Genomic DNA, 57,281 nt, shown 5'->3' with positions numbered 1-57,281 from the left:
TTAGCCCCTAATATAAAATTAAGTGGGTAGCATGCACTTAAGGGTTTTGTGTCTGCTTCAGGACCCCCAAATACAGGCCAAAACTAACTATGCACAAAATGCAGTGAGAATTTTTAGCAGAAGGGGTGTTTTAAAAATAATGACAAGTGAAAGTAAATAAAATGTCAAAGGTTGTGTATGTGAAATACAGTGGCAGGACCTATGTACTTGAATTCTACATTGCTATGTTGTGAATTATATCAGTGTGAATAAGAAAGAGCAGAAAAAAATAAACAAGCTATCAGAGGCCTGGCAAAGTGAAATGGACTATTCGCCTTGTTTCTAAACTGGGCTTGTGCAAACAGTATGCCATCCTCTTGACAATCGAAATTTTCAAACTTGTGTGATAAGCTGTAGCTTGGCAGCCACAAAAATTCTTAGTCTACATATTTTGATGTAAGTATACTACTATATTGTAGCTGTGTGGTATATGCTGATACGTAATAGTGTATACCTTTAAGTTAGGGTTTGCTAATGTAATACATTTCAATAAAAAGCTATTTGAAAACCAACTGTATCTGCTTAATGTTCTTTATCGTGCTCTGTATTTGTGAGAACTTTCCTACCTATCAGATTCAAATGTACAACTGAGATTTATTGTACTTTGATACTATATTATCACCTAACAGAGAAAAAACTGTGCACAAATTAAAAAGAAGCCCTTCTGTCTTCTTAGGTCATCTCTGCCCAAAAAAAGGGGGGGGGGCAGCCTTCCAATACACACTTTGCTATGTGAAAATACACAGGCACTTTCACATAGCCAGTTTAGTTTTCTGTGTATGAGAGCATAGAAACATAGAACACATGATTGTAAGAACCATTGCTCTGGTGTTGTAGAATTAACACATACATTCACACATTTCTCTTTTATTACCTATGTACTGGTGAGATATAGGACTTGGGCCAAACTGGCAGTTTATGTTTAAGAAAAGGAAGTTTGTGATAGAAGAGCAAATGAGGTTTGGGTAGATAGAGTTAGAAGCAGGGTTGCTTATGAAGCACAAGGTTTGTTGCTTGAACATGTGCAATATACAGTGCCTACAAAACACAAGGTATTTAAATAGACTGTGGAAAGATGTGGAAGATTACAGAGGAAGATATTCATCTACCACTTTGTTTTGTGAATGGATCTGAAAATAAAGTCCTTCTGCTAAAGAGATATTTTAAGAGAACACTGCTAGGCAGTGCTCTTTTGTAAGCTAGATTCACAGACAACAAGTTTCAGGCCTAAAACCAAACTGAAGCTGCTGCCACTCCAGCACTTCCCCAGGGATTTGTACAGGAATGAATGCTATGTATTTGCTGCCTCCTCCAGTAGAATTATCATTTATTAATTGGTATTGCAGGTTCTAAAGCAGGTATTCCTCTCAAAGATGTTGAGCTAAGACAGCATCAGCCACTGATTCCAGTTCCAGTGCTGGCTCCAGGTTTCTGGGGGTTCTTTTGAGACATTCAATGTCCCCTTCAGTGTGGCTGCCTTTTTACCCGCTTGTCACCAGCTGCTGTTGCTCCTTCTCCTCTTTTCCATGATGACTGCCACTTGCTTGACAGGCAGAGAGCCATTGAGCACATGGGCTGGAGCAGCTACCCTGTCTGCTCACCAGCATGATTTTCTGGGCCAGATCAAGAGGCAGGTGAACAAGCTATGAGTCAGCTATGATGAGAAGAGGCACAAGTCCATGTGGCTCTTGGTCAGTTAGTGAGTCTGGGCCAACAGAAGATGCCAAACCCTGCCTACCCTTGGTGGAGGGGGAGCTGTGGGACCAGCTGGATAGACTGCGAGGGTGGGGAGGGTTCTGAGGAAACCTGCCTGCTCCATAGAAGTTTTCTATGCGTTTGCAGTGGTTTGCCCAAAGAAGAATCTTGTGTGAGCTTGTGAATGATCTCAAGTGGCAACTGCGCTGTATTTGTGAAGACTGCTTGTTCTCCCTGACGCTATTTCGTTTGGCCTTCTCTGGCTGTGTGAACACACAAAGCTCACATATATGACGTCCTGTTTTTCCCCCACATCCCAGCTCCATGGACGCCAAAAGCTCGTCTGGCTCTTTTTTCACTAAAAAGGGAGCCCCATTCAAATCGCAGTCAACACTCTTCATTCCCAAAACAATACGTAGGGGAGAAATAGCCGGAAGTAAGTTATCTCGCCCGCCCGGAAGCTCGGCGTATTAAGGCTTGAGTGGCGCTAGCAGGCCGGGGCTGCGGTAATCCAACGAGCTGCGGAGGCGCACTGAGAATTCGAAGAATGGCCGACCGGCGGGGCCGTTCTGCGCCAGCCAGGCCGCCAGGGGGCGCAGGAGGAAGACGCCGCCGAGGCCGATGCTCGGCTCCGGCCGCGACGTACGCAGCCCCGTGACCCACCTGTGACGCCCGGCCTGCCCCGGCCCGGCTCGGCTACGGGAGGGAGAGCCGGCCCCGGTGGCGGCGGAGGCGGCCAGCGGGGTCATCATGTGGCTGGGCCCCGAGGAGGTGTTGCTGGCTAACGCGCTCTGGGTCACCGAGCGAGCCAACCCCTTCTTTCTCCTGCAGCGGCGGCGGGGCCACGGCAAGGGGGGCGGCCTGACTGGTGAGTGAGGTCGGTCGCCAGCTGGGCAAGGAGGGAGTGGCCGCCGCCAGCTGCCCTCTGCCTGCCTCGGAGAGACCGAGGCAGGTGCGGGTGGAATGGTCGGGCCTGGGCTCGGGGCTGGACTGCTTCCGTAGCCCTTGCACCCTGTCAGCAGTCATGAGCGGGCTCGCTCCTAAGGGGTGCCGAGTGGGTGGAACCATTAACACTAGCCGGGTCCTTTTACACCCCAGCCAGGGTCCCCCGAGGCTTGGGTGCGTAGGGGCACGAGCTCCAGTGGCCAGCCAGTAACGGGGTCTTTGGATTTGGGTTTGTTTGCCCCTCAACCCCCTCCCCCAGGGCCTAAAGAGGACGATGCCTCTGAACGAGGACCGTGTTAATCCCCAGGTGTTTAGATTGGCTGAATAGGTTAAGGTTGCCTCGCTTCGTGGCTTTAGAGTTTCCTTCCTAGCAGAGAACGTGGGGAAGATCCCAAAGGCAACTGAGTGTGATGCTCGCTAGCTAGCTAGCTGCATTAGGCCACTGGGACATGGTGAGAGCTCTCTCCTGCAGGGTGATGTCAGTGGACCACTTTGGGTAATGCATGGATCTGGACACGTAGGTCTGAATAAGATCCCAGCTCTGCTCTGTGTGTGCGTGTGTGCTTGTGTATAAAGATGTGGCTGGTCTGCAGGTGTATATAATATTGGGTGGGGGTTCGTGGAGGTACATTGTGGATTTACACTTCAGCATTCTGTATTCCAAGGGAACATAAGAAATATTATCAGCTCTTCCCTTAATTATTTTCACTTAATAAATAATAGAACATGTGTGGTGATTGTTTGACAACTTTAAGAAAACAAATGGGATAATATACATTTTTGAAGGTTTTCTGTATAAATTAGAGTGTTATTTTTTCCTGGGAATATGCATAAATTACATGACTTTAACTATTCAGACAAAATGCAAGGTTCATGGCAAAGAGTTAAAAAAGCCCTAAAGTTTAAAAGTTAAAAGTTTAAGAACTAAATTCTGGTAGCAATGTAATAAATCATGGCAGGAGCAGTCCTCTGGTCCTAGGCAGCATCTGAGGAGCCATAGGATTCCCTTATCCAATGCTGGGGACAGCACTCTGGCCCCAGAATGGGGAATTGGAGCTCCAACACCCTTCCCCCTTGTAGTTCATACACAAAGAGCTGTGCTGGCTGCTCTCCAAGTTCAGGGACTCAACCTCTGAGAAGGGGGCATTTTAGTGGGCAGGAAAAGACTGGGGAAGTCAGGATATTAGTTATCCTGAGACCTCTCCAGCTTCCTGAGGCCTTTTCTTCCTCTAGTGTGCCCTGACTAGACATGCACAACAGCTCATCTAGCAAAAATTCAGGGCTGGAGGAAGTGGAGGTGGAAGTCTCCTCTGCCTGGGATGGTCTTGCACCTCCAAATTCAGGGACCATAGTCACTGAGAGTGCAACTTATAGGACTACTTCCTAACACAACTTAGGTCACTTTTAAGAAAAGCAAATGCTGATTTTGTTTCAGAAGCAAACAGCAGTTATTCAGATAGGAACATGCTTGCATATCTGGGTCTGGACCTACAGATTGGTGAAACCCTAAAGCAGATCTGATCAGTGCATTGCTGCACTCCATTTAGCATATGTTGTATTATAGATAGGTTTGGACATGGTGCAAAGGTGGTGCCTGTGGTGACACAGGTGGCGTGTTTATGTGTTTTTGTCTTCTGCTCCATTGTCCATGTGTTGTTATTTCCTTCTTCAGAAGTATAGCCATAGAGGACAGTGCAGACATAGACTTAGTTTCATTCATCCCTAACTGTAAATATTGTGTGGTTGTGTGTCATAGACCTGGTAATTCCAGTAGCATACAAATCTGCAGGTTAGACGCAAAGCCTAAAGCAATTCACAGCAGAACATGGCATTATTTAGTGGTGCTGTGTGGAATGGTAATACTAGATAACTGCTATCTAGTGACTGGTGTCACCAGTGACAAACTGCACAGGCCCCCCCTCCCCACCCCCACCACCAAATTTGAATGCTTTAATTAACATATTTAGAGTTGGAATGCTTCCTTCTAGTCGCATTTACCCAATGCAGACATATTTTCCATTCTCCTAAACACATTTCAGAGATCAGAGCACTTTCCAGGCTTGTGTGCTTCCTTCTTTTTCCTTTGCAAAGGTTTCCCCTTTTTTCATTGTTAACCCTTGTATGGTACCATAATGCTTGCAATGATTCTAATTATGATTGTGGTTCCCTTTAAACTAACATCTGAAACCAGTTTTTAACATTGGCTTGCAAACGCAAAGATAGCCATTGCAGATCTAACACTGCACCATGCTTATTCCTGAAAAAGGAAGGTGCAATTAATACAAGACATGAGATGAAGGGAAGAAGTGTGCGAGATGGCCATGGCTGGTTTTAACCATCATAGCCATGGTTTTAAGTGTGGGCAGTTCTTTTTTGAAAATCCTCAAAATGTAGGCTAAATTACCATGTATTATTCTGTGATGGTCCATATGCTCTGCAAATATTAAGTGATTAATTCTTTAAGCCCACTTCATTTGAACAGCTCAGGGTGAGGAACACTATTTATGCATATACAAAGCATTACCTGTTTGTGCATTGACCCTGCTTATTTCACTAGTAAATGATGCTTGCATTCTGTAAGTATGTCCCTGGCTGCTACTGAAAATGCCCCCTCCCCTTAATCTAAGCCTGAAAAGACATTGGAACTCCCACAGGCAGCTGACTTCTCCATGTGCTTGCTCTGTGCTGAAAAGCTGGTGGCCTTTATTATAAAATAAATGCATAATATTTTGACATGTTTTCTACTAAACGGTATGCCTTGTGCGGTACATTTTATCTTTCTGGTTGGTTTAAAATGGGTGTCCAACCCACGGCCTGCATGCAGCCTAGAATGGCTGTGGATGTTGCTCAACACAAAATTATAACTTACTTAAAACATTATGAGGGTTTTTTTGAGATTTTTTTGAAACACGATTGCTCAGTTCTCAAGCATGAATTTTGTGGATGACAATGTCATGTCACAATGTCACGTAAAATAAATGTATGTATGCTCACTATTTGTATGCATGTGTGGCTTCAGTTTTATGGTGGTGTGTGGCTTACAGTTTGTTGTCTTCCAAGCGCAGAGAGTCGAATTGACACCAGCAGACATTACATGTGCTTGTGGTGACTTGGAAAGTGAAATGCAGCTATTATCAATATTTCAACCTACCATTGTAAACAATTTTATCAATTTTGACACATTGGCTAAACAGAGGCCTGTGAACAGCAAAAAACATGCAGTCTTGCTTTTCGATTTGATACAAGAATTTGAAAACAGATTTCAAGATTTCCAGGAAAATAATCACTATTTTGGTATATTTGCAACTCCATTTTCAGTTGACATAAATATGTTACCTGCCAATTTTCAAATGGAATGCATAGAGCTGCAATCTGAAATTCAACTTAAAGAAAAATTTGATCATGGACTTAGGACCTATAAAAGTCTTTCCAGAGACAAATACCCCCACTTCACAATTATACCTTATTCATGTCTTTGCTTTTTGGCAGCATCTACATTTGTGAGCAACTATTTTCAAGAATGTAGCACACTAAGAGTAAAATTAGAACCAAAATATCTGATGAGCACCTTGAGAACTCAATGAGAATTGCAACTACTTCCATTGAACCAGATATTGATGCATTAGTCTTTGAAATACAATGTCAAATATCTCACTAGTTTTATGTTGCCCTCTTTTATTTTACTTTTATAGTAAAAATATCAAAAAATCAGTGAAGTTTTATTACTTAGATATGTTCATTTTCTATATTAATGATTGCAAATTTGGGACCGGCTTGACAATTTTAAAAGACTCTCTGAACAGGGTGCCACATAATTATGATGATTATATGAGGACCTTTTTTATCTGCAGTGGTGGATATCAGAAAAATTATGCACAGACCTTATTTTCCCTCATCAGCTTTTGTTAGTGTTTGTGTATTTAATGTGTGGCCCAAAATATTTTTTCTTCTTCCAGTGTGACCCAGAGAAGCCAAAAGGTTGGATACCCCTGGTTTAAAAAATACTGTTCTGGGAGGCATCTAAAGGGGGGAAACTTCTAGAGGACATGTTAGTCTGTTGCAGCAAAACCAAAGAGCAAGTTCCATCTATCTGCCTCAGGTGGCAGATGCTGCAGGGCATGAGGCAGTGGCAAGATATCGGGGGAAAGAACAGCATATGCAACCTGCCCTCTGTCCCCTGAGCCAACTAGCTGTCACCAGGTGCCATTGAGAATGTTGTCCTCCAGCGCTGAACTAAGATTCAGCTGCCAGTCCAGTCAGCTTCTGTGTATGCCATAGGAGAGCTGCCATCTCGTCCTTTGCCCTATTATTATTGTTATTATTACATTGCATTTCTGTGCTGCCCATAACCAAAGGTCTGTGGACACTTCATAACATTTTAAGTCACCCACCCAGACCAACCAAGCCCGACCTTGCTTAGCTTCCAAGATTAGGCTGCATCAGGCACTTCAGGCTAAATGGAAGAAGGAATAAATAGGCTTCAGCTAACATTGACAGAGAATCTCATGACCTCTTTAAAGCCCAATATATGTATTGTGGCATAAATGTTTGTGGACTAGGTTCAGTTTTAGCAGATGAATGAGGTTTATCTTTAGTTGACAAATATTATATTCACAAGAGTATAGCAGAAAAAAAAATACATGGCAAAGAAAAGTAATAAAGTCCAAATGTTTTCTTGTTAGAATTTTCTGCTCATGAGTGTGTGTGTCTTTGATTATTGTTTGTGCCACATTTTTAGGTGGCTTGAACATCTTTATAATAAACATATCAATGCATAATCCTCCCTATTGCAAATAAATAGTAACAAACTTTTGTAAAACAATAACTATAAAATATCACTAGATAAATATGTAGATCGCACATACTCATTAAAAATACAGATTTTATAAATGTGAAAAATAAACATTTGCTTATCTATTTTCATGTTCTAACAACTGTTTACCAAATAGGATTTTTATGGATGGTGTTCAGATTATGGATTTAACAAAACTTAAAGAGTTCCAGATTTTATTAATGAATCCACATGAACAGTGCCCCTAACAGTGCTACTTTAGTAGCTTCCTTTAATATTTCATTTGCAACTTATATGCTGTTAATGTAACACTGCCCTGTCACCATCAGATTCTTTTTGGACTTTTTCCATCAGAAAATGTACATTAGTCACTAAGTACATAGGAGTATGCTTTGAAAATTTGACATAGTAGATAATATTATGACTTAAGACATTCTGTAGGTACTTGCTCAAGTACACTGGCTGACAGTTGCACTATTGCATAAAAACTATGTCTAGTGTTGTATAAACTTGAGCAAATATTAATTGTGTAGTTATATTTTTATACACACCGTCTTTTAATAGCACAGGAATACCAGAAAGGAAACAGTGTCTGGGTCAGTATGCAGTCTGTCTTCTAATTGATGATTGAAAATAATAACCAAATGATAATAAAGAACGAATATTGGTACCCAGAACATAGTTTTCTATGCTGCTTATGTATGACCAGAAAATGTTCGGTTGCCTATTTGAATAATATCAAGTAAGAGGTTTGTTTTTTGTTTTTCAAAGCTTGGTTGGCTGACTTATATTTGCTAGAAGAAAACTGCTTCACTTGCTGTGTAGTGTAGGCGGAAATGAAACACTTTCTTTTGCTAAGTCTGCCAAACCCACACACACATCATCCTCTGTGAGTGTGGGTTTGATAGCCTCCCACAGGATACAAAGAAGATGAGTTTAAGCAGTGAGATCACTCATGGAGCTTTCAAACAGTGGAGACTTGGTACTTAAATTCCCTGTGGATGTACCTTGTTTTTCTTATCATGACTTACCAGGGGTTATTTTGAAAACTACAACATGGGCCAAAAGTAGGTATGCAGTACTGATTGGGTCATGGAGGACCTCGCACAAAAGACAAAGTTAATCTCACAAGAATTTATTGACGTTAGTGCTATCCAGAATTTGTGTCACAGTGTCGGGGACAGAATGTTGATGGAAGACATTCTGAGCTCCTTAGAGACTAAGTGTGATCTAGTCAGTACTCTGTGCCTGCTTCTGACCCACACTGCACTTCAGATGTTTGACTCTAGCCCCACACCATCAGTGACCCTTGTATTCTAGCGTATTAATATATTTCTGTTCTTGTTCAGGTGTTGTGTCTTAAACTAATTAAAAGTAGCTTGTTTAAGCTGCTGTATACACTGATATGATTTGTTGAATTGTCTGCCTGGTCATAACTTGTGTGCTGTACAAATCCAGGTGGCAGAGCTTGCTTGAGGGGGGAATCTGTGGGTTGTTGTCTGGATCACATGATCATTGAAAGCTATTCAAGTCACGGAGGCTTGTTGTAGCCGTGGCACGTGCTAGACACAATTTGTGTGATCATCTGCCTCGCTGCGCCTTGTTGTATTGTCTGAACTCAGGCAGCATGCTTGTACCCAAGGAAAGCAACCTTCAGACAATTGATTCTTATCCACTCTGCTTCAAGTGTTGCTCGGGCAATATGAGGGGCTGTCAGAGGCTGTCGAAATAGGAATCGCAAAAGCAGACTGTCAAGCCAGCTTTCATGATCCCCCAGAAAAAGGGTGCACGTCCATAGCAGGGTTGCTTGAGGTATGTCTAACGATGGTGAGTACTGGGATGAGTTTGGCAAGAGCAGCAAAGGATTTGCCAAGCCGTTTGCTGTCAGATTCCCCGTAGCCATGAAAAGAGCAGTTGCCTGGGTTCCGTTGACCAATTATGGGTACAGCAACCCCTAGAACATGCATTATCAGGTTGTCAATTCACCTGTGAGAATTGGTCCAGGTTCATACAACATGGTAACTCATTATAGGTAACAACTAACAATAGGTTGTTGTATCACTCAAGCCCAATCTCTGAGATCTGACAGGATCTGGCTTGCTTTATGGATTAAATAAATGAAAATGAGGATTAGTTCCGCCCAGAATGTAATGCCAAAAAAAAATTTGATACTAGGAAAATGTGCCTTCAAGGAGCCATAAATTTAAATTCTGCGCTGGATTGCAGGATCACTAGAGTCTACCTTGGCTTATTTAAACCACTATAGGTTGCAGCATCTGCCAGGGGTTATTCTGAAAATCCAGCAGATCATTATGTGCAAATTATAGCTTGTGCTTGAGCTTCAAATCTGGAATGGAAATTGTATTTTGAGCTTTTCAAACAAAGATTTGTTCCCAATTTTTGTCTGAAAAGCAAGTAAAGACCATAGGGCAATCAAGGTTTCCAAGGAAAGAGGAAGGAAATTACCCTTTAAGAGTGGGAGGAAGGAAGGGAGAAGTGAGGAAGAAACATGTGAGCTGAAGGCTTGAGCACACTGCACCTAACCATGGCAACTCACTCTTAAACAACTAGGAATTGATTTCATGAGCATTTTTAATGCTTAGTGTATTGTAACCCTTTAAAATGACAGATGCTGAGTGAACAACAGGGAGTGGAATAAGCACCTCATAGTCAGCATATTGTACAGCTTCCTGCAAATATAGCTTTTGCCAAAACACAGGAGAGGTGGGTAAACCTTTCCCCTCCAGGGTGCTGTGACTCCCTGAAAGTATACCTACTTACAGAGTAATTGGGAAGCTTAAAAAAATCCAAAACCCAGATGAGAGGCCCATGAATCAGTCTGCTTACATGTGTTAAACTGCACCTCTTCCACCCCACAGTGCTACTGTCTGTCTGTATATATGTTATTAAAATGGTAGCTGGAGTGGCTGTAAAGTGACAGACCAAAAAGCTTCAGTTTTTCCACTCTAGAAGCCATATATAACAGCTTTCAGAGGAAGTCACGTATTGCCTGCCCCTTGTATATATTAGAATGTGTGTGTAAGGATGCACATTTCTAGTTATTAAAATTTGTATTTCAGAAAAGCTCACAGCAAATAATGAAATAAAGGGTGTCTCTGAGCATATGCAAAATACTGTTCTTTCATTATTAAACAGTTGCAGTCTATACCTCTCTTAATAGTAATGGAATGTATCCTATTAAAGCCTCAGCATTCCCTTTTTATAGAGAAACCCCTGTTGCAAGAAAACTATGGCTAGTTCATGTACATGCTGTTCCTTCCAGGAACAATCCACCTTCATTTTTCCAGCCTCCAATAATGCTTCATTAAACAGATGCTACCGCATATTTATTATTCAAGCTCTCATTGTCTTTTTCTCCTCATAACCTATATTGTGCCAAAATTTCACCATAATTCAGCTATGGAGTCTGTTTTTAATATTAAGGCTACATTTATAGTGAAAGGATCTCTGAGCATGTACAAAGTGCCTTTTTCCTCACCACTGAGGCTGGAGCCTATGCCAAGAAAAAACAAAATGCACACCCCACAAATGACAAAACATACATAGCATTGAGCTGAAAGGGTATCCAAGTCAGTGAGGCAGAGTGGTGAGGCAGATTAATTAAATCTGAGTGAACATACAGAGGTCCAAGCTGCAAACAAATAATATGAGCTTTAGTCCTATATAGTCCTGGCAGCAAGACATGTTGAATGTAATATGACTTACTTTGGAGTAGACATACAGGATTGTATAAGTGAGCAGACGTTATTACCTCCCCCCATTAACTCTTGCCTTTAGTAAAGATTGTCCTTCCATGGCTGGGTAATGGCAGCTGATGGACAAATTAGCTCAAGATTCCTTCCTCTGCAACCATGGCAACCACTTTTCTAGAAGGGCTGGATGAGAGTAAAATAGATTCTCCTCATAGTAAAATGAGGAGGAGTAAAATAGGTTCTCATGCCTACTCCTATAAAATCTAATACGATTCACAACTTCTCTCATCCAGCACCTCCCTTCTTGAAACTCCACAAGACTTGCTCTGGATGGGGAAGAAGCAAACAGATTAGGTTCAGGGGAAGGGGAAGAGAATGTTGACTAGAATTGTAGTAGGAAAGAGAAAATTCCCCATGCCAAGCAGCATTTGTTCTGAAGCATTGAACTTCAGAAGAATTGGCATGGATAACATGATTAACTTTATGGAGTGAGGTAGCAGAGGGCTTTTTGGGGGCCGCTGCTACTTTTAAATGACAAAGCTTATTCAGAAGCTCTATCCAAAAGGAGCCTCACTTAGGGTAGAATGCATGCTTTGGCAAGCTGCAGGTCAGCCCTGGACATCTCCGCATAGCAGGTCTCAGGATACCTGAAGGAATGCCTCCTTCATTAGAGGCCTTCACACCCCTTAAGATCTGCAGGAGAAGCCCTGCTCTGGGAACCCAGAGAGGTATGCCTGGCGCTGAGCGTATACTCTTTTCAGCACCAGGTCAAAACCTTTTTATTTAAGTGGCATTTTAAAAGTTAACCATTTTAATCATTCTCCAGTTGCTTTTGCTATGCTAAAGCCTTTGATTGTGTGGATCAGAACAAATTGTGGCAAGTTCTTAAAGAGATGGGAGTACCAGACCATCTTATTTGCCTTTTGAGAAACCTATATGCGGGTCAAGAAACAACAGTGAGAACTGGACACAGAACCACTGATTGGTTCAAAATTGAGAAAGGAGTCAGGCAGGGCAACAGTATACAGAAAGTGAAGAGGAACTAAAGAGCCTCTTGATGCGGGTGAAGGAGGAGAGCACAAAAGTTGGCTTGAAATTCAACATTAAGAAAACTAATATCATGGCATCCGGTCCTCTCACTTCCTGGCAAATAGATGGGGAAGAAATGGAGGTAGTGACAGATTTTATTTTCCTGGGCTCCAAGATCACCGCAGACGGGGACTGCAGGCAAGAAATTAAAAGACGCTCCTGGGGAGGAAAGCTATGACAAATCTAGACAGCATACTAAAAAGCAAAGACATCACCCTGCCAACAAAAGTGGGTATAGTTAAGGCTATGGTTTTCCCATTTGCAATGTCTGGCTGTGAAAGTTGGACCATAAGGAAGGCTGAGCGCTGAATAATTGAGGCCTTTGAATTGTGGTGCTGGAGGAGACTCCCGTGAGTCCCTTGGACTGCAAGGCGATCAAACCGATCAGTCCTAGAGGAGATCAACTCTGACTGCTCTTTAGAAGGCCAGATACTAAAGATGAAACTCAAATACTTTGGCCACCTAATGAGAAGGAAGGACTCCCTGGAGAAGAGCCTAATACTGGGAATATTAGATGGCAAAAGAAGAAGGGGACGGCAGAGAATGAGGTGACTATATGGAGTCACTGAAGCAGTCAGTGTGAGCTTAAGTGGACTCTGGGGGATGGTGGAGGTCAGGAAGGCCTGGAGGAATGTTGTCCATGGGGTCGCGATGGGTCAGACACGACTTCGCGACTAACAACAACAATAACAATTTTGATTTAATTTGATTTACTTGATGTTTATTTATTGTTTCATACTGTATCACTGTTTTAATTCTGCGGATGATGTTCTTAGTTGTTTTAAATTGTTTTAAATTCCTGTAAGCCATCCTGAGATATTTATATAAAGGACAGCACACAAAAGCATTTAATAAATAAATAAAATGGCGCAAGTAGAACTCCTGCCTGAAACCCTGCAGAGCTTCACCGCTGGTCCCTGCCAGCAGTACTGGGTTGCCGAGGGACCAGTGGGTGGGTTCCATATAAGGCAGCTCTCCCACCCCCATCCCTGGGGCAGTGCAAAGAGGCACTGGGCACACAGCCTGCCCAGCACTTCCTGGAAATTGATGTCATGACCCCCTAACTCCTCTCTGGGTATAATCTCCTGCATGTAGCCATGTGGGAAAAGTTAACCTTGAAGATGGGAAAGGCTAATTAAATCCTTTGCTGTGCTGAACCCACTGAGTTTCTGTAAAACCCAAGTGTTTCATTCTGGGGTAGTAAAATCAGATGCTACATGAAACACCAGTGCTCCACAGGGAACTCTTCCTGCCTTGTCCCCTTCATCTCCAGACTTCTGTGGCAAGCGAGTGCCCAGCAGTGAGCCTGTAAGCATAGAAAGTTAGAGAGGGCAAAAGCAATGCACTGAGTATGAAAGGAAAGGTGGCAGTGTTTTCTATAATTTAAAAGGCACTTGCTTTCATATGACATCCTCTGTTGGTCTGCCGAGGGAATGAGTCCTAATGTCTCCTAGCCATCGCAAAGCTGCTGAGCTCAAAGGCAAGAGCAATACGATAGTGGAACCAACTATCCCCGGAGATTGTGGGCTCTCCCACACTAGAAGCATTCCAGATGCAGTTGGACAGTTATCTGGGAGGGAGGGCATTAACTTGGAGTCCTGCACTGAGCAGGGGTGGGACCCTGTGTCCTTCTGTCCCCTTCCGATTCTACTATGATTTTGTGCTGCAGAAACGGGCTTATATTAAGGCAGATGATTGTCAGCTTAAAAGACAATCCAAGACACATGCCCATGTGTGCTTTCTGTAATAATGCCTATAGTAGGGTTTAAGGAGGGAAGACCATGAGCCGGATGGGATGGCTCTATAGGCTGTCTAGCCCCTGAGCTAGAGGTTGTGCTCTGCCTTCCCCATTTGAGGCACTGTAGCCTATTTGTTTGTTCATTAGATTTCCTTATAAGAATTCAAGGAGGCTTACATCATTCTCCTGCTGCTCTCGGTCTTATCCCTATAACAACAACCCTGTGAGGTAGACCGGGCTGAGTCTGGGACTATCTGTTCTTAACAGTGTTTGCAGTTGTTTGCAAGGATACTGTATTCACAGGTACTTTAAACCTCATTAGCAGTGAATGTAGCTTGTTCATTTCATTGCTTCCATTTGACTAATGGTTATCTTTAAGACTGATCATTCCCAGAACATTCTCTTTTCTATCTCAAGAGGAAACAGGATTTTGTATTTCCTAAAAGATACTTAATTACAAGTGTGTGAAAATTAAGTTTGTAAAATTACTAGTAATTATCTTAATTTTGGAATTGTGAACAGTCTCTGAGGCCAGTTGTATTTCGTATACCTGACTGTGGTGGGTGTGCTTACATTTTTCAAGACTTGAAATACTGTCCTTTAAATTTCATATGGTGATATAGATGTTCTTTTACATCATCCCAAAATTTCTCTCTCACACACACATTTACCATGTTTTACTCTGCATCTTTGTCATGTTAGGACTGCTTGTAGGAACCCTGGATGTTGTTTTGGACTCCAGTGCTAGAGTTGCACCTTACAGGATTTTGCACCAGACACAGGATTCTCAGATCTATTGGGCAGTGGCATGTGGTGAGTACTACTATATATCAAAGCAAGAGGGTGCTTCAAAAAGAAAGAAATTCCTTTTTCCTGGAGCACATTTCCCTCCAAATTATGTTTTTTAATCTGTTTAGGGATACGATAGAGGTGCTTTCTGAAAAACTAATTCTGATAATAAACTGGCTATGCATGTGGACTGTGGCTGCATAGCATCCATGTCTAGTTTATTGACAGTATTCTTGGCACTTTAATCCAGGATTCTATGATTGGGTGGAAAGGTGGCAGGGGGACTGATTTTGGTAAGAGGCTTTTAAAAAGTTTAGAAGAGTGCCTTCATGGCAAAAATGTTTTCCCCTCTTTACATAGATCTTGGGATTATGATAAATCACCCTTTTGTGTGTTTTCGTGCGATGTCAGATAACAATCATGTTGGAATATGCTGAGAATCCATGATGTACAAGCTTTGTGATTGATCAAAGATTTGGACTTGAGTTTCCTAAATGAGGAAAATAGAAATAATAACCCATGCCTAAGAGAGGATGAGGAAGGGGTATGTGAACTCAAATCTGGGGAACATAATATGAAAGCAGCATTTTCTTTATGTTTTGCAATATGTGTGCCTTTCAGCTTTATAGCAGCATGATGATGCTCTCAATTTACAGATTAGCATCAGAGTCTAAGATTGAAAAGCATGTTCTATATCATCTAATAAAGTTACAGTTGAGCAGGGATTTGAACTTGTGTCTTATGGGAGCACACTGGCTCACAGAATCTGTGTGGATGTCTAGGAAAGTTTTTATTGTCAAGGGAACTGGGGTCAGAAGAGCATGTTTGATGCACAAGTTTTTCAAGTATAAGAAACAGCATTTGAAAAAGATATAAATAGACTGTAAAATAGATTTTTTAAAAAATTCTGAAATATATTAATGAAACTCAAACTATTATATTAGAATCTTCAGATTAATATTCGGCTTGTAGACAACAAAGAAAATGGTTCTAAAGTAAGGAACAGAAGAAAAGAACAATGCATGCTGATTGTTAGCAAATGGCCAGAGAGGCAGGGATGTGGTAGCAGAGGCAGAGAAGTGGAGAGGAAGCTGGACCAAAGTGTGGTAATTTTAAATACAAAGACTAGAAGGTTAAAGCTTGCCTTCAGGTGGCTAGTGATGTGTTTGCAGGAGAACTTCATTTAAGCAGTACAAGCAGTAGCAATTTATGTTTGCAGCACATGCAATAGCAGCCTTAATAAAAGTAGCACAACACCTCTCTGAGAACAAATTGTGCGAGAACAATTATTTCCTTGGATGTGTTTAATTATTTTGTTTTTACATGTTAAATTGCAAATATAGACTAGTGGTTGTTGATTATGATTGTTCTTAATCTCTTCATAGGGTCATCCCGGAAGGAAATCACAAAACATTGGGAATGGCTAGAGAATAATTTGCTCCAGACCCTTGCCATCTTTGACAATGAAGAAGATATCACTACCTTTGTCAAGGGAAAGATACATGTAAGAGGCCCCTGTCCTTCCTCCATCAGAATGATGAGGTAGCCCTGAGAGCTGCAGGCTCTGAATCTCCATGTAAAAATCAGTATGGGAAACATGCTCGCATTTACACTTTGAGGAAGGGCTAGAATGCCTGAAGAACCAGCTATTGGGGGTGTTGTACCTGGAGTAATAACATAGGCTAACTGGTTTAACATTCCACTGTAGAATTAAAAATCAGTGATTCCACCAGAGTTCAGCTTGAACAGACAAGAATTTCATTTGTCACCCTCTCCTTTTTCTTGTAGGGCATTATTGCGGAAGAGAATAAGAATCAGCAGCCTCAAGGGGAGGAAGATCCTGGCAAATTTAAAGAAGCAGAACTGAAGATGCGTAAACAATTTGGAATGCCTGAAGTAGAGAAACTAGTCAACTACTACTCCTGCAGCTACTGGAAAGGACGTGTCCCCAGGCAAGGCTGGCTGTATCTGACTGTTAATCACCTCTGTTTCTATTCCTTCCTTTTAGGCAAAGAAGGTAAGCTGTCATTCTGCTGAATGTTATTTTCTTACATAAGGATGGGGGACATGGGGACATGTGACCCTCCAGATGTTGGACTGCAACTCCTGTCATTACAAACCCTTGGTTAGGGTGGCTAGGCAGATGGAGAGCCACACATTTCCTAACACTTCACCATTTTAACTGGCCTGATATTTGTGTTTGTTTTAAAGTGGTTTCAGTTCTGTGGTTAAACTTGGATCCACAATGGACATCCTTAGTCACGTAACAGTTAGAGCCATTGTGGGGATTTCTCATACCAGAAAGGAATGGAAAGAGAATATGCAGACTTTGTCTTCATATTGCTTTTGCAAAGTGTGTAAAATATTTTGCAAGGTTTCACACCCAACCAATTTCCTCTTTTTCTAAGAACCTTGCCAAGTTAGACTATCATTAGAAACAGAAAAATAAGTTGGCTATAAAGGTATTGTTCACTCCTTTCTTTTAAATATCTGTTAATAATTGGTGATTTGCATGTTTCCCTAGTGACCTTAATAGTCCAGTGGGTAGATGTAACACAGCTGGAGAAGAATGCCACCCTCCTGTTTCCTGAATGCATCAAAGTGAGCACCAGGGACAGTGAGCTCTACTTTTCTATGTTCCTTAACATCAACGAGACCTTTAAATTAATGGAGCAGCTGGCTAACATTGCCATGCGGCAGCTATTTGACAATAAAGGGTTCACAGAGGAGATGCTGCTCCCCAAGCCCAGCAAGCCTCACAAGAATATCTCAGCTCTCAAAAGGTAAATGCATGTCTCTCTTTCTTCCAAGATTTGGAAGACACCAAGTGGAGCTTACCCTATATTGAGTAATATAGTGAAATGCAATGTCATAGGGTCATAGGCTACAATGTGATCAGCACGATTCCAGTGCTGAATGGCTTCTGTTTTAGGAACATCCATACATGTTTTCATGGTATCTGTAAACTCTCCCGCATCTTCCCCTCCCCGCTGCTTTTTTGTTCATACCTTTATTCCCACGTCATCCTTGAGCAGACATTTCCCTGTCACATCAAGGTCCCTATGCCAGCTGATCTGGGAAGCATTTTATCCCTGCAGTGCTGCTGCATTTTATCCCTGCAGTACCCTAGAACTTAAGAACTTGAATACCTGAGTGGTCCTTGAAAGAATTGTCTTAACTGTTCTGCGCCTTCATTAAAAGAATATTGCTCTATTAGGGATCTTTCCCAGACAGCATTCAAGTTTCACAATTTCTGCTTTTGGAGGAAGAAGAATTGCAGGTAAAACTGTGTTGGAATTGGAGAGTTTGTGTCATGATTGGGCAGTAGAAAGCATCCCATTAAATACCTGGTGTGTTTGCTGTCTTTTTCTTCAGAGATCTAGATGCTCGAGCCAAGAATGAGTGGTACCGTGCCACTTTTCGACTGCCTAAGGATGAACGTCTTGATGGGCATACAGACTGTACTTTATGGACCCCCTTCAATAAAATCCACATCCTGGGACAGATGTTTGTTTCCAACAACTATATCTGTTTTGCTAGCAAGGCAGAGGAAGCATGTCATCTCATCATACCACTCAGGGAGGTGAGAACTTTCTTCTTGATAATGAATTGTCTTAATGTCCAGGCAATTACTCACTAGTTTTAGTTTGAAGTGACTCTTCGAAAGTTATAAAATTGTTGTTTTGAGCCTCAGTAGATTAGCCCACTGATTAACTAAATAATTTTCCAAGCAAGTGAAAGTATGAACCAGTTTTGCATTCTGCGGTAAAGGATTACTTCTTAGGGCAGTGGGAATTGGGGTTGAATGATGTAGGGAGAAACAGAAATACTGTAGCAGTATTCTAAAGAAGCAGACTTGTAGACATGAGAGAGAATTGTGCACTCTGAACTTTTGTCAAAGCAGTTCCCAGAGTCATACATCCAAACCACTGTTTAGTTTAGCATGAGCAATTAGAGAGATCTCAACTAATTGAAAGAGAAAGCTTTCAAATGTTTGGGAAATATGGTCTTTAAAATAAAATAGACAGTTCTTCATTGCATTGCTTGTAGCATTTTATTTTTCCATTTTTCACATACATTCTGACATATTTTTCCCAGAAATAAAACAGGTAGATCTTGGTGGCACAGACACCAATGTGTACTGATTATGGACAGTTGTTAGAAAAATAACTGTCCATTGATAATCAGCTACAAGTTCTATCTTACTTCCTGAATATTGTGATTATACAAAAGTTTGATAGACTCAAATTATTTCTGTATGGTTGCTCTAGGTCACAATTGTGGAGAAGGCTGACAGTTCCAGTGTCCTGCCAAGCCCACTCTCCATCAGCACCAAAAGCAAAATGACCTTCCTTTTTGCCAACCTGAAAGACAGAGATTTCCTGGTACAGCGGATTTCTGACTTTCTTCAGAAAACTCCGTCGAAGCAATCATGTAGCAATGGCAGAGAGCGGAAGAAGAGTGTGGATGACCGTTTACATGAGGTACTAGAAATGCACACTAGAAGAGCCTATGGCAGATTTCAAATGCATTTGACCTATGGTCCTTTCCTCTATCCTCTGTTTCTAAAACTGGATGCTGACCCCAGGTGCTTCATTGGCTTACTGTGAGATGCATCAGAAAGTGAGTTCCTGTTTTGTTCTACTTCCCATAAAAGTTCTGGGAATATATCAACTCTCTGTGTCAGGTTTGACTTACTTTCTCAGCTTTTAAAAAAAATGAGATGGACAGCATGCGTTTTATCCTATGATGAGTTCTTAACAGGGAGAGAAAAGCTTTTCTAATTATACACCTGAACATGTAGTAGCATTGCTTTGAGAGAAAACTGATTGATTAAGCAGCAGTGGCTGCCTCAGATAGCAAAGAAGCTGGGAAGTGGTTGAGAGCTCTGATTAAGTTCTCTGACTAAGAGCAGCGAAGAGAGAGATCATAGCTCAGTGGCAGAAGATGTGTTTTGGTCGTTTTCAGCTGGCTGGTACCCAGTACAGTTTCACAAACTACTTTTTAGGGTGTACACACAAAAACATACCATGAATGCGATAAATGCATATCTGCAAACTTACGTGTGGAGCTGGGGTTGGCCATAGTCTCCTTAAGGACACACACCCATAGCAAATAGGTCACCAGAGTATATGAGGTGACCTTCATGTTGCGGAGCCCATGCAACTCTTAGATGCCCACTTCAGCAGAGTCAAAAGAAGATGCACTCTTAAAGCAAAGTTGAGTTGAAGTACACTAAACAGGCAGGGTGAAGAAGTCAATGCTTCTGTCACTGGCAATGTAGCCATAGAAGGAAGCCCACATAGACAGTGTTTGACCACTCCAGTTGCCTTTCAAGTTGTGATGGAAACCTGCTTTGCACCTTTGCTTTTAGGAAATTCCAGAGCTGTCTCCCAGCAGCCCACCGGCACTCAGTCCTGCCTCTCCTCCCAACAATCAGATGACCAGTTTTTGCACAGATGAGGTACCAACAACATCCCAAGGATTACTTAAATTATTTGGGCCCAACTCTGAAGAACGCATTGGACCAAAAGGGGTAGGAGACCAATTATTTTATCAGTTGATTAGGTTTGGGTCATGGGACAGTCTCCTGTGGGTTGTTACACTTGATGGTTTGTCTCACTGTGAGAACAAGGACTGATTCCTGCAGGGTGGCTTGTTTGAGATCATCAAGCCATGCTGACAAGCCATTGCTTGTTCTAGATATTGTTGCACCCACAATGGGTCGTGTCATCCAAGCCCAAGTGACTAACCCCAGCTTGAGTACCGGGAATCAGCTTCTGAGCTACTTGGCAAGAGCTGCAGAAACCCATGTTGCTCTTTCCAAGCTTACCCAGGCATCTTCCACGGCTAGCTACCCCCCAAATGGCACTTAAGGGCAGATGGTGCCAGTTTGCAGCCCTCCGTGCTGCACTTGCAAGCCAGTTTGGGGTTGCTGCAGCTTTTTTCTCCTTTATATTTTTCGCCAGAGATTGCAAAAGCTAGCTCGACAGCCAGCTTTCACACCCCTGCCTTAACAGCCACCGATAGCCTCTTTCGAGGGCCTGAATGGCACCTTAGAAGGACTGCTACTGCACTTTTTGGGCGCTCTATGTGCCCCCTCATTGTTTTAAGCTACAGTTGCAAAAACGGGGACCCTTTGGCGAACCCTGCTGGGCACTTTCCCACTGCAGTGTCATTTGCCGCAAGGGAGGAGCGGGACTGTAGTGCTCTCTGAAGCAGCCACTGTCGTGCCACTGGGCGGCAGCTCCAGGGAGCCCTCTCGGCTCTGCAGGAGCCACTGGCGGGGTGCTCCATGCAGCAGCGCTTCTAGACGGGGAATGCAGGCTGCCTTCTTGCCCTCTGCCACCTGAGGCGGAGGATTTAGTTCACCCCCTGAAGGCCTGGCTCTGCATGTGGAGAAGCTCGCAAGGGCTTTTCCACTTAAGCCCAGTGGCTTGAATGAGGTCTTGAGGCCAGCAGCAACCCTGCGTTCCTTCTGTTCTGTTATTGTTCAGTGCTTTTAGCGTTTTTAATTTCTACTCTCTTTATAATCTAGATCTAATTATGCTTTAAACTTTTGTGTATTTCTAAGAATGTTTTAATTGTATAAGTTTTTAATGTTGTGAGCCGTTGTGAGTCCTGACAGTGGGAACTGGTAGGAGGAGAAGAGGAGGTGGAGGTGGAGGAGGATGTGTGCACTTAAGCTGAGGTGCGTTGCATTCCCTTGTGCTGTTAAAGTCAGTCTGTTTAAAAGTAACTGTGCTATTTGGATGGAGTGGTTAATAAGTCAATTAAAATGTATTTTTGTATGAACCCTGAAGGTAGCAAAAACACCAGCTTTTAAATAGAAGCATAGTAATAATGTGCTTTCTGAATGTATGCAGTGTAGAATAGGATCCAGTTCATTTGGCTGAGTGTATATTAAATCAGTCTATATAGCATAACAGAGACTATCCAAATGCCTTGCACACCAATTTCTGTTAATACCTGTTAGTTTATTTTATTTATTTAAAAGATCTATTTACTGCTCTGTATTTAACAATGTATCTAAGTGACTTACAAGAAAATTGAAACATTGAAATATGTACTGACATGAACCAAAGTGCACTTAAAAGTCATTTGCTCCTTTTATTACAAATTTCACACATTTTTTGTAATATCTTTGCAGGTGACTTACTATGAGAGATCACTGTTTATAGATTATCTATAGAGTAAAGCATGCATAGGAGTGGGGGGGGGGACCCTGACTTTGAATCAACTGAAGATTCTAACAATGAGATCCTACTAACACTTCCCTCTGTAGGCAAAGGAGACGATGAAAGAGGAGTCCTGGAATATTCATTTTTTCGAATATGGGAGGGGAATGTGTATGTACCGCACAGCCAAGACCCGTGAACTGGTGCTAAAAGGGATCCCAGAAAATCTTCGTGGGGAGCTGTGGCTCTTATTTTCAGGTGAATTGTCATGCTTAACAGGTTCTCCATTTAAAAGAAATAGAAACGTTTGATCAGCTTTAGGTTATTTCTGTCATTAAGATGGAAAGTCTCCCTAAATAGGAAGCAATCACAAGAGGCATCCATATTTTCTCCCACAGTAGCATTTCTTGGTCCTTAACCAGTTGCAGCTCATGTTGAGAACCTTTTCCCTGCAAATATGTGGGGGTGTGTGTGTGTTTTAAAAAAGAAATTGCACATATGGCATGCAGAATAAATGGCACAACTTAATAAATCATTTATGAATATGTCATGCTTATTAGGAAAGTATGCCACACATTAAGCCCTAGGTTTAAAACTGCTGAAAGAGGTAGAAATTGGTAGAAGCAGGTAAACCTCCAGCCTTAAGCACATCCTGAATGTCATGAACAAGCGAACTAGTTTTTATGTCTCGCTGCAGGAGCCTGGAATGAGATGGTCACCCACCCTGGGTACTACGCAGACATGGTGGAACAGTCCATGGGAAAGTATAGCCTTGCCACAGAGGAAATTGAAAGAGATCTGCACCGTTCCATGCCTGAGCACCCAGCCTTTCAGAATGAGCTGGGGATCGCTGCACTTCGACGGGTACTCACAGCGTATGCTTTTCGGAATCCCACAATTGGTTACTGCCAGGTAAGGGAGAAGCCATGGCCGATTACTGCGGAATGTGATGGCACTGTTCCTTCCAGTTCAGCCAACCTGTGTTTTAGTGGGAACATGTTGTCTGGATGGAAAGCCCTCCTTGGCTCTGACACCATTCTGGGTTGAACATAGCCAGGAAATCAAGAGGCCACACTTGACTGGATGATCAACCTGTCGGAACATTTCTGTTATTTGGGAGCTTTGGGGGAAAGGAGCAAGAAGGGAAAGAGGGCGGTGAGGGGTTCAAGGTGCATAAGAAATGCTCTGTTTGCCCACCACTTGTGAAATGTTGTGGGCAGTTACCTAGTGGCTAATAAAAGCACAGCACTAGCTTCATAAAATCAAGGATGTGGTTCTGAGCTATAACATCTTTTCTTCAAGGTATCTCATTTATAATTCATGTCTGAGGCTCTAACAGACTAAAGCACCATAACTGATTGCCTTCCTAAAATATGCTTCGCACCTTGTATGAATTACTCTCTTTGTGTGTCTGTGTACGCCGACCTGTTGCCAGGCCATGAATATTGTGACATCAGTACTGCTTCTGTATTGCAATGAGGAAGAAGCTTTCTGGCTCCTTGTGGCCCTGTGTGAGAGGATGCTGCCAGATTACTATAACACCAGAGTGGTTGGTAAGTCTTCTAGTTAAGTTTGAAAGCTAGGATAAGTTGGTGCAAAGCAGTCTGAAGCACCGAAAGAGGGAGATTTACTTGAGAAAAGTTGGATAATTCAACTAACTTGTCCTTAGAAACTGGTGGGACACATCTGCTTCATAAAATCTACATAATTTGTATATGAATTTTCTTAAGATATTAAATCTAAGAAAGGAATCAAATGAACTAGTCCCAACTTCTAGCTTCTAAAACAAGCTGTCCCTGGACTGAAGCATCTCTAATTGATACCTGCCTAGTCTTTGCTTGCAAATTTCAAGAACAGAAGTATTAGCCAGCTTATTTGCATGATGAATTTCCTGTTTGTTTAGTATGATGTATTTTTATTTTGGTGGGGCAGCACGGGAATGCATAACTTGTTGATGCCTTCATTTAACTTTATATGAGGGGTGCCGAACCTCAGGTCTGGGGTTAAATTCACAGGGAGGGATTTCCATTCTGGCCCTCCTGGCTTTATAATTTGGCCCCACCCTCTTCCCCTCAACCACCAATTGTTTAGTGGTTTCTCAGCTTTTATGCAGTTTCTTCATCTTTCTAAAAATGGAAATGTTTCTCCTAAGGCTGCATTACTGTCAGTAAGAGATTTAAATTGAATTTGGCTGCTATTTTTGATATTTGGGCCACATTTCTTTTGCCTTCAGTTCTACCCACCACTGGAATGCAACCTCAAGACCATCCATGGCTGAGTGAATTAGAAAAAGAAATCTGACAATAGTTCTAAGCTTTGCAGTTTGCTTATCCCTTCCGAAAACTTTTTTATTTTAAGAATAGTTGATGGATTCATGCTCTTCACTCAGTGATTGCTACTTCAAGTGGCAATTTTCCATGCTTAAAATAATTTAGTTTAAATAGCTTAAATATTGCAAACAGAGCTTTCTGTTCATCTCTTCTTCATGCACAGAATGTTTTTAGTGCATGCAATTTGCAATATTCAGTTGCAAATCAAATGCAGAATAGTTATGTGTGGGCTCATTTTAAGTGACACTTATTTTGCACCAGCTTTGCCTCAGTCCCTAATCTATGATATAATTTTACTTATTACTTTTCATCACACAATGCAGATAACACCACCCTTTTTCTTCCTGTCTCTCTCGCCCATTCAGGAGCATTGGTAGACCAAGGTATCTTCGAGGAGCTAACGCGGGATTGCCTTCCCCAGCTGTCTGAGAAGATGCAGGATCTGGGAGTCATTTCCAGTATCTCTCTTTCTTGGTTCCTCACACTGTTCCTCAGTGTGATGCCTTTTGAAAGTGCTGTGGTGATTGTTGACTGTTTCTTCTATGAAGGCATCAAGGTCATCTTGCAGGTGTCTCTGGCAATTCTGGATGCCAACATGGAGAAGCTGCTAAACTGCTCCGATGAAGGCGAGGCAATGACTGTCTTGGGCAGGTAGGCTTGATTTTCTGTTTCATACTTAACTGAACGGTAATATTTCTTGCAAATATTAGGATCATTAATACTTTCCTATCCCTGATTAGTGACTGAAGCCATTTTCCCATTGATACAAGTTCCTCAGTAGATAGGAAATGTTTTCATTGCAAGCATGATATAAATCAGCCCACTCAAAGCCAGCCATTGTGCTTCAGTGGGTTGTGGAAGCTGTAAAATAAGGTAGTAAAGACCAGAAAGCTCTCTCATGAGTGCAAGACCCATTTGGTCAAAGTACCTTATTCATGGCATTCTGAATTGCCATTGCCCAGCTTTACTTTCTGCTGAATAGATATGCAGACTGAAAATCTGGTTTTCATGGGAGAGGTTAGTGAATTCTCTTCAGCCATGTGGGCTAATGGGGTAAGCGGGGAACACGTGCAGTGCTGAATTTAATCATCATTAACCAAGGTCTTCCAAGAATGTTGTCTTTAACTACCACTGGAGTTCTGCCATAATCAGCTACCATCCAACCTGTCTAGTGTCAGAGTAGACCCCATTAGCAATTAGCCATCCTATAAAGCAAAAAAATGGATTCGCTTCATTAGACTGCCTTCCATGATTTGCCTCTCTATTTAAATCAGTGAGATCATCCACCCCCACCTTGCAGAAGGAGAAGGTAGAAACAACGAGTTCCTTTCCATTGTCCTACTGTGACGCACAGCTTCTGAGACCCCCTGCTTGTAGAGCAGATGCTATCTGTAGCTGGCAGAAGGAGAGGGACAAACTGCGAGGCCTGATTTGGTCTTATTTCCTCATTTGTCATTTTGTACTAGATTGGTTTGTTGACTTGAGTTTTTCTACTGAAAAAGAAAGGCAGAATATATAGCAAATGCAAAGTGTTTTCTTTTCAGGGTGGGAGACTCATACCTTCAACAGAACATATATAGCATATTACATTGGTTTCCTTTAGCATATATACATCTAATTTTCTGAAAACCCCAACAAATGAAAAGATTGGTTTAAAAACCCTTTATAAACTTGATTATACTAACATGAAACTACCAACACTGGAATTATTGGTAACAATATTTTATATTGTTAACTTATTTTATATTGTTAATTTATATTATTTTAATTGATTTATGTTGTGAGCCGCCCCGAGGCTTCGGCGAATGGGGCGGCATAGAAATTTTCTAAATAAATAAATAAATAAAATTATGCAGGCCAGATAAACACATGTTAGCTGTTCGAGATAATTTGACCATCTTTACCTTAATTTTCCAACTATATATTGATCCAAGTTTCTGTTTTGACTTGATTTTCCTATAGGTACCTGGACAATGTAATTAACCAACAGAGTGTTTTTCCACGTATTCCGCATCTTCATGCCTTGTTGACAAGTGGAGATGATCCACCAGTGGAAATCGATATCTTTGACCTTATAAGAACCGCCTATGAGGTCTATAGCTAACTTCCCTAACCCTTTTTCTTCCTATGATGTTTTTGTTATTATTTAAGCACTACTCTTGTTTTCCTTATAAAAACAAAGCACTTGCTCTAATATTAGCATGGTGCATGCAGAAGTTCAGGATATGGGCTATTCAGCAAGTTTTATGAAATACAGGATAGATTCAGCCTTGTGATTTTGCTGTTGTCACTGCATTCTCCTCCTGTCTCCTTTCAAACTTCCCTATTAATTCTTATTCTTGAATTCCTAAAATGGGCATGCTATAAGAACAGAGTCTTTCTGTGTCCCAAGTTTAGTACTTAGAAGATGGCTCTTTGCTGCTGCCTGATTTATCCTCCCCTACCAACCCCCATTGTGCCTATGACTTCCAGCATAGCTACACACTGCAGTTACCACCATCACTTTCAGTGGAGTTCAGTTTTGTTCACTCCACAGTGAAATCATTGGTTAGACAATCCTGCACCATCTTCAGTGTTTCATCAAATGCATGGTATTATGCCATGGTGTTACTTAAGGACTTGGTGTGCTCTTCCAACTACAGAAATTTGGCCACCTGAAAGCAGATGACATTGAGCAGATGCGATTCAAGCAGAGACTGAAGGTGATCCATTCTTTGGAAGACACCGCTAAGAGAAGTGTGGTATGTGGCACCCCAGTGTTTTTAAAAAGACAGATTTTTTAACTTATTTTTTTTCAAGTACTTCGAATTTGTTTTTCTAAAGAGTTATCTGAGTCTTTGAGCATAATATGAACTATACAATCTAAAAAAGCAAAGGGGCGACCTTGTGCATATTTAGAGTGAAAAAATCCCTACAATTCCCATACTGGCTGGGAAATGGATATGATTTTTCTGTATAAACACACTATAGGATTATGTCCTAAATGGTGTATGCAAGTAGCTATCATGTTACTGAAGGAACTTTTGCTCAAATTTCTTCTACAGAAAAATCTGGGTAGTGGTGATTCAGGGACTATGAGTGTTGCTTTTGCTCACACTCAGTTCAGACATTCGCTGGGTCTGAGCAATGGCCATATATTTCTCTGTTGATATAACAGCCTAGGGTGGGAAAGTTGAATTGTTTATTCTCAGAAAACCGTAGCGAGCTTTGTTGCAAAACCCTGCTAGTGAGGAGGGCTAGCAGGGCAAAAGGAGATGCTGACCTTTCTCATCCTCAAAGCTGCTGTGCCTGGAATCTCAGGGGAAGAGTAGCATTCGCATCTTCTTGCAGATGCTATTTTCTGTTGTTTGTGCCAGTGTGGTGTTCATTCTCTCCAGATAGCATCAGATATCTCCAGCGAATGCCTCTAATGCCCTTGTAGATGCTCGACAAAGAGCGGATTAAAGAGATAAAAGCTGAAAGGAAGTTGACACATTTCCTGTTCCCACTTCCAATTACAGTGCACTGAGAGCAGGAAAGCATTGAATATTTTTGACCAGTTTTTTGCTGTGCTTACCCACTGCGTTTGAGGGAATAGAGCTATTCTTCTCTAGCTGTCATTGGGGTTTTTTGCATCTTCCTGTCTTAGAGATCAATAATTCCCAAATGCAGACTTTGGTATTCTGCTCAAAATCGTTACACACTCCTTCCTTTCTCCGGTCAAGTCTCCAGGCCTTGAAAGCCATTTTGTCTTGCTTTGTAACACATATCTTCCTGATATAGAATTTAACTTTCAAATTCTCCACCAACAGAGTTAAGATACATTTGTTTTTCTGCAATTGTATAGGTCCGAGCTGTCTCTGGTGACATTGGCTTTTCCATGCAAGAATTAGAAGACCTTTATGTAGTATTTAAGGTAAGAACCCTTTATAAAGTAAGGTCCCATTTATTGTTAATATTACTAACAGGCTTTCTTACCCAGCTATGAAAGTGCCCCCTCTGTGCAGACACTCCAAAGTCCATTGATTTTTGCAGCTAGAAAATTACAGGGAAATTTCACTGAATTGGAAGACACCTTGCTCTAATTTGCTGATTTTTTAACATTTTTGTATTGTTTAGTTGTCTGACTTGTTCTGAGTTTTTACAATGGGGTATGATAGGAATCTTAATAAATACATAATATCCTTTATCTGCTTGTATAAGGACACACCGGATAGATGAACAAAAATGGGAAGACAGTGACTTTGTGCACAAACTTAGAGTGCCATCCTAGCCATGCTTAAGTCAGAGAAAAGCCTTACAGCTGCCAGCCTGCCCCAGCGAGCTGCACTCGCTGGGGCATTCTGGGAGCTGTAGAAAAAACCTTCTGTCTAAATGTTTGTGGGACTTTTTCTTTTTAAACTTGCATAGGATTCAATGTTATTCTTGACAATTAAGCCTCAGGCTTTAAAGACTAGGGAGGCTGGGTGGTGGAACCAGAACCATCATCTTTAATAATAGCAGATTGTCCCAGTAGGGACTCTGTTTGTATAGAAATAAACTTCCACTAAGAGAGTGGGAGGAGGGCATTTCAAACAAAATTCAATACATGGATGCAGTTTCCGTGAGAGACTGAGGGCTGAAATGTTCTGAATTATTTGTGTGCAGAGGGCTGAGTCATTACTGGGGTAACAGCAGTGGCTTCTTCCTCTTTCTTTTTTATACCATTTTTAAAAACAGCTCTTTTTTGCTCCTCCTCTTCACTTTTAACAATATATGCAGCGACACCTCTGCTGCTACATCAGCTAATGCTGACCGATTTTTAGTGATATTCTGGTAGGAAAACCTGGTTCCACCACTATCACAGGTGCCTTTTTTAAAAAATACAGTTGCGGGTGGGAGAAAAAATTTCTCCCCCACAACATCAGCAAACATTTTTAAGTTAAAAAAAGAGGAAGAAATTGCCACTGTTGGCATAGTAGATGCACCTCACCTGAAATAATTGGCAATGTTTCTGCCCCATCTTAAAAGTTTTGCAATGGCCGCTCTTCATTACATGTGGAAATGTGTGTTGTTCTGTAGACTGTTCTCTCTGATCCAGCTGCTGAGACTGTTCAGGTGAGCCCATCTTCAAAAACAGAGCAATTCTGCCTAGCAACAGCTCAGGAAGAAATACTTTCAGGGAGGGCCTTGTCTATCTGCTGTTCCCTCCCATCAAGCAGATGATTGACATGATTACAGTTTTTGAAGTAAGCCTTGCATGCACACAGTGGGACCAAGTCTGTTTTCTTTCCTTTTTTTCAAAAAAAATATGCTAATACTGAGTCCCTTTGAATAGAGCAACCTGATGTGATTGAAACATATTTAGAACTCACAAGCAAATTCTAAGCATGTTTATTCTGAAGTAATTTTCATGGGCTTCAGTGGGACTTGCTCCAGAGGACCGTAGCATCAGAGCTATGATATTTTTATTCTTGCTTGGCCACCAAGGCTTCTTATTTCTTAGTGAAAGAGGTTGGAAGCTACAGTGGTTTCAAGTTATCACTGAACTAGTTATTCATTAAGGTTGAGTGTTGTCACAGCTTCAGCCTTGCCTTTTTCAGTTATCTATGTGCCAAGGGGAGTAACTAACATTGTTCTCTTTGGAAGTTTCAAGAGCTTCACCAAGCTGCCAAAGCATTGCCTCTAGACTTTCCAGTCAAAGCTATCAAGCCATTTCAGCCTGAATCTGTACCCCAAATTGTTGATGTTCCCTAAGTTATTTTGATGCACTCCTTTTTCTGCATATTGCCATGCCCAGGACTGAAAATTGTTTTTACAAAGAACCCAATGGCATTCATCTCACAGTTAGTGTTGGGGTTCCCCCTGTTAGGAGTTATAGGGAGCTTTTCAAAGCTGAGGTTCTGAAAATATCATTATTATCTGACTTAGTAGTCCCTTCCCTTCATAGGCAAAACACCTCATGAGCTGTTACTGGGGAAATCGCACTGCAGCAGCCCACCGAGACCAGAGCCTGCCCTACCTAGAACAGTACCGCATTAACATAGAGCAGTTCAAAGAATTATTTGCTTCTCTCACTCCTTGGTCCTGTGGCCTCCACACAGCAGTGTTAGCAGAAAGAATGTTCCGACTCCTGGACGAGAACAAAGATGCCCTTATTAACTTCAAAGAGTTTGCAACTGGGATGAGTAAGTGGCTTCTCTAAAACACTTGATCTAATGCTGAGGCAGAAGTTACTTCCTCCTCTGCCTCCTCCTCCTGTGCAGTGGTGAGAGACTGGCACAAGCTATATCCTTACAAAAACAATTGTGTAGAAAAGTTCTGATTTTTTGCCCCTCACTATGGCAAAAGAAAAAGGTAAATCTTACGGTCTTCTATTTGCAGTTACCAGCTAAAGCTGTGCATGGCTTGTAATTCCTTGCATAAGCTCTACATCTGATTGATAGAAGCCTGGATTAGTTTATTCTGGTTGGGAAGTCAGGTGCAAATATTTAGCATTTGCTATGAACTCATTGTGTGACTTTGGGTATCTCTTTTTTCCATAACCAAAAGAATGTCCTAGCTCAGAAGGCTGTTTTGAGGGAAATATTGTAACAAGCTTTGTGCTGACATGCAGAAATCAAATATGGACGTAGAAGAAGCTTCATTTCTGCTAAATTTCCCCTGCATGTCAGGCAGCTGGTAAGGATAAAAATCCTGCCAGAAAAAAGTTGGTGATCTAGCAGTAATTCTGAATGCTAAGTGACTTTTCTTCTTATTCTTAAAAGGTGGAATGTATCATGGAGATCTGACTGAGAAACTTAAACTACTGTACAAACTACATTTACCTCCAGGTGATCCATTTCTTTCTTTCAAACATCCATTAGTATTTAACTAAGGTTGCAGCTTGTTAAAGCTGTTAATAGCTTACCCAAATGGAAAGCTTTTAATATTCTGTTTTTCCTGGACATCATTAACCTAAGGTGTGGGTCAGGTCTACCAGAAGAGCAGTAATGGCAGTAGTAGAGCAGAAAAAGTGACCTGAAGTCTCTTTAGAAATAGTTGCTTTGCCATGTTGAAGAATATGAATACTTATATCAATTTACAGCAGACATTGGTCAACTTCAGACATCATAATAATCAGTAGATATACTAGACAAGTCTCAAGCTTGCTTATTTCCCTCTCTTCTGGCATGGCAACAAAGAGGAGATTAGAAAATTTCCCTTCCAATTTCAAAGAAGAGCATATTGTTACATCCACCCCCTATATTGTGGCTAATCATAATGATAGTTTATGGGGACAAACCAGCTGCATAAACCATGGATTGAAATTGACATGTTTCTGTTAACCATAGCTAAGACTAACCACATTTTGTCCTGATTTGGACATAATGTTTAACTATGATTCATTGAAACAGAAGTATCCTCATGGCTACAGTTGGCTCAATAAAAATATATCGCCTCATCTGTTTCAATTTTCACTCTTTGGAATAGCAAGACAGTCATTTATAGAGCAAGGCCTATGGACTATTCTGTAGTATAATTGCAAACTTCAAGACTGATGCAAGCTGACGGGGGTCTTCTGGTGGCATCTTTACACAAACTTTGCCGAGGAAATTTGTCTGAGAAGGGATTAGGAGTGTGTTGTTATTTTAATTAATTAATTTAAATATTTATAACCTACATTTGACCAGAAGTTTCCAAGGCAGTTTGTTTGTTTATTTTTAAAAGTTTATAAGCGACCATTTAGAGTAAGGTCAGTTGCGAGGGTATGCAACAAAACTAAAAGCACAAAACATATCAAAACAAGCAAGACCAATAGTATAAATGAAAATTAACAATTAAAAACAGGCAGTGCCATATACACAACTGCCTCGGTGGAATTCTAACTCAGTTATAGTCCAGCCAAATAGTTTAGTCTTCAGAACTTTAAGAACTGGAATGATGAGGCCTGATGAACATCAATTGGAGCAGAATTTTGCAAGTGGGGGAACATCATATAGTAAATCAAACATTTTAAAAAGCATATTAAAGAATCTAAGATGACACTTTAAAAACTAAATTTAAAAGTACCATAAAATTCATTAAGCAACAGCAATGGTCAGAGTAACAGAGACAAGAAAATAGCTAACTGGACAATTAAATTATATGCTACAATTTAAAAATTCTCACAGGCTGATTCAGTTCTATAACACAGAAAAAAATAGGCATGGCTTTTGTTAAGCATACCACATGGTAGAGTTTGAATCACTGGATTATATTCATCACTGTCTTGTCACTCCCAGATGTTTCTTTGATCTGACAGAAGCTTCTGTCATCTGATTTTTTTTTTTTTTTGCAAAATTCCATTTCCAAACATCAACTTGACAACAACCATAGTTGACCATATTTAAGGGTCTTTGTAAATGAAAAAACTAAAGTAAAACCACCCAATAGAAAAGAAGTAGTAGTGGCTTACGCAAGGTATGCTAAGTAAGCATTAGAAAAGCGTGTGCTTTGTTAACAGACTATGCCAGCTGGTAGTTCTGTGTCCATCCTGTGGTTAAGATTGGGTACATGAATGTAGCCGGAGTACCGTTCTTTTTGTGTGGACAGAGTTTATTGGGGAAAGAGGTAACAAGCAAAGTAAGATGAAGCTTTTACATAGATTTATGTAAAAGCACATCATGCATCATGTTTATGCTTAAAACTCTAGACATAAAATGGAAATGCTGGGGCGGGGGAGGGGGCGGGGGTCATTCCTGCTAGCAGGAAGCTGTAACAATGGTTAATGTCTATTCTTCTAAGCTGTGTTTCCATGTTCCTGTTCTAACTGATCAAAACTGCAAGTGCCTTGAATATGCTCACTTGTTGTTATGCAGTCTAAGCATATGAGCATCTATTTCTGAGTAATTGTGCTGAGTCCAAGGGTGGGTCCTAGCCTATGAATCCCATCCTCTCTGTTAGATGGGATTTCAGGGACATCTTCTGTCAAGAACCCTGCTTAAGTTTAAAGAGCCCAAATAGATTTTTGGACCAGATGATTTTCGTTAGGCTAGACATTAAATAATCAATAATGATAAAGAAAAAGATGGCTTCATGCTTTTCCCTCTTTGTATAGCTCTGAGCCCAGAGGAAGCAGAGTCTGCTCTGGAGGCCGCAAATTACTTCACAGAGGATAGTGTTACAGAAGGTAACAGTGATCCTTCTTGCCTGACTGGGATGGGGTGGGCAGGATGTGTGGCAGCGGGGATGAGCACAGAAATGTTTTGAAACCTCTCTGGGCAGTTGTGTTAGTTCCTCCTCAACAGCAAGTTGTCACAGAATCACTTTTGCCCCTGTTGAGGACTATAGTGATAAACTATTTTGGTGTAAAGCACTGATAAAAGAAGACTAAAGCCGCTTGATCTTCGCAGGCTGCTTTTCCTACTCAGGGTTCCTGTTCGTATGTTTCGTTTCACTGCCCTCCTCTCATTTCTGTTGCTCTGTATTTTTGATTCACTTTCTTGTTTTGTCTCAAATTCCTCCCTGCCCTCAAAGCCTCTCTTTTCTCTCTCTCTTTCTCTCTCTCTCTCTCGCCACTTCTCTAGTATCTCCTTTTGTCTCAGAACTGGATCTCTTCCTCCATTGCGGTTCTCAAGGTTAGTCTGAAGGCCTGCACAAATGTGGGCCATTATTACTGGGCTCAAATTATCTGCCTACCAAATGTAGTGAAAGCTCATGTAAAATTACATTATTTAAGAACTGTTTCTCACTGGTGTTACTGTGACATGGCTGCTAGACATAAGACACAGTACTTCCGTTTCATAGGGTGCAATTCAGTTGTCCCTGCAGCAGATGCTCAGAAGCCGATCAGCCTCCGGTGGCAGGAGTGCATATGGTGACAGTGATCCCCACCACAACTTCATGTCCTGCCATTTTTGTTCCACCGCTGTTTCCAGCCATCTAGATTAAGCATCGGGGAGGGGAATGGAAAGAGGCTGGAGTGCAGATCTGGACTGGTGGAAATCCGCAGTCCCACTCTTCTCCCCTTCCCCCACCCCCCAGCACATCCCCTTTTGCCCACTCTGAAGCCCAGTTGCCACCTTGGGGTGGGAGGCAGCCAGTTTGGTTCTTCCCATGCTGGCTGCAAGAGAGGAAGATGGGATCCCACTTCAAAAGAACTCAGAGATGGGACCCCAAAGGATCCTTTGTCCTCCCCACAGGCTACCTTAGGAGGCCATCGGGTTGCACCCTAATCTATGTTAAATTTTAGATAATTTTGCTAAAAGTCCAATTATTAGTTCCTCTGGAAACTTGGCTTATTGCTGCGGTCAAAGCATACATGGCTACCAATATATTTACTATTGGCTTCATGCTTAAAATGTGTTGCCTTTGTCTAGTCAGTCAAAGGGTAGTGAAATGTGGGCAACATACTAACATGCCAAGTACTGGGAAATATTAAATGTACTATTTACAGCAGAGTGTGCATATAGGTATATGTTGATTTGCATGTTCTTAATCCACTAAGTATTCTTAATATTTTTAGTTTTGTCAGTATTCTTAATCTTTCTGAATATTCTTAATCGAGTCATTGTGTCCTGCTTGCTGCCTCCACTCGCTCCAGGTTAAAGCCTGATTTTTTTCTAGTAGACCAAGGTGAATTTTATTCTGCATTATTTTAATGACATACAGCCTTCATTGTGCGTTGGTCATTCTAAAGCATCCTGTGCTGTTTCAGTCTAGCTTGACCTATTCCCTCCCTATTAGCTATGGAGCTATGCTGTAATGACCTTAAAGAACACCCTGTTCATCTTCCCTCGCAAGCATTCTCTTGCGGCATCCAGTCCACCCTTGTCTTCTCAACATTGATCAGCCGCTTGCACCCAAAAAGCTCAGCAACACAGCATACAGATAGCTGGAACATACCCTGTCGTTTGTCCAAAGCATCTGTTAAAGCAGAGCTGAATTTAGTAAACGCAGCTTGTGAATGTGATACTACAGTTTTTAAGCATCAGTTTTAATGAAAGATTCTCCTAATCTTCCTTAAAGCCCCTCTTGAACTAGAGGGCGGCAGCAGCAAGCCCCAAGTAATTGCACTGATTTTGTTGGCCTTTAACTTTTAAGTTCTTGTATTTTGAAGGGCCCCAACTGCTCTTGAGCGATGCTCTCCACACATCAGTTATAACTGGATACTCCCCTAGCCTGTAATGCCTTTTTGTAACCACTTTTTCTAAGCCTTGCTCCAGTTTTCTCTAACTATGCTTATAATTTATTGCACATGCCTACCATTTATGATGAGTTCCGCTGAAAGAAATGTTCAGGAAATTAGATTTTATTGTGTTTGTTTAAGCTGAGGCTTTTGCTGCCAAATCTACCCACTCTCATTACAGAATCAAAAGCTTTTGGGTATAAACATACATACATACATGCAAATCAGAACTTAGTGAAATGCTGCTTTTCTACTACAGCTTGGTTTCCCTTCACATTTACATGGTTTGCATGATGCAACAGCCCACCATGGCTTAATTTACCCATAGTAAGTTGTGTCAACTGCCCATGGGCACTCCTTTTGCGTGGCACCTGTGGATGCCTGATTAACTGGGAGTTGTGTCATGTGAACTCAGGCACCAGTGGTTGTTTGAGGGTTAGACAGCCCTCAGCCTATGGCTTGAAGTTTCTGTATGCACCCTTTGGTTTGTTAACATATTTTTCACTGTAAACAGTATTAGGAGAGGCATTTTGTTGTCCTGAGTCCCATGCAATGTTCTTAATGTTCTTGACTGCACCATTTTGCCTTTTTTATTTGTATTTTATTTTGATAGAAGCTGTTATGCAAGAAGACAAAGCAGCAAGAGATGGGAGCTCCAAAGACCAAGGTAATGAAGTTTTCTTTCTTACTGGTAGACCTCTCCTGGCATTCCCTTCCTTGTGTCTTATGAAGCATTCATCCTCCCAGAAATGCAACATGCTTCAGTTCTTGGGCTCAGTGTTTCCCCGTTTTGGGAAAGTAAAATGCTTTAACTAGAATAACTTTAATTGTCCCCACAGCTCCCAGTTTTGTTACATTTGGCTGTTGGGAGCTGTGATTTATAGCTTCCAGCAGACAAAAGCTTTAACTGTAATTTGGAAGCTGTAACTTGAAGGCCATAACAGAGATTTATTTGCTTACTACTAATTTTACAAAGTATACAAAACATCTGTTCTCTTCAATTGTGCAGGATAGTTTCTAAAAGGAGCATGCCCTGAACTAAAAAAAATCAAAAAAATCTCCATCACTGTGTCGGGTCACCGAAATTCAAGAATGTGCATATTCTTAGACTTGTGTCTTAGCTGTTTTGGCTTGATTTTCCTTCAGAGGAGAAGGGCACCAGTCCCCAAGATTACAGATATCACCTGCGAATGTGGGCCAAGGAAAAGGATGCAAAAAAAGAAACTATTAAGGATCTTCCTAAAATGAGTCAGGTAGGAATTTGTTTGAGAATCAGTTATGCATTTAAAAAGGACTCTCCAACATGTTTCTTGTACATGTCATTTTAAAGTAACAGACTAACTCAGAAAGTTGATTCTTTTTTTAATTGTTGTAACATAAAATCCTTGGTCTGAATTCTGTGAATCCTTTGCATTATACTATGCTGCCCTATACTCCATTTTTCAGATAAAGACCTATTTCAAGTTTACATAAGATCTCTTTGCTCAAGAAAGATCATGCATTACAGGACATTTTACATGTTTTATACCCCTTTAAAAAGAGGCTTGGAATCAAGTAAGCATCCAACTTAAAAAGTGGAAGCAGATCCTGAACTTGTCCACCAACTTGCATTTGGATCCTTCAGCCCTAATTGCAATGCTTCGGTTCTATATCTAAATCTTTAAAAGCAAGGATAGGGAACTCCATGGAGGCCTCATTCCCTCAAAGGGTAATTTGTCAGGAGCTGCATACCAGAGATAGGCAGGGATAAATCTAAAAGTGGGTGGAGCAGCACCTTCTCTCTTTCTCCAACTAGATTGCACACGGGATGACTAACCAGTATGTAACTGTGTCATCTAAACTGAGGCTGCTTCCTGCAGAGTAGCTTTTTTTGAGACAGGACGTCACCTCAATAGCCTGTGGTTGCTCAGTCCATGATGGACTGTCAGTTGTCCGGACCTGCAAGACTGATTCCATCGTGGGTAGCAAGGATCAGCCGGGAAGCTGCTTGGCAAGAGCAACAGAACCCCCTGCCATTCTTGGCAGTCTTGCACATGCTGCCACCGCCAGTGACAGCCTCTCCACTGATGCCCAGATGGCAATTGGGCAGAGCCATCACTGGCTCACACCCTTTGTAAAAGTTTGGCCTCCGAAAATTTCACAGCTGTGTTACTCATTTTTATTATATTTTTGTCACAATTTCCCAACTTTTCAAGTGTGCACTTATGGATGTTAGGTATGTGTGATCTTGCATTGTCACAGGCCTTGTAAGTTTCAGCATTCCTAGGGAAATGGACTAAGTAACAGACTAGCAGGGCAAGACTACATTGGGCAAATTTGCACACGGTTGCTGTCTGTCAGTTGCCAAGTTAGCAAAGGTAGGTGCATCGAAGGGGGTGGCGCTCTTCACAGTGTAAACCTCTGGCTTTAAAGTGTTGAACTGACCATTCTCAGTGCCCACCATTTCAGCATTTCTTGAGTCTCCAGCTACTCCAGAAAGGAGTGGGGGGTATTATCCCTCCCCTGTCCCTCCTACTTTTCAGAACATTTACTGCTTTGGTTATTCCAAGTCTCTGACAATTCTAAAAGCAACCTGAGGAGAAAGCTAGATGGGACTAAGTGAATGGTGCCCATGGTGGGACTGGTATAAGTGTAAGTACCACATTTTCTCCATCCTGTAAGATTTTTAAAAAACTGTCAGGAGTACTTGTATATTTTTGCAATGGGAAATACGTGCACATTTAATTGCTGGCAAGTAAATAGAGGGGAAATTTGCACCAATTTAGTGGCAGGGCAATGAATGGAAAGGAAATTTGTACACCTGGAATAATAGAGATCTGTGTACTTCCATTTATTTTCCAACCATTAGCATTGTTTATATTTCCCAAGCCCTTCCCCGCAGCCCCCGATCATATTTTTCAGAACTGTCAAGGAACTTCAGTAACCACAGCAGTAAGTAATTGAGATTTTTAAAGGGCATGGATAATTAATATTTTCCCTTTCTGGAGCAGGTCAGGGAAGCTTTGAAAAGGTGGAAGGTGCTGAAAATTGTTGGTTCAGCATGGAAATTCAGAGAATTATATTGCTAAGGAAGTGGTGCATCACCTTTTGATATACCTGCTTTCATTGCTTTTCCCCCTTTACATTTCATTTGACAGCTGAACTAGTGACAGCCAGTAACTGTGTAAATTTGCCTGTATGTTTTATCTTAATACTAAAGAAGATATACTAATCTAATCTTCTTTATTTCCATGTAAGTTACCTAACACGCTTAGTTATTCCTTTTGACACCTGAAACTTAAAAGGCCTTTGACAAGATAAGGCTACACATACTGGGCAGCTGTAAGTGTGCACCAGAGAAAGACTGACATTAAATTTTAATTAAAGAAGAATGATAAACATCATTGTACAAATTTTAGGGTCCACCCCCTCCCAATACAACACTCGTTTATGCATTTTTGAGGTTCTGAAAAATAAAAATAAAAAACAGGAAAATGAAAAGGCATAGTGATAGCCACAGGGAGAAGGAGACAAGATGGGTTCTGCTATGAGGGATACTGGGATACAGGGAGGAGAAGAAAAGGTCAACCAACCCATACTGCACTGTTCATTTGTAAGATGGCTTAGTGTCCTATGTGAACACTCTTTCTTTGCCACTTCCTTCTCTCTCTCTCTCTCTCTCTCTCCCCCCCCCCCCCTTTTTTTTATAATCAAAACAAACCTCCATGGCTTATTGTGAGCCAAGCATAATTTACATTTCACCAGCCACAGTTGGGTGTGTCATCTGAGCCAGGTGGCATAGCTGTTTGGAGGGTTTTACAACCCTCAAATGCCGCATGGGCTGTTGTAGGATTTTTTGAGGATTGTTTAACCCTCCAACAGGCAGTGCTGCCCATGTTCAGAAAGCAGGGTCAGTGGCAGCCAGGTAGTGATTATGTAAATCACAGTCCACATGTGCTGCAACACACAAGGCACCCTGAGAAGCTATAGCTTCTTCTAGGGGTTGTGGTACCCACAGTGGATTGTTGCATCATCTCAACACAAGCAATCAGCCCCTTCTGGATACCAGAGGTCAGCTAGGCAGCTTCTTGGCCAGGGCAGCAAACCCCCTTGCTTCTCGTCAGGTGTGCCCAAGCACCCGCCAGGGCCCAGCATCCTTCAAATGCCCAAGTGGCACTTTGGGGTGCCTGGCATGGGCTTGTGGCCTGCCCTGCTGCAGTGGTGAGCCATGTTTAGCCCATAAGGCCTTTCTCTGTTTGTCCTTTCTCTTTCAGAGATTGTGAAAGGCAGCTTGATATCTGGCTTTCACAATCCCTGGCTTGCCAGCACTGACACTCCATTTGGAGTGCCCGAGTAGCATGTTTGAGGGGCTTGTCGAGCACAGATGACAAGTGGAAGCAGGTTTATTCTTTATTTTATTTAGTTACGCTTACGCACTTTGGAGCCAGAGGGATTTGAACTGCAGAGGGATAATTAGGCATAGGGCTATAGGTTGCCCACTCCTCTCTCGGAGAGGTATCATGTTTATAAAGAAATGGAGGAAACCAAACAGGCAGATTAAACCAAAGATCTAATTTCAGACAGCAGGCCATGATCCAATGGAGTACCCCCACTCGCAACCTTTGTCCATTCTTAAGGCTTCTTTTCTCATAGAATCCTCTCAAGATAAGATTTCTGCTTCAAATTTGGAATGTGGTATTCCCTCACATCATGGCTGTCTTGCCAAGAACAAATATTCACAGAACACCTGCTAACTGCTACTCACGCGTTAAAACAGTGTGTTTATGTTGGTACATGCTCAGGGTGGGGTTTACAGACCACCCCCAGAACTGTAGAGGACGACTCTTAACAGGCTGCACTGCTTCCAGGGGTAGCTGCCATTTCTGGGTCAGACATAACATTATACCACTGCTTCATGTCACATACATGAGCCTTGGGCCTGTGCGCTCTGTCCTCCTCACCTGCATGGCTGTGAGGAGATCAGAAGCTTTTGTTTTTATTTCCAGTTAGCCACTGCTTATTCTTTGATCTAAAATTATAGTTACCTGTAGATTAGGGGGAAAACTAACTCCATAGTTTGAGATAGACTTCTTTCCTTAAACCATAATTGACATGAAACATTTAACATAGACTGTGCCTTGTTATCTGATCTCCTTGTGGCTGCGCTGGAGGGGATGCCAGGCCAGGCTTACTCATGTAACACTAAACCATAGTTTAGCGTCACATCTGAAGAAAACTATGTTTCCGATAAAAACTACTTGGAAATTTGCTCATAGGAGTCTCAGTAATTATGTTGTGTCCAAAAGTCTCATAAAATAACTTCAGATCCCAAACTTTGAAGTAGCATCAACTACGTAGGCATGGGAGGGAAAATATTAATAATTTGCAGGCACAGAATTTAACAAAGCCAAATCAAAAATAGCTTTTTAAAAAAAAAAAGAATTTATATAGCATTGAAAAGGCAAGCCTTGTATGCACACCTAATTGGTGATAGTTCCCTCATCCAGGCAAGCACACCATTTTTGGCTCTAAGTTTACCTCTTTCTGAAAATGGAGGTGCATGTGCCTTTCTTAGGCAAAGCTGTTTTGAAGACAGATGCCATCAAGTTTTGTTGGTTTCAGTGCACACCCAATACATCAGTTTTCTAAGCCAAAGTAACTCTTTTTTTCTATTAGCATGCAAAGGGAAACTTGCCTACTTCAATATTTCCTTGGGACAGAAAAATATTTTTACCATTGATTGGACAGAATAGGTTTGTGCCAGTCAGTCTGGCAAACATGAAACTCCCATTCATAGAAGGGAAAGCAAATAAATTAACATCATTTATACAGATGCACATAGCACTTGTAGATATGGCTATAAATCTGCATTGGGCACATAAACATGATGGAAATCCTCCCAGATTAACATTTCTTGAGTAATGGGTTAACAAACGGAAAGGAAGGTTCCTCTGATGGTTGGATAATTGGTCTGCAACTGTCAAATGCACACTTATACAGACAGGTAAAGGAGAAAATGGGATTTTCCAGCCATTAGGCAGAGTTTGGCTAAATTAATTAATTAAACTTTAAAATCCTAGTTAAATTCCATTCATGCCACACATAGTCATACAATGTGAAATGTGAGTGTGCATCTCAAATTAAAATTCCTACAAGATGGAGACTTGCCATGTTATCAGCACAGCTGTTTTCTGGAAATAAAAAAATGTTTATTAAACTTCGGATTGGTTAACTTGGCATGTTTCATCATCATCAATTTTGCACCCAAACATTTACCAGTTGTCACAATGTGCATCTCTCTTTTAAAGGAGCAGTTTATAGAGCTGTGCAAGACCCTTTACAACATGTTCAGCGAAGACCCGGTGGAGCAGGAGCTGTACCATGCCATTGCTACCGTTGCTAGCCTCCTCCTGCGCATTGGCGAGGTGGGCAAAAAGTTCTCCCACCAGCCTGCCAAAAAGACAGATAACTCCAAACCAAACAGCACTCAGGACCCAGTGAGCGAAGAAGAGTCGCCAGCCTCTGATCAGAGCCAGAACTCTACTGTAGAGCGGTATGCCCAAGGGGCCACAGAGGACAAAGCTTCTGGGGATATTCAAGTGGAAAAACACCAGCAGGAAAGCCAGATGCTTGTAAATGGTGGTGGTGAAGGTCCAGGCTCTCCCATACAGCTGTTTTCAGATGATGAAACGAAAGATGATATGTCCATGTCTTCATACTCAATGGTCAGCACTGGTTCCCTGCAGTGCGAAGATATTGCAGATGATACAGTGCTGGTTGGTTGTGAGGCTGGCAGTTCAGCCGCACGATATGGCAGCACCATTGACACGGACTGGTCCATCTCGTTTGAACAGATTTTAGCCTCCATGCTTACAGAGACAGCCTTAGTAAACTACTTCGAGAAGAAAGTTGACATTACACAGAAGATCAAGGAACAAAAGAAAGTGGAAAGGCAGTTCAGTTCATCCAGTGATTATGAGCTTTCTTCAGTGTCAGGCTGAACTCAAGGGGATAAAACAGGGTTTGGCTAATAAGCAGTGGAAGATCTAGAAACCTGGTGAACACGTTTTGGTCCATTTTCTTTTCTTTTTTACCGACACCTATAACTACCATCAATTAAAGTTCGCTTCAGCTGAGAAAGGGGCTTTTCACAGTGACTCTTTGATATAGATACCTTTCAGGAGGACACCTTGCTCACTGGGTTTACGTTACATTCTCAGAAGCATGAAAGCCTAGCACCTAATAGCCTCTGTGGCCTAGAATTACTACAGTAAATTATGCATGTGTGCCTCTGCCTATCTTTCTTTAATGAAGTTTGATTTCAGTTACACTGTGCTGTACCTTCATTTGCATTAGGTTCCTTGGTAACTGTTCACCAGAAAAGCAGCCCAGCTTGAATACCTTCCTTTGTATGTTTGGCTGTCGCATTTTGACCTAATGCAATGTAGCGAGGTGCTATAGAGATCCCCAGCCTGCCTGAAAGACCTTTGTAAAGAACCTAGATGCTATGCAGCAACTTGTCCAATGTAAAGTTGTTTTACTCTTGGCATCCTGCAGCTAGAATTCATCATGCCTTGAGACAGCTGGCTTCTATCTCGAGTGAGGAGTGATCACAGTAGCATGTGGTTTTCAAAAGTTCCAAAGAGAAATGCATACTAAAATATGTTAGCCTAGTTTTAACTCTTCAGTGCCATGTTTGTTTTTAATTTCCCTGAAAGAAAGCAGCAGTGAGAATTGCGACAGCCACAGAGACTGGGGTAGAGTAGAGCAGAGTCCTCAGACTTGTACTGATAAGAGTACAAGTTTTGCTGCTTAAGCTTTAGATTGCTTCTTTCATAATTTTACGTAGGCTCTAATTTTATAGTGTACAAGATTCATAATTTTCCATGGTACAATAAATTTGGAACTTGAACTTAATATTAATGGACAAGTCTTGTGCCCATATCCTTGCAAGCCAGTTACCATAGAAGTGTTGCATCACTGGATGGTTTCTTGCTATGTTTAGATCTTTAGTTTTATTTTGTTTTTTAATATACTAGACCTAGCCAGACCTCTATAGGTAAAGGAGCCATGGAAATGGCTTATGTTTGTCTTCGGCTTAGACCTTAGTCCAGTTTGCCTGAACTATCCTACTGGCTTCATGGTGGTCCAGATATTGTACCCTGTAGAAATCTCACCATTATACATACTACAGTTCAAACGATTTCTGCAGCCTGCATGGTATGATGTTTCAATCAGCTTGTGCTCTTGTGGAATAGTGTGTACAGCTAGGGAACCTGCCTTCTGTGAATCACTTGTGGACCAGAGGAAAACTGGAGCTCCATTTTGGGACTGGAAGTTTCCCTATGGGAATGCTTTCACTCTCAAGAAACACTGCTATATTTGTTTATATTTGTATACCTACTCATTACATAAGTACATTATTCAGTCGCATGAGCTTCATGGAAATTGTGTGAATGATTGGGTGTGGCTGCCGTTGGACCAGTGGTGAATGTGGGTCACACTGGCAGGTCAGAAAGTGAAAAGCCTGCAGACCTAGGGTAGATGCGTACAAGGAATCTCCCCGTTGGTGGAAAACCCAGTCTTACTCCAGTGTTGTGGCTTACTCTGTATGTTTAAGTCTCTGCCACTCTAGTCCCGCACCTGGAAAACAGATAATTAGCTTTTACTAATTCTTCAGTAATTTATTGTAATTTTTTTAAAAAAAAACAAATACATGTGATTTTCACTGTTCTGGTCTGATCAATCATGTATGTCTTCAATAAATGAACAGAATCATACATAGTCATAGAATTTCTTATACTTTATTTTATCTTCAAATAAAATGTATTTAATTCCCTTCCACAATTGCTTGGTTTTCACATACATAGCAAGAAACCCTGGGAGAGGGTACATTGATTGGGCAAACATACAGTCAAGATTAGACCAAGGCTAGGCCTTTCTCTTTACTGTTTTGAATGGCTTAGCTCTGAGAATGGAGTTCCTTTAGAGTTTCACATCTCTTTCTCACACTTTTCTCACATAGATGATATTAAGGGGATGTTCTTGACAGACATCCAAGTAGAACTGAGAGTTAGCATTTTTACTGGAAATTGAGTTGAGAAAAAGTAGATAGGACAGTAACTAGAAAAATCTGATAAATGTTACAAACAGGACGCTGTGCTTATCTACTATTGCAGACCGCCAAGTGGTTGCTAATTCCATTTCCTGTCATACACTTCATTGGAGATATCAACTATTTCTCATACTTAAGCAGTACTATTAATTTAACACTTATATTTGCAAATATATTTAATAAAGAAAAGACTATACATTGATATATTGTCCCCTAAAGATGAAGGTGTTACCATTGTCAGAAATGTCACAGGCAATCACATTTGGCAAAAAAGTGCAGTTGTCATTTGTTCCATCTAGCATACTGCTTTTCCCTCACGAATGCAATGGTTTGAGTGGAGGGGAAAACATCATACATTTACTGCAGACGCACAAAACATGAGTAACAACTAGGCATTTATTGTGGCTTTTCCCATGTCTTTTAGTGGCCGAGTTCTCAAGAGATTGTGTAATTGTTTTTTTGTGTTCTGCTTGGTCTTATCCTGGCCCATGACCCTTCCCAGATACCAGAATGCCTGAAACCAGAAGCTGACAAGCCAGTCCTTTCACAAATAATGATTACATTTGTTCAGCCATTTCTCATTCATAACTCTAATGAGCAAACTACTGTGACTAATATATTCAGTCATTTAAAATAGCTTCCATGCCATAGTAACATCCAGAACTGACACATTACAGATTTAAAGGCATCTTAATTGTCACCTTGCTTAAATGCTCAAAGGAACTTGTGTTCACCCATTTTTCAGCCATTTCTCTGTGTGCAAGGAAAATGTTCATGGTATAGAAGCAATCTGGGTTGAGTTTTCATCCCTTGCTAAGAGCCTGTGTTTTATACACAGCCCAGGAGCTTTCGAAGTTTTCTTGTGTATCTAGAAATGAAACATGGAAGCTGTTGAAGAACCTTACCATGTTTAAGTAAGTTAGATATCAAGGACCCTTAATCAACCTAATTCTAGGAATGACTTGTAGCTATCTAACTCACAAGCATCTCTTACATTCAAGTCATGAGTTTCCAGTAGGAATGACCCACCACGGATTATTCAGCTGACTTCTGCTGCAAAACTTTTCAATGGAATCAGTTAATACATTTAGCCCCCAGTCATCAAACATAGCCTTCAAATAAATAAATAAATCAGTGACATCTCTGTAAAACCTCCTTTAAAGCAGAGATTTTACACAAACAATAAAAGTCTCTTTGAGATAAACAAGTGGCAAATCTTCAGCTTTCCACTAGATGGCATAGAAGTAAAGCAGAATATCGGACAGGAATCAAGCCAGTATGAAATGGGCTGATAAATTTGAGGGAAATTTCATACACCTCCAGGATAGAATGGATTGCTCCAGAGCATTTGCAGCAGATATTCCTAGGACAACATACCTGCCCAATGAGTGAAGGAATAGATTAACAAGAACTAACAGTGCCCAGGAGCAGTCTACTAGAGGCTGGGCCCAAGAAAAAGCGGTCAAGTGCATATTTTCATCAGCTTCCTTCCACCAATATGTAATCAATGATCCTATCTAATCCTGTCCAGTTACTCTTCCCCAGTCTTGGATATTAATGGTAAACCTAAATGTAGTGGCCAAAAGTCCAACAAATCTACATTTGTAGAATATACAGCATAGGTTAGGAAAGGCAGCACCATGTTCCAGAGGTCAGTGTCATTATTTATGAACAAGACCAAGAAGCTTTTAGCGAAAAGATGGCTTCCTTCAGAAAATAGAAGTCTTGTCCAAGGAAGCACAGGCTTGCACAAGAGAGATGCAACAAAGACAGTAAGAAATGAAAAGGGCATTTTGAGGAATGTATCACTAACAACTTCAAGACCAAAAATAATTATTTAAATATATCAGAAGCAAGAAACCATAGGACAATAAATAAAGGCATGCTAGAGAGTTTGGGTGTGAGGCAAAATAGAAATGCAATAAACAAACAATGCTAAAGGAGCCTGAGTTAAGCTGAATGAGTGGTTACTTGACAGAAAACAGGGACAACAGAGAACTAGCTCTTGTAGGAGCAAAAACCCCAAAGCACCCAAAAGGTGGAGGGATTTAACTATAGAACAAATCTAGAAACAGTTTAAAAAATGGCACTCTGAATTATTTAGGATGCCTAAACAAAAAAACAAATGTGACAGGCTGTCTCCAGACTGGGAAAACTGACATCATAATGGCATGATTCAAAATAAGCAAGGTGAACTAGTGCATGTCAAAAAATACTAGCTCAAAGGACTAGCTAATGGGATGCGAGCTAGTAGGGAATAGGCAAGAAATAAATCTTGGGGTTATAGTGATCAGCTTGACAACAGTTTCTAGCACAGTGTGCAGCTGCTGTGCAAAGGGCAAGCTCTGTATTAGATGTAATTAGGAAGTGAAATGAAAATCAAACTGCCAATATCATATCCCACTTAAATAAATCTATTGTGTCAGTATATTTAGAAAACTGTGTATAGTTTCGCAACACCTAAAAAGGGATATTGTAGACTGGATATGTGCAGGAAAGGACTACTAAAGTGATAGAGCAACTCCCCTATGAGGGAAGCTTACATCTCTCATTGTTTGGCCGGGAAAAGAAAGGAAAAGAGGGAGAGAAGTTCTAGAGGTGTACAAAATCATGCACAGTGTAGAGAAAGTAGATAGGGCCCAAGTCATCCCACAAAACTGATTGGTGGGAGATTCAGGACAACTAAAAAGTATTTTTCACACAGCAAATAAGTCAACTATGGGATTTGTTTGCACAACATGTAGGATGGTTCCAGTTAGGATGGTTTAATGGGTGATTCAACAAATGCACGGAGGAAAAAGCTGTCTGGAGCCATTAGTCCTGGTGGCTCTATGGTACTGTGTATCTGAAGCAATCTGTCTATGTATACCAGTGGAATATGGGTGAGAGGTTGCAGTTGCACTTGTGTCTTGTTCTCAGGTTTCTCATGGGCAGCTCACTGGTTAGTGTGTAAACAAATGCTGGGCCAGATGGACTCCTGGTCTGATGGAGCATGGCTCTTCTTATATTCTCGTTGTCGTCATGTTCCATCAAGTCATCTCCAACTTATGGTGACCCTGTGGCTGAAAGCTCTCCAAAATGTCCTATCCATGACAGCCCATTTCAGCTCTTGAAAATTCCAGCCTGTGGCTTCCTGTATGGAGTCAAGCCATCTCTTCCTGTTCTTCTTCTGCCTCAGACTTTCCCTAGCATGACTGCCTGCTCCAGGGATTGCTACCTTCTTATGATGCGGGGTGCAAGTCATCTAGTCCTTAAGATGCTTCAAGTTTCTTTCCTGTTTTTGCTGGAATTGACTCACAATGGTACTTCTCTGGAATATGATCTCTGGTTTCCAATATAAAGAATTTCCATGGTCATTCAGAGCACATGTTTAGAGCAGTGTTGTTGTGTCACTGCCTCATCCCAAGTTCTCACCCCAAGACACTGTACTCATCACAGGATAAGCATAATATAGCCTCAGCGCTTACTTCACACTTTCTCACACTTTAAAGCAGGGATAATCCTGAACTACTTTCTATGATTGTTTTCATAAGCCAATTTTAGCTTCAGCCTGCACACACCTGCAGTGCAGGTTAAATAGCAATGGAGTCCATTGCAGTTTCCACAAAACACCCTAGCTTCCCCCTTCTTTTTACTCCTCCCTTGGATATAAGCGTATCGCCCAGCTTCACCTTTCCCGTCTGTAAAATGGAATTAATCATGTTCAATAGTTTAGTTCTCCCCCGCTAATACAGGAAAATCAATCCTGGATTTCGGTAAACAGCTGCCATTCTCGCTACGCCAACAACATATGCCCAACGTTAGTTTTAGGTTCCGTTCATTTCAGTCGATCTACGCTCACATGGGCTACAACCCCAACAGGGAGACTACGGAAACAACCAGGAGATCCAGTCTGCAGACAATGCCGTTGTCCCTCCGGGTATATTTCTTGTCCCTTGCAGCAAAGCATCCGAGCGCTCGCCAACTCTTTAGAACTTCAGCGTGAGTTCGCAGCACAAGTCTGCGCCGTGTATGCGGCTCAGCCAATTAGATGGGCCGACGAAAGCGCGGGGGAAGAGCCTGCTCGGGCGTCTTCCCGCCAAATCCTTTGCTGTGAAGGCATCCATAGGAGCGGGAGGCTCTTCAGTGGGGGGGAGCAGCCGTTGGGACTGCAGACCTCCTGCAGGATCCCTCATGGCTCAGCAGCAGTTTCAGGTGCTGCGGTGCTGCTCCTGTCTCGTCTTCCAAGTCCAGCAGGTGAGGCGACCTGGAGCAAAGCCGCGGCTTCTCGGGGGACTGGCTTTTGGAAGCAGCCGCCGCCGTCTCTCTCGGCCTGAACTAGTCCGTGGCCTCGAAACGTCACCGTGAGTGGCTCTGGTCGTAGCAGAAATGCCTCCTCCAGACAGCAAAGAAAAGAAAATAGGCACTGGTGCTGTTCCTGGACCATAAGGAATATCCGCTCTTTAGAAAACATCACTACCAAATCTTGACCAGGGATTTGCTAGAATTTAGATCGTAGCCCTCCTGCTCTTTTTCAGGAATGGGGCTCAGTTATGGCAGAGGAGGGAGGGAGGAGTAAAAAGGCTGTTGGGCAGTCTTGTTAATAAGCCCACAGAGGTATGAGCCTGCCTCTCCCCCACCCCCCAAAATGTTGCTAGCTGGGAGAAATGCAGAGCCCTGGGCCTCCTTCAGTAGTGCTCTGTGCTGGGTAAGGAGGAAGGGGTTTCTTGCCAGTCTAGGCTGGCTGAGAGGAGGAGGATGTGCTTTCTTTATCTTCTGATAGCTCACTCCCTCGCACAGAATTCCTTGTTGCCAGTGGTGGCCAGGTAAATGCACATAGGGCTTCCTTGGGAGTACTGTGGTGGTGGTTTTTCTTTTCTGAAATATTGCAGCTGGTGGCCCTGGTTAGCCTGAGAGTGGTAGGTAAATTTTCAGGCAAGCGTAAGCCCTGTCATGTTAGTCTAGAAGTAATGCACTGGGGAAGTTGTTGGAAACAAGGGATATCATTCTTTCTTTATAATTTAAACCTTGCCCAAGTCAAGCACAACAAATAATACCAGCTGTGGATGGTGTGAAAATATTGAATTAATTAATTTAACATTAATGTGACATTTCTGATCCCTGATGAAGCTTACATAATTTATTTGTTGACTCTGAAACTGAATTTGTTGACTCTGAAACTAAGGCATAGTTCAGACATTTGGATTCACAGTAGTGTCCTTGAGTGATGGATTCCAGGCTAAGCCTCAGAAGTGTTAGAAATGACACTTCTGTGAGTCAGGTAGCTGTAAATGCAAATATCTACACAATTAACACAATCTGTAAAAATCTTATGCTACTTTTGAGAAGAGCCATACATACTCAGCAAAGAATCACGCATACAATGTACATATGATTTCCTTGGTTTTATTTATTGCATTTTTACTCATTGTTGTTACTTGGTTTATGCAGGCTGGCATTTAGGTGGTACCAAGTGTGTTTGCTACCACATTGTTTAATCTAGCCACTGTGGCAAAGGACTTGAGAATAAAGTGCTGTCTTCTTTTAAAATAAATTTTACAAGTGTGAAAGCACATATGGTGATACCTGATTGGAGGACCGCCTCCTCCCAACCTCTTCCTGATTCTTCAGGCTTTAAAAAGGGTATTATTGCATATGAAAATATGAAAAACATGTTCCATTTAAACATTATGGGTGATCCTTGTTCTTTACAAGTGAGATTCTTCTTTAAGATTGGTTAACACAGTTCGTACAAAGGGCAGCTCTGTGCATGTTTAGACAGAAAAATGGCCCGTGCTGCCTGGATCATGCTGAGACTGTAGTCCTTTTTCTGCCTAAACCTGCATAAGTTTGCTCCTTTATAAAGTTAACTTTATAAATGATACCTGTCTCTCACTCAAAACTCCATCCCTACTCTCAGTAAAGCTTCTCAAGTTTGGCTGTGTAGATTTGATAGTCCAAAGTTGTCTTGCTTGCCCATGAGGCCACACTTTCGTGTACATGCTTTGACCAAGAGAGGAAACATGCTCAATTGCGATTAGTGAGTTAGTGACTTGGTGCCTTCTCCCAGGTGGAAAATTGCCTCGTAATTAATCTTGGCATTGCATTCAGCCAGGACCTAAGGTGAACTGAGTAGTGGCGGCAAACATAAATTGGGGTGTTGCATGATGGCCTTACTATTGAAAAAGCGAGGACATCTCCCTAGGCACTGTTACCAGAGATCTTTATTGAAGTAGGACATATAGTTCAGAGATTCAACCTTTCTGTTGTTGAAATACTGTAAATACTTGTGTACCATGAATTGTGTAGAAGCCATGGTTTTTGTTTGAGTTTCATGTAGCATATATTTTGGTACAAAACATTTGTAAGTACATGCATAAGTAGATGGCTTGCAGAATTTAGGTCTTTCTGGTGTAGAATTCTCTTACAAGTGTGGAGTACAAAACTCTTGTTTGTAATACTAGGGCTGATCTTGGGTGCCTTTCTATACATTTTCGGTTGTCATTAAAAATTGATGTACGCTAGAACAAGTATGGGCAGGGCCTGTTCAGATAACTGATAGCTATACCTATAATTTTTTGTCAGGTCAAAAAGAGTAAAACATGGAATTGCAAAGTATGTGATCAAAAGCAGTCAATTCTAAAGGTAAGTACCGAAAGTTTTGTGTGTTTTATTCAGGTTACTACTTCCAGTGGGATGCCTTTTTATTTGAAGGATTAACTTTCCTAAGTGTCTCATCATTTGTCTATATACTTACTGGGAATAAGTTTGAAAATGGCCTGAAAAGAGTATTTACAAAATTGCAACTGAAGTTAGTATCAGACTTGCTTCTGAGTAGACATATATGCACATTTTTAAAAAGAAACCTTTGTCACCTTGCTTATCTTTTCAAACCTGGAAATAATGGTGGAGAATTAACTTCTCTCTTTAGCTTGCATTAGGAATTTGCTCCACCAATTTAAGGAGGGGCATATTAGAGAGAGGGGGAGTGGGGGTCAAACAGTAGAATGTTTCTGTTTTTCACAATACATATATAACTAGCAGATAGTTGAGTATATGGTAACTATCATACAAATTATACTACAAATTGTAGGTTGATATAATGGTATTGGAGAACTGCTATAGAGAGTTATCCTATTCAGTATTTCTGATAATTTGAACAATATTGTGAATAGAAGGCATTCCTTGTCCAAGTATAGCAACTTTCAGCTTGACAGCCAAATTACAGTTGAGAATCTTTTGGAGCTCCAAAGGTAAATGGAATGGGGCCCAAAAAATGCACATATTTGATAAAACTCTTCCTGCTGGTAAGTTAAACCTTAGCAGAAGAATTTCAACCTTTTAGGGAAAAAAACCTGCACAAAAGGTGAAATCAGGAAATGATTAGCTGTCAGGGCAGGGGAAAAGGACATGGTTCCATCAAAGACCCCAGCATGGCCAGGTTGGTACCCAGGCCTGAGATTCTATACCGCTATAGTATGGAGTTGTAATCTACTCTAAAGTGCACAGTTAATAAACAAAAGCAAAATGTTTGCACTTAAGTTTGACTAGAAATAGAAGATGATCATAAGAGAGATCCATGGAACAAGGGTCACTTATATTTATGATGCTGTTGATTTGCTAAGATAGCATTAAAGAAATATTGGAGGAACCATTTTAATGAAAGTTTCACTTCTTTAGATTTTTGGCCAGGGTTCTGGATCTGATTGCAGGCACCATGTGCAGAAACTAAACTTGTTGCAAGGCGAGGTGGAACAGGTGCCTGCAAACCTTCCTGGGTATGGCATTAACTATTTACTGCTCTTTTGTGTGTCGTAAACACAATGTATTTTAATTCAAAACATGTAGCCACTCTACATCATTTTCATAAATTATTATTAATTTCATTTCCATACCTCCTGTAGCCTAAGTTCAGTATTTAATGAAATGGTGCAATAAAAATGATGTGGCTTCCACATAGTTCCAATGTAGATTGACAAAATTATTTCTGGAACATCTGGAGGAAAGAGCATAAAAGCTGATACTGAGAAAGTTTTACTTGATTTCTGTGGAAGTTGGTTCAACATCCGCTAATAAAACTTTGTTCCTGGGACAAGTAATTTTGTTATGCTGGAAGAGTGAAACTACCATTCCTTCAGGCCAAGACTCTAAACTTGTTTATTTGAGCAAGGAAATTTTGTTGATATTATGCACACCACCTTAACATGAATATTTCTCATTATATGTGTCAAACAGACATCCTTTGATCTTGTATCAAAAACCTAAGCTTAACAGTTGCATGTTCCAGAAGTTTGGGATGTGTGTATTAGTCTTCTCTTACATGTCTTTCACTAATACTTTGCAGCTCATACTCACTTGCAGTGCATGTGGGAACAAAAACACGTGACAGTGTAACTGTTAAACTTGATTTAACTTGATGTATGTTTAGATGTATAGAAGAGCCGGTAGAGGGAGGTGATGAAAACATAGCTCTTAACTTGGAAGATAAATTGAACTGGCAGGTAAGCCCCTTTGGATTATGTAAATAACATTTCATAGCCAAAATTGAAGAACAATGTGTCATACGCTATTAGGGTTTTATTCATGTGAATTTTTAGGCAGAAAAAAATCTTATAACTCATAGGATTCCCCAGCCAGCCATACTCTAAATCAGGTAAAAGGGAGCTTAGCTGACAGCATTCTTCCTTCCTCTGAAAATCTGCTTCAGGGGCTGTGTGGGAACTGAGTTCATGTGTGGGCAGTGAGCTTGTGTTCAGATGGGAGGCAGATCTCTGGGATGCTGTATACATAGCATCAATATGAAATTACTTAGCAAGTAAACTATCCCTTTGTTTAGTTAAGGAGCAGTATTATCCAGTACGGCTGATTGCATCCCTCTGAACTTGAAGAAATACAGGCATCCTATAGAAAACAATGTGGAGAAGAAGGTTTCTTCCACACTTTCTCCAACCATGGAAAAGACAGCCAACTTTCACCATCTAAGCCATTTGCACCTGGAGGACATGCTGAGGCATCACCAAGATACATCACTCCTTCCCTCCCTGCCCCTTCCAGAGCATTCCCTCAATGCCAGTTCCAAAGTGGTGCTTGTAACCTCAGAGCTGCAGCTGGCATGGTTCTTTCCATGCTGGCTGCAAGGGTGGAAGATGGGTGCTCCGAATTTGGAGTCCCAGCTCCAGACTTTGAGAACTTTTCCAAGGTCAGAGCTGGGACTACAAATTCCCTTGCAGCCATCTAGACAGCTTTCCGTGGTCCTAGGATTGTGCCCTAAGAACCATATTTCCGCCTTTGACATTGGACTATCTTTGCTTCTGCAGAAGCAAATTATATATAAACAGCGTGCTGTATAGCTCGTGGTTGTACAAGAGCACTGGAGCATAGTATGAGACAAAATTAATGCCAGGAAAATTTCTGCTGTCACTTAAAAGTGTCTAGCCCTTAGGTTGTGAAGACCCATTTGAAAGGATACAGGAAATGACTTGAACTCTTTGGTTGAGTGAGATGCTAAATAGGACATCTAGTGGCCTGTGTAGCTCCTTTCCCTGCTTATGATGAGCAAAGCCAAAATAAGTTCTGTGTATATAATCTGTAATGGTCACAGAATTAAGCTTTTCTTAGCACAGAATTTTGGGTTATGTAGACATGGACTTACAACAGTAATAACAAAAATACACACCCAGCACTTCACATTCAGCTTTCTAACTATCATGAAAATAGATAACTAAAGGAACAGAACACTTATTCCACTATTTAGAGGGAGTCATAGCTCTTGGAAACATTCTGGATTTTTCTAGGAGAAAAATGTAGATTTGGTCAGCCGTTGGACTAAATATCTGGATAAAAGGTATGAGGAGCCAGAGAAAGAAGACACAGGGGAGGTATTGATGTCTTCAGAAAAACGTATCTGCTCTTCCAAGAGGAACATGGTAGAACATTCAAGGTAGTGTGGAGTACTTTCCTTTGATTTTTAAATAGTAAGGGCTGGGGTCATTTTTGGTGAAATTGTTAAAAGAATACTAGTAAATTGGAAAAACAAAAGGGAACTCTTCTGTTACTTGTTTCCTCCATTGTGCTATGTGTGAATTAACTGGCCTACCTCTGATCTTTGTTGTGCATGCTAGGAAACATAAGAAGACTAGGTTATGCACTAGGGACACCTGGGGATCTGAGGAAAGGAGTGTTTCTGGATTTGCAAAGGATGTCAAATGTTTTGAGGTACTGGGCTTTTTCCTTAAGTGATGAATACTTTGTTTTGTAATAATATGCCCCCGTTTAATGTATTTTAATGCCACAACAGTTTGAATAGTGTAGTATTTCTTTCCTTAAATGTGAATAACCTATCTGCATAACTAACATAGTGTCTTGCAGAAGTATTCACTACCTTTTAATGCATTACAATCTAGAATTGAAATGTATTTAAGTGTCATTATTACTACTTAGTGTGCACAAGATACGCAGCACTGTGAATGTGGAAAATATTTTTATTGTGGCACAAAAGTAAAAACAAAGTGACTATTTTTGGTTATGTAAGTATTTGCCCTGTGAGTCAACATTTGGTAGAAGCACCTCTGGCAGCAATTACAGATGCGAGTCTCAGGTAAGTCTCTATCAATCTGAACTACAATGGAATGTCAGGTTGCAGGGGACTGCAGGTAAACAGTGACTCTGAAGTCTTTCCACAGATTTTCAACTGGATCAAAGTCTGGGATTTGACTAAGCCATTCTTAGACATTCACGGACTTCTTTTTAAACCACTCCCATGTTGCTTTGCTCCTTCATGGATCACTGCCTTGTCATGGCAAAGGGGCTTGTGCAGCTCAATGAAGCTATGAGCTATGCCGTGCAGGGCCACCCAGGACGGACAGGTCATAGCAGAGAGCTCTGACAAAACGTGATCCACTGGAGAAGGAAATGGCAACCCACTCCAGTATCTTTGCCATGAAAACCCCATGGACAGTACCAAAAGGCAAAAAGATATGACGCCAGAAGATGAGCCCCTCAGGTCGGAAGGTGTCCAAAATGCTACTGGGGAAGAGCAGAGGGCTAGTACTAGTAGCGCCAGAAAGAATGAAGCAACTGGGTCAAAGCCAAAAGGACACTCAGTTGCAGATGTATCTGGTGGTGAAAGGAGAGTCCGATGCTGTAAAGAGCTATACTCCATAGGAACCTGGAGTGTAAGATCCATGAATCAAGGCAAGCTGGATGTGGTCAAACAAGAGATGACAAAACTGAACATCAACATCTTTGGAATCAGTGAACTAAAATGGACAGGAATGGGTGAATTTAATTCAGATGACCATCAGGTATACTACTGTGGGCAAGAATCCCTCAGAAGAAATGGAGTAGCCTTCATAGTCAATAAAAGAGTAGGAAAAGCAGTACTGGGATACAATCTCCAAAATGACAGAATGATCTCAGTTTGAATCCAAGGCAAACCATTCAACATCACGGTAGTCCAAGTCTATGCCCCAACCACTGGTGCTGAAGAGGCTGAAGTTGACCGGTTCTATGAAGGCCTACAACACCTAGAATTAACACCCCAAAATGATGTCCTTATCATGGGGGATTGGAATGCTAAAGTAGGAAGACAAAAGATAACCGGAATAACAGGCAAGTTTGGCCTTGGAGTACAAAATGAAGCAGGACACAGGCTGGTAGAATTTTGTCAAGAGAATACGATGGTCATAGCAAACACTCCTTTCCAACAACCCAAGAGACGACTCTACACATGGACATCACCAGATGGTCAACACAGAAATCAGATTGATTATGTGCTCTGCAGCCAAAGATGGAGAAGCTCTATACAGTCAGTAAAAACTAGACCAGGAGCTGACTGTGGCTCAGATCATGAGCTTCTGGTTGCAAAATTTAGGCTTAAGTTGAAGAAAGGGAAAAGCACTAGGCCACTCAGGTATGACCAAAATCATATCCCTGATGAATATGCAGTAGAGGTGACAAATAGATTTAAGGAATGAGATCTGATAGACAGCGTGCCTGAAGAACTATGGACAGAGGTTTGCAACATTGTACAAGAGGTAGCAACTAAAATCATCCCAAAGAAAGAAATGCAAGAAAGCAAAATGACTGTCTGATGAAGCTTTACAAATAGCTGAGGAAACAAGGGAGAAAGAGAAAGATACACCCAATTGAATGCAGAATTCCAGAGAACAGCTAGAAGAGATAAGAATGCCTTCTTAAATGAACAGTGCAAAGAAATAGAATAGGGAGGACCAGAGATCTCTTCAAGAAAATTGGAGATATGAAGGGACCGTTTCATGCAAAGATGGGCATGATAAAAGACCAAAATGGCAGGGACCTAACAGAGGCAGAAGAGATTAAAAAGAGGTGGCAAGATTACACATAGGAACTATACAAGAAAGAGCAAAACATCCCTGATAACCACGATGGGTTGGTTGCTGACCTCAAGCCAGACATCCTGGAATGTGAAGTCAAATGGTCCTTAGGAAGTCTGAGCTAGTGGAGGTGACAATATTCCAGCTGAGCTATTCAAAATCTTAAAGATGATGCGGTAGAAGTACTACACTCAATATGCCAGCAAACTTGGAAAAACTCAACAGTGACCACAGGATTGGAAAATGTGAGTTTACATTCTGATCCCAAAGAAGGGCAATGCCAAAGATTGTTCAAACTACCGCACCATTGCACTCATTTCACATGCTAACAAAGTTATGCTCAAAATTCTACAAGCTAGGCTCCAGCAGTATGTGGACCGAGAACTACCAGAAGTACAGGCAGGGTTTCGAAGAGGCAGAGGAACTAGAGATCAAATTGC

The 57,281-nt window shown here is 41.4% G+C and overlaps 2 protein-coding genes across 5 annotated transcripts in view; both read left to right on the top strand.

Moving 5' to 3' along the window:
• Nucleotides 1-2,418: 2,418 nt before the first annotated feature.
• Nucleotides 2,419-44,174, top strand: TBC1D9B (TBC1 domain family member 9B). 4 transcript variants are annotated; one of them, XM_044454196.1, is made up of 23 exons: nucleotides 2,419-2,602; nucleotides 14,714-14,824; nucleotides 16,186-16,304; nucleotides 16,589-16,817; nucleotides 17,325-17,583; nucleotides 18,018-18,080; nucleotides 18,176-18,383; nucleotides 19,072-19,284; nucleotides 20,175-20,336; nucleotides 22,086-22,236; nucleotides 22,676-22,890; nucleotides 23,414-23,531; nucleotides 24,674-24,959; nucleotides 26,271-26,400; nucleotides 26,951-27,049; nucleotides 28,135-28,203; nucleotides 30,217-30,454; nucleotides 31,034-31,099; nucleotides 33,346-33,417; nucleotides 33,815-33,865; nucleotides 36,029-36,082; nucleotides 36,562-36,668; nucleotides 41,703-44,174. In XM_044454196.1, exons 1-23 carry the CDS (start codon nucleotides 2,485-2,487, stop codon nucleotides 42,393-42,395), a joined length of 3,831 nt encoding a protein of 1,276 aa, XP_044310131.1. In that variant the 5' UTR covers nucleotides 2,419-2,484; the 3' UTR covers nucleotides 42,396-44,174. The 4 variants fall into 4 exon arrangements, with proteins under 4 accessions (XP_044310131.1, XP_044310133.1, XP_044310132.1 ...); XM_044454198.1 differs by lacking the exon at nucleotides 18,018-18,080; XM_044454197.1 differs by lacking the exon at nucleotides 33,815-33,865.
• Nucleotides 44,175-48,625: 4,451 nt separating this feature from the next.
• The window catches only part of LOC123035972 (MRN complex interacting protein), an 11,318-nt gene continuing 2,662 nt past the window's right edge, over nucleotides 48,626-57,281 (top strand). Inside the window, exons 1-6 of the mRNA XM_044454689.1 lie at nucleotides 48,626-48,745; nucleotides 51,074-51,133; nucleotides 52,169-52,266; nucleotides 52,917-52,989; nucleotides 54,283-54,428; nucleotides 54,610-54,703. Coding sequence (XP_044310624.1) covers nucleotides 48,683-48,745; nucleotides 51,074-51,133; nucleotides 52,169-52,266; nucleotides 52,917-52,989; nucleotides 54,283-54,428; nucleotides 54,610-54,703 — 534 coding nt within the window. The 5' untranslated portion in view covers nucleotides 48,626-48,682. The remainder of the gene's footprint in view (nucleotides 48,746-51,073; nucleotides 51,134-52,168; nucleotides 52,267-52,916; nucleotides 52,990-54,282; nucleotides 54,429-54,609; nucleotides 54,704-57,281) is intronic.

The sequence above is a fragment of the Varanus komodoensis genome, unplaced genomic scaffold, assembly GCF_004798865.1.
Source record: "Varanus komodoensis strain SLA01 unplaced genomic scaffold, ASM479886v1 scaffold7_3, whole genome shotgun sequence".
NCBI classification, from domain to species: domain Eukaryota; kingdom Metazoa; phylum Chordata; class Lepidosauria; order Squamata; family Varanidae; genus Varanus; species Varanus komodoensis.
This window is presented reverse-complemented; position numbering and strand designations above follow the sequence as displayed.

What these genes read in the sequence shown, in the direction of transcription:
- TBC1D9B (XM_044454196.1), top strand. Translation starts at nt 2,485, where the DNA reads ATGTGGCTGGGCCCCGAGGAGGTGTTGCTGGCTAACGCGCTCTGGGTC. An exon ending in CTATAACACCAGAGTGGTTG is followed by an intron (nt 23,532 to 24,673) that starts GTAAGTCTTCTA and finishes TCGCCCATTCAG; the next exon opens with GAGCATTGGTAGACCAAGGT. An exon ending in CCTCCATTGCGGTTCTCAAG is followed by an intron (nt 33,866 to 36,028) that starts GTTAGTCTGAAG and finishes TTATTTTGATAG; the next exon opens with AAGCTGTTATGCAAGAAGAC.